Source organism: Colobus angolensis, unplaced genomic scaffold (genome assembly GCF_000951035.1).
Source record: "Colobus angolensis palliatus isolate OR3802 unplaced genomic scaffold, Cang.pa_1.0 Scaffold362, whole genome shotgun sequence".
Lineage (NCBI taxonomy): Eukaryota > Metazoa > Chordata > Mammalia > Primates > Cercopithecidae > Colobus > Colobus angolensis.
The window spans coordinates 1,680,342-1,740,830 of NW_012116955.1; the positions used below are offsets into that span (position 1 = coordinate 1,680,342).

At 39.6% G+C, this 60,489-nt stretch overlaps 1 protein-coding gene across 1 annotated transcript; it reads right to left on the reverse strand.

Moving 5' to 3' along the window:
* Nucleotides 1-10,327: 10,327 nt before the first annotated feature.
* On the reverse strand, nucleotides 10,328-38,401 carry TBX18 (T-box 18). The gene is made up of 8 exons (XM_011953494.1): nucleotides 38,061-38,401; nucleotides 36,713-36,917; nucleotides 34,418-34,519; nucleotides 30,837-31,008; nucleotides 22,058-22,225; nucleotides 18,140-18,204; nucleotides 12,347-12,441; nucleotides 10,328-11,263 (listed from the first exon to the last, which is right to left on the reverse strand). Exons 1-8 carry the CDS (start codon nucleotides 38,350-38,352, stop codon nucleotides 10,539-10,541), a joined length of 1,824 nt encoding a protein of 607 aa, XP_011808884.1. The 5' UTR covers nucleotides 38,353-38,401; the 3' UTR covers nucleotides 10,328-10,538.
* Nucleotides 38,402-60,489: the final 22,088 nt, after the last annotated feature.

Consider the following 60,489-nt stretch of genomic DNA (forward strand, 5'->3'; position numbering starts at 1 on the left):
CCATGATCATGGAATGTTCTTCCATTTGTTTGTGTCCTCTTTTATTTCATTGAGCAGTGGTTTGTAGTTCTCCTTGAAGAGGTCCTTCACATCCCCATAAGTAGGATTCCTGGGTATTTTGTTCTCTTTGAAGCAATTGTGAATGGGAGTTCACTCATGATTTGGCTCTCTGTTTGTCTGTTATTAGTGTATAGGAACGCTTGTGATTTTTGCGCATTGATTATGTATCTGAGACTTTGCTGAAGTTGCTTATCAGCTTAAGGAGATTTTGAACTGAGACGATGGGGTTTTCTAAATATACAATCATGTCATCTGCAAACAGGGACAATTTGACTTCCTCATTTCCTAATGCTTTGCATAATTTCTAAAGCTTCAACTGCCCAACATGGTAGCCACTAGCCACATGGGGCTAAACTTAAATTTAAATTTGAATTAATTGGTATTTAATAAAATTTGAAATTTAGACTCTCAGGCAGACTAGTCTCATTTCAAGTGCCCAGTAGTTACACGGTCTAGCGACTACTGTACTGGCCAGTGTAGACAGAGAATATTTACATCTTTGCAGAAAGTTCTATTGAATAGTACTGTTCCACAATACTCACTTACCATTTCCATCACCCTTCCCTAGCTATTATACCATTCTTTGTAAATACTTCTTACTGCGGTTTGAATATCCCTTCCAAAACTCATGTTGAAATTTAATCACCAATATGGCATTATTGAGAGATGGGGCCTTTAAGAAGTGAGGGAAGACGTCAATGATAGACTGGATAAAGAAAATGTGGTACATATACACCACGGAATACTATGCAGCCATAAAAAGGAATTAGTTCATGGTCCTTTGGAGGGACATGGACAAAGCTGGAAACCATCATCCTCAGCAAACTAATACAGGAACAAAAAACCAAACACTGCATGTTGTCACTAATAAGTGGCAGTTGAACAATGAGAACACAGGGAGAGAAACATCACATACTGGGGCCTGTTGGAGGGTGGGAGGAAAGGGGAAGGATAGCATCAGGACAAATACCTAATGTATGTGGTATGTGGGGCTTAAAACCTAAATGACGGATTGATAGGTGTAGCAAGCCACCATGGCACATGAATACCTATGTAACAAACCTGCACGTTCAGCACATGTATCCGAGAACTTGAAGTTTAAAAAAAATTGTGGCTTGGGAGGCTGAGACGGGTGGATCACAAGGTTAGGAGATTGAGACCATCCTGGCTAACAAGGTGAAACCCCTTCTCTACTAAAAATACGAAAAAATTAGACGGGCGTAGTGGCGAGTGCCTGCAGTCCCAGCTACTCTGGAGGCTGAGGCAGGAGAATGGCGTGAACCTGGGAGGCGGAGCTTGCAGTGAGCCGAGATCGCGCCACTGCACTCCAGCCTGGGCGACAGAGCGAAACTCCGTCTCAAAAAAAAAAAAAAAAAATTCCAAAAACCCAAGGCTGTCAAATTTATGAATATAAAATTTCTGCTGAGTGCATGACAAAATAAAAATGTGTTATTATTCAAAAAAAAAAAAAGAAGAAGAAGTGAGGGCAAAGCCCTCATGAAAGGATTAACTCATGCATGGATTAATAGATTAATGGGTTATAATGAGAAGGAAATGGCTGAACTTCTTAGCCTCCATAACTGTAAGAAATAAATTTATTTTCTTTATAATTTACCCAGTTTCAGTATTCTGTATAAGGAACAGAAAAGGGACTAATACACCTCTCTTTGTACACTTATCACATTGTATTATGATTATGTGTTTGCACATGTGACCTTCTGATGAGTCTGAAATTTTCCAAAAGAACAACTTTCCTTCCTCATCACCACATCTCCAGCAACAGAATATGGCACTTGGCAGGTGCTCAACAAATGCTAAATGCAGGGATGAATGAATGATTGAACTTCGAGCAAACAAGTTAAACACATGTTAGGAACTTAAGGTGTCATTCATATCCTTCCCCTTGAAATTCTGACAGATGCATCACACACATGAAGAATGGGGAAAAAATGTAGAAACAAAATAGTTTTATTAATCTGGGCAGGGATCTGGTACCCACAAAACACAGCTATAGTAAAAGCTGGGATAGGGAACTCTGGAAGGCCTCCTGACTACTCTATACCTCCTCTTCTCAGTCTATGCCTATTTTTTCCCCAATCTCTTAGGTGTTCTTACCACAAGAACCTGAGGAAATACTAAGCCAAAGTAGTCCCATATGTTCCAGAGAAAAGGGAATGAGGCAGACAGCAAGAATGAGCATGTGTGCCCCAATACCGAGTGCATCACTCATTTAAAGGACCTATCCTCACACAGCACCAGTTTCTGGGTCCACAACCACCAATGTGGTTTTTTTCTCAGAAGAGAGGTTGTCTCCAAAATGTCTTGGATCCCTCCTTAGAGAGAAAAAAAATGTTTTGTCCGACAGAGCACCTCTAATCTATGGGGTATTAGAGAGTGCTCTAGATACTCTTACTATTCTATATAAGAAAACAAGCACTTTTTTCTAGATAAAATAATATTTATTGCAGTATCAACACACTTACAGAGATAAACTAGAAGTAACCATATTAGTAACCTAACACATCAATCCCTTCAGAGACCCTGGGCCCATACCTATCAGGATATAATATGTCCATCTCTTGTGAAGCTTGGGCTTCTCTGTCACATTAACTATCCCACTGCTATCAACACCACATCTGTGGCAAGCTGGATGCCCTGGGACATAAAAGGCCTCACTTTCCTGATGTTATTCCTAAACTAGACTCTACGGGGTACCTGCAACAGAAACTGTCAACTCCTGAAACTACAGCTGAAGTTCTCCCTAGATGGAATGATGTCCAAGTTGCATACAGAGAACTACGTTCTTCCCTTAGGAGTAGTTCTGTTAGATTCATATAACATCCTAATGGCTTTGGGAGACATTGATGATAAAACACCTACAATTTTAGGAGGAGTATCTTATTTAGATGTCAGCCCCAACCCTCTGTTCATAAGACTGTGCTCAAGAAGGGGGAAAAAAATAAATTAAAAAAAAAAAAGTAAAGAAAAGAAAAAGAAAGAAGCATTTCCTTTCCTATCTGTGAGGAAACGAGTCCTCTTTGTCTCTTCTGATATGGCAGCTGACCAAGCAAAACCTCCAGACCTCCCAATTTGAGGTTTTATTCCAAAGCCTACAAAATTCATTGCTTTACTCATTTATTCACATATGTATTTATGTACTCCCTCTTTTATTAATCATTTTATCTTTGCTAGGTCCTGTGGCAAATATGTAAATGAGATACAGTTCCTACCCCAGAGGACTCCCATTATAGCCGGGCTGGTTGATCTAAATGAAAAGGGAACATTGAGGTGTGTTCTTCAAGAGGGCACAGAGTGCTGTGACAGTATTTTAGATGGAGAGCTTATTTCTCCTGGGGAAAGGGAGATGAGAGAAATAGAAATTGGGAAAGTCTTCACTGAGGACGAAAGTCCTTGAGTAAGTCCTTGAAAATGAGAAGGTAGGTGAGAAAGGATATCTAGGATTGAGAAAAAAAAAATGTGAAGAAAGACAAGGAAGCTTGAAAATGCTCTATGGAGCCTGCCAAGGGGACTGTCACTGAAGTTGCTGAAGCTTCTATATGGGTCACAATGGTTACCTCTGAAGGTCACATGGGTCTCCACACAACTCACTCCTACTTGATCTCTAAGGACCTTCCAGTTCTATATTTTTATGTTTCTGTCTGTTTGTCTTCTTAGTATCCTCAAGGTAAAACTGAGTAGATAGCAAATATTTAAACATATACAATTTCTAGTTCCTTTCTTCCCCATACACCAAGGTTATCCAACTTAGAAAGACAAAATGAACAAATCTGCAAGGGGTCTACCACAGTGTTCATTCATTCTTGGCCAAACTTCCCCAAGGCAATGGACTACTAGGGCTTTGTAACATCACTTGATAGAAGTGCCCTTTTTTTTTTTTTTTTTTTTTTTGAGATGGAGTTTTGCTCTTGTAGCCCACACTGGAGTGCAATAGCATGATCTCGGCTCACTGCAACCTCTGCCTCCCAGGTTCAAGTGATTCTCCTGTCTCAGCCTCCCGAGTAGCTGGGATTACAGGTTTGCGCCACAATGCCCGGCTAATTTTTGTATTTTTAATAGAGACAGGGTTTCACTATGTTGGCCAGGCTAGCCTCGAACTCCTGATTGCAGGTGATCCACCTCCCCCCGGCCTCCCAAAGTGATGGGATTACAGGCATGAGCCATCGCACCCGGTGATAGAAGTGCTTTTTAAGATTCTCTTTATTATTGCTGAGTGAGAACTTTGATTTTGTTTGAAAAACATATGGTTCAACACATTTTCCCTTGAAATTCATTTAGACAAATTAAGAAAAAGGAATCTGCAAATCTCTGCAATCCATTTCACCAAATACCTTTAAGAAAAACCTGCAGGAGTTTTCCAAAGTCCTAAACAAGCACGGTTTTCCCTTCCTGCTATTAATAGAGGAATATCTTATTACAGTGCTGTAAACACAGCCAAACTGAAGAAAATGAATTGTAAATGATGTTAGGGTTTCCAAAGAAAACCACAAAACAAACTCAGAGTTAAGGCGATAATGCATCCCTGTTGTACCTTGGCACAGAAGCAAGCATTTTGCAGTGACCATCTGAGATATGTAACATAGTAATAAGTGTGAGGGCATCAACTCATAGAAAAGCCAAGAGGCAATGATTTTTTTTTCCTGCCAACTGTGATATATTGGAGTATGAATATATATTTTATATACATATATATAGCCAGCAAACCAGCATTTCAGCTTTTACAAGATGTTCAGTTACATCAACAGTGTTCTTCACTGTTGTATCCCAAATGACTAAAATGATGCCAAGGAAATAGTCAATATTTAATATTTATTAATTTAATAAATACTGAAATTGCCAACGATTTCTTATGGTAATAAAATGTTTGTGATACTTTGGGATCTTTCTGTCTTCCTTTAAGATACTGAAGGAATCATTTATTTTTCCAAGAATATTCAGGTGTGTTGGGAATAGGGGTAATTTATCAAGTACTATTAAATGTATACACCTGAAAAGCACCTTCGAAATATATTACTACTACTACTACTACTACTGGTACTAGGAATGTCAAAAGGCTGATTGAAAGAGCTCCTCAAAATGCTTTGGTCCTCACACTAAAGACATAAACAACAATTAAAAAAAAAAATAGATAAATTGGATCTCTTCAAAATTAAAAGCTTCTATGCTGCAAAAGACATCATCAATACAAGTAGAAGACAGCCCAAAGAATGGGAGAAAATATTTACAAATCATATATCTGATAAGAAGCTTATATCTAGAATAAAGAATTATTACACCTCAATAATAAAAAGATAACCTGATTAAAGAATGGTCAAAGGATCTGTATAGATATTTCTCCAAAGAAGATATACAAATGGCCAATAAAGCACAGAAAAGAATGTTCAACGTCATGAGTTATTAGAGAAATACAAATAAAAACAACAATGAGACATAACACCCACTAGGCTGGCTGTAATAACAAAAGTTGATAATAACAACTCTCAGTGCAGATGTGGGGAAACTAGAACCCTCACACATTGCTGGTAAGCATGGGAAATGGCGCAAGTGCTTTGGAAAACAGTCTGGTGGTTCCTCAAAAGGTGACCTCAGAACCTTCCAATTCCACTCCTAGATATATAGCCAAGAGAAATGAAAGTGTATGTATGTTTACACAATAACTTGTACAGAAATTTTTACAGCAGCATTATTCATAACAGCTAAAAAGTGGAAACAACACAAGTGTCCATCAACTAATGAAGAGATAAACAATTGTGGTATATTGATACAACAAAATATTATTCAGCATTAAAAATGAAATATTGATACATGCCATAACATGAATGAACCTTGAAAATATTACGCTAAGTGAAAGAAGTCAGTGCCAAAGACCACATATTGTATAATTCCTTTGACACAGGTGCCCAGAACAGGCAAATCTATGAAGACAGAAAGCATGTCAGTGGTTGTCTAGGACTTGATGATAAGGAAGGAGTGAAGGGAAAAGGAAGGTGACTAACAATGGGCATGGAGTTTTTTTGCAGAGTGATAAAAATGTTCTAAAATTGATTGTGGTGATAATTACACAACTCTGAACATATCTAAAACCATCAAATTGTTCAATTTAAATAGGTGAATTATATGGCATGTGAATTGTATCTCAATATAGGTGTTATTTAGAAAAATGTCTTGGTCTTTTTATTAAGTAATTGTAGTGACGTAATTAATATGATTTTAAAATATGGACATAGGATGTGTGTGTTGATTCAGCCTTGTATAAACTCAGTGAATTGCAGAGTAATAAACTGCATCATATTATTGTATCTGAGTCTCAGTAGGAATAAAATCATTCAAAAAGACAAGTTCAAGTGTTTTCTCGAGGATTTAAATGTATTTTGAATGGACTTGGAATGATCTCCATATATTATAATAGACTGCCATACTTATTTCAAAACAAAATAATTTAATGCCATGTAATTAAGAGCATCACAAAAAGGAAATTTTATTAATATCTTTTACTATTCACTATAAAGTAGCAAATACGTTACTAAGTATAGCTTTCTTCTAATATTAAAATACTAAAATTTATCCTATAAAACTAAAGCACAGTTCCATTTAAAGGATAAATTCCACAAAATTCAACAAATCAAAAATAATACTGATAGTGTTATGTTCTTTGTAAAGCCATACAGTATATATATTCAAAAAAAAACAGAATATATTCCAAAAGATACAATAGTTTTATAAAACTAGTTTCCCAATAGCAAGCTAAATATTTATATAATAAGACCATATGAGTTAGAAACTAAAAGGAATAGTAACAATTATCATCCCAGCCATTCCTTTCACACGTACCAAAACTGAGGCATAAAGCAGCTAATTTTTTACCCAAAATCGTGATTGAGAAATCCATAGTTTGAAACTGAGTTCTCTAATTCCCAAGGCAATATTGTTCTCATCATACCAAAGTTCAATGAAAAGAAAGCACATTATTTGAAAATCTATCAGCATGTAGAGGGATACTAAGTTTATATATCTGTTGAATGTTTGTATACTTGAATATATGTGTCGATTTCTAGCACTGATAATTTTTAAGCTCCTAGAATGCTGTAATCATGTATGAGTACTTAACTGCTCACATATTTAACCTTACTCTCAACTTATCTGAGCATTTCTTTTTAGAAAGGATGAACAATGAGATTAAAACACAACATGGTAATAGTTTAACACAATTAGTTCTTAAGGGAAAGCTTAGAAAAACCTTCATTTAGATGAGCCAATAAATTTCTCATGAGGAAATAACACTGTGTTACACTTTGCAACAAAGCATTCTTTACAAATCTCTCTAATTAGAGACAGCATCAGGGTAGCATCCAACAGCTCTACCAAGGCTCCTGAAAGAAGTTTATGAAATGATTATTTTAAATTATTTTAATGCTTTGCACCAGGACACTGCAGAGCTTAGCTACGGATCTCTCTTCTTGCACCTTCTCCTTCCCATACAAATCTTCCCAGAATTGTCCTGCTACAAAAATTACTCTTTTTTTTCCTCCAAGTCAAACCTCCAGCTATCTCCAAAGCTGCTGTTTATTAATTTCACACTAAGGTGTGAGTTACCGGTAGGATTAAGTCTGGAGGGGTGATGAAGAGCTATTTACATTTTAAACGTGAGGTTGCTTTTCCTCAGAATTTTGCTAATTGATGTAAAGAGTGAGTATGATCTTTCCTTATATAGGTTACGCTGTGCTCCAACCTCCTCTGGGGGCCACCAAGGATTCCTGACCCCCTACATTCCAGAAATCAAGGGTCAGCAACTGGGTGCCTCACTTGTGAAAAGCTGTTGACCTCTGGAAGGCAGCTTGTAAGGAAGCAAGTGTTAATTTTCAAAATGTGACCGGTCTTGATAGCAGCAACCTCACCCCATCACGATGTCCCTTGGAATGTTTACTAGTCAAGGGGCATAGAAGTAATCTGTCATCACTAGTCAGTGGTGCAAGCCACTCATTCTTGTAACCTTGCCTTTCTCCCCTGGACCCAAAACAAAACATACCACCCCATCCCTTTCCTCTCACATTCAAATTTTCATGTGTTCAACATTTGTCAGGGCCTTCACCTTCAATGACATGGTCAACACACCAAGAAATTATATTTAACACATGAAAAATGAACAGCAGGCCCATTTCTTTCTGCCATGTGATTGAGAGGTACAGAATTTGCATTTGGGGTATGCATGGGTGTGCTTATTCTTGAAACAATATTTTTAGACACTAAAATGATTACCCTTGAAAATCATAAAAGGGTTTAATAACACACTTTAATATAATTTTAAGTACTTTTTAATAAAATACAGATATATAACTATCCAGGTATGCATGTCATTTAATTCAGCAATAAAAGGCTAGTCTCTGAAGTGACATGGTGATTAATATTTACAGTAAAACCTAAAAAACAAACAGCATTTGTACAAGATTGCTAAAATTTTACCACAAAAAAAGGTTAATAAAAAATTATACTCATATTGTAGTATCATCTGAAATTATCAACAGCAAGAAGGAAAATGTTCTTATTAATACATATGGGTATAGAGCATTACTTTCCATGTTTTTTCAAGATGGAAAACTCTCTGTTCTTGAATTATACACCAAGCCCTACGGCTGAGATGGACTCATTCTTAACGCCTTTCTCCAAATCTTTGTCAAGCTATTAATGCCATACCCAAACATCTTACATACATCTACCTACTGCAAATATTTCATGTCCCTTCAAGCTAGTTTTAAATTTAAAAATTCAATACTAATTTGATGAACTGCTAAGGAATCCAAAAGGAAATTTGTTAATATGTATAAACAGAGTCACATCCTGTGCAATTTCAACAGTATATCCCCCTAAATATCTAACAAATTGTGTTGTTTCAAAGTGAAACAGCAAATCAGGAGTTGTACCCTTTCCCCACCAAATCCAGGGATGAGTTAAAGCAATTCTGTTTAGCAATGAGAGGAAATCATGCTCTTTTGCTTAAGATAATATGAAATGTATTGAATGGGTCAATGCACAGACATGTTATTTTACTTTCTCCTCAGAAGGGGAATGTGCCTCATCATGCATTCTTAGCCTTTTTTATTTATCTCATAATGTGCTCTCAAAGTTACTTGTTTTTAACTCTTCAACCATGCATATATTATTTTAGGAATTAAAAACATTTAATACTGATTTTAATTTCTCCAGTTCTGAGGTTACAAATTCTGTTGAGGTTAAAAGTTTTATAGTTCCTTTATCATAATTAGTATCTTCCTCCATAGTCCTCCAAAAGGGCCTTTATAGTAATGGGCTTTGGCCTTTGCACTATAGCTCCCAAAAGACAGATTGCTGGAGATAACCCACTGAAATTCCTCACTGCGTTATTTAACACCATACAGGCTTAGGAACTATCTGTTTTGGCAAAGACGCAGGCAGATGGACAAGGTTAAGGAGGGGGAAAGGATTGAATGTGTAGAATTACAAGATATAAATAAGTAGCATAAACGCATTTTTTACTTATATACTATGGGTCAGGAAGCTCAAACTATACAAAAACATAAGGTATAGTTAACAATAGTATTACTCTTGATTTAAAAGATAGACATTTCTCATTGGAATCAATGGATTTGAGGTGGATTTATTTTCCTTTTGCCATTCCATTCATATCACATATTCCTGAAAATTGGAATTTAAAAATGTTTATAGAACATTCTTTAATGGTCTATTTGATAATTAAAATAAGCGAGAAATCAAAAATACAGGAAATTTGTTCTCTACAGATGAATAAGAATCTCTTATGTGCCCAATGCAAAGTGAAAAAGATAATCACAAGCCTCTCCTTTACCTTCCTTAAGAAAATAACAATTATTATGGGTTATAATTTTTTATAGATCCAAGGTCATACGGTATCTGTGGTAAATAAGAATAAGCAGGAGTGAAAAAGTTGATTACAAATACCTCAGAACTAACACTAAGACTTCAACTGGCTTTTGTATTTTAGATTCTCACACTGTGTCCAAGAATAACAGAAATCACAAGACTCTACATGCTGGTCACTGTTGGTTATCAACACGTCAAGTATGAAACCGTTTAGGGCATTTTTCTGATAAATTAAGTTATAAGTGTTCATCTGTATAGTATCATTGCCAAGTTTTAAGTTTACCATCTTGTTTTTAAAAGAGTCTGAGAACTTTGCTTAAACATACTACACACATGCCAATACTCTGCAACTGGATGAAGCAGGGGAACAATAGGGGCTGTGATACTCCATGTGCTATGTATATACAGCATACATATATACCATAGATAATTACAATCTCACCATGATAAAGTCAAAAAACCCAGTGAGCCTTCATTTTCTATTATATGTACATTTTATAAACTACAGAGAGTTTCCACAGAGCTTTTAAAAAAGAAAAAGAAAATACATTAGACAGATTCAAATGTCATTTAACTTAAAGGCTTCATCAGACCATATGTGCAGATACTTGAGATGATGACAGCGTTAAGCTTCCTAGGGTCCTAGAGTCAAAGAAACTCTGTTGACCCCCACTGCTAAGCAGGTGCACTCCTTCCACAGGGGGCAACATCTGCCGATCCGTCATGGTCCCACTTGGTGAGGACCCCAAGAAGCTTCCTTGGGAAGAAACAATTTTCTCAGGACTGGCAGCCAGTTTGGGGGATGTGGAGAAGTTATATCCATACAGTGCACAGGGACTATGTAATCTGAAAGTATTATAGGAACCCTGATGGGTCTGGTTAGTGGCGAAGGCGTTGCTGGAGGGTGATGGCATGATATACTGGAGCTGGGGGGACATTCCTGAAATCTGCATAGATAAGCTGGTCTGTGGGCAGCTGAAGGTGTCCCCGTCAGTGCCACCCATGGACATGTTCACGGAGGTGCTGCTGCTCACGCCCACATAGGAGGGAGTCCTGGGTGGGGCAAAGGTCTCACCAGCCTGATTGGTAAGCCTGTTGTAGGTCTCGGCCAAAGATGTGCTGTATCGGTTGAGGGTGAGGCCCGAGCGGGCACAGGCAGAATAGTCAGCAGGGGCCAGACTACACAGCTGGCTGGTGTTGGGCCCCAGATGGAAGGCAGGAGAGGAGCAAGAGGAGCCAGACAAAAGGTGAGGGTGAGTGGCAGGAACGCCATTCCCAGTACCTTGGAGCAAGGTGGAGGAACTTGCATTGCCTACAAAAGAAGTTGAAATGTAAAGAATGACTCCACAGTCATCCTTTCCTTTCAATTTTGTAAATATGAGCTAGACACAGCTTGTTACAAGGCAAGGGTTGGGGGAATGCTACAGAGATGAAAAGGAGATGGTCTCAGCTTTCAAGGAATTATCTGGTTGAAAAATCTCATTTCCAATTAGAAAACAAGTTGTTGAATCACATGCTAATACAAGAGCAGAGGTCTGACAAATAAACAGTCCTGTGAAACTCAGAGAGGGTAGTTAACCCTGTGTCCAACCAATGGCAGCGATGGTGCCCCCTCTGGATCTGCTGGCAGATTGATGCTTACAAATTTGACAGAACTTAAGGGGAGAGGAGAATTCCAAAGGACTGGACAGGTTGTAAAACCTTCATTGCTCTAGTGATGGTGTTTTACATAGTGTCTCAAAATAATCCAAAATCCCAGTCCAACCAATGATTATCTGAAACCCAGCACAGTAAATTCTCACTGGAAGCTGGGCAGGATGGTGGTAAAAAGCCTGAATGTAGGAGTTAGCTGAGAGTGTCACCTATGGAGCAGACCAGAGAGGAAGCAACATCGCTTTCCATGCAGTTCCCTCTGAGGAGAAATCAGCCCTGGGCTGCTGAGAAATATTCAAAGATGAGCCCAGGAGAGTCTGCCTGAATGTGCCTGACCTTCTCATCATTAACCCAACAGGAGAACCCTGCCCAGAGGCAATTCTGCTGAAGAAAGAAAACAAACAAGATGTGAAGAAAGGGTGGAGTGGGGGCACCATCAACAATTTCTTGTGAAGAGCACCTGGCATGAGAGCACCTCTAATTTTAATACGAGATTTAAGGATGAGGTAAAGGTCATAAAATACATAAACAGCCTAAGACATCTAAGATTTAATCTGTGACCATGAGAGCCATTTTTTCCTGATTCATCCCCATACCATGCAGAAGACAGGTGGAATCTGTAGGACAATGTTGGTGATGAGGTCATTATTGTAAGTATAAATAATGACTTATACACTTTTAGTGACTGAGTTTCTAGGCAGGAACGGGCTGTATATATGACCCAGGAGACTTTGTGAGTTACCTTGCTTAGGAATTCCAGGGATATCTTCAAAGGTCAGAGTTCGTAGTGATGGTCGCCAGAATGCATATGATTCCACCAAGGCTTCCAAACCCATTCTAAATGGAAGCGGTCAGGATAGGGGTGGACAAAAGAAGTCTAGTTAGGAGCATTTGGAGCTTTCACCAGCAGCAAGCATCTCAAAACAACACTGGTATTGACAGTACCCCCACATTGTCAGGTTAGGAGCTTGCATTGGCAAGAAGAAATGCTTCAGCAATGGGCTAACATTCTGTTACCAGCAGCAGGAGAGAACTGAAACCACCCACCCAAGATGCCTGTTAATGTTCTCTAGAAAACTCAGCTGACCTGAGGGGTGAAAAGCTGTTCCCTTGGGCTAAGGAGCTGAGGTGGAGAGACCATTCTGGCTGCTATGAGTCCAAGGCTCTGCTGTGATCTGGCACACACCCCCTCTCCTTGTCCTGTTACTTCTCCCTCTAAATGAGGAAGGCATTGCCACGAAAGCACATTCCTAGAAAACCAGCTCTTTTCTAAGAGGCATTACTGCCCATTATTTGGTGCCTCGGCAGCCAGTTCAGGGGAGCACTCATCCAAAGAAGACTGATTGACTTCTTTCTCAGGAACACAATCTCTACCAAACCCAGTGTAGCCGGGCTGGGCTCCCACCAGCAACAGGAGGGCCATGAAGAGACGGCACTGGCCTCTCCCTGCAGTGTGGGAGGAGAGCAGGAAGGTGACCTCACAGGGCTCACAGGGCTATCTGGTATATGGAGTTATTATTAAATCACAAATTATTTTAAAGCTCTGAAATACACTTAATGAATGGATACTTAAAGAGACAGGATAAGTTTGATACAGACTATTTACATGACATATGTATATTTTTAAACAAGGGCAACTACTCTAAATACATATATCAACCATCTCCTACCATGAATGATTCAGAGACTTCCCTTCTGTATATCAAGTGACTAAGTCCTTTGGGTTCTGGGAACGAGGCCATTCACTCAACTAGATCATTCTCAAGACAGCCACACCTGAGACCTCATCGCTCTTCTTTCAACCACCTCAGCCCTAAGTAATTTGTTGATCTAGATAACATTATACTTTTTATGAAACCTGTAGCTCTACTGTAGAAAATACTTGCTTCCTGGGATGTCCAATAATAGACATCTCCTGTGATTTCAGGTATCTTTAATAGTTTGACTCAAAGTGCTACCACCTCTGGAGTCCCTTCACCCCAAGTCATAACCTGCAAACTAAGACTAGAGTAATCCACCCCAGAGAGTCATACCACATACACAATATGCGAAAGCTCTCTAAACACCAAAGGTAAGTGACTTGTGCTGTTAAAATTATCTTACACTACTTATCCATCTGTTCCAAGGCTTCACACACAGACTTTGCTTCCTTAGAGTGTTCAGGGTATAGTCTCTGTTAACTGATTTCTGTACTCACTCTGGAGGAATATGCCTACCCTATCTTAGTGATAGAATGATGTAGCTATGCATATGTGGAGGGGTGGTGTGTATACATGCACAGACTTGCATGCATGAACACACCTCATGAGGTTGCACATAAGCCTGACTCATCTCTTAAGTCACAAGCTCTGGGGGTGCAGCTCTGGGAGCACTTAAAAGAGATGTCTGCAGCCCCAGATGGGATAGTGCAGGATTGCCAAAGAAAAGAGCAGAGCACAGAGGGGACCTGCACCTGCTCCACCTGGCCTACCCTGAGAGAGAACAGAATCTGGCTTCTGATGTAATCAATGTGTCACAGAGACAGAATTATTTAGTGGTAAGGATACTAGACTGGGGTCACAGCGACTGGGCTGGCACTGCAACTCACTTAAACTCATTGTCTGACCTTAAGTAAATTTGCTAATCTCCCTGGACTTAAGTTTCTCACAAAGCGAGGATGAGATTACAAAAGCTCTGAAACCCTTATTAATCCTAACATTGTTTCATTCTAAGTGATTTTTTTTTTCCAAACCACTCATCATATCTGTGACCAAACTACAAGCCAAATCCAAGGTCATGCCACTTGATAGTATTTTCTGTACTAGTGTATTGATTTCTGGGCAGTTTGGCAGACGTGGTCAGTTCCAAACCCCATGTTGCCTGTGGGTGTGTTTAATACTGGACTAATGAACTCTGGGTCCTGTTTAGAATATCACCCTCTATTCAGTTTATACCAATACTAAATTTTGTGACTTTCTAGAAATACAACTATTTTAAATGCAAAATAATGTTAAGACACAGCTTAATATAAAACAGCTTATTATTACCACATAGATGAGTTTGAGTAATTGTAGTTTTAAATATTAAAAATACTAAAGTGATTATAGAGCAGTCTTGAGGGAAGTTTACTAAGATAATTAACAAGCAACCACTGGACTTAGAAACTGACTACAGAGATGTATCTTACTGCATTATTTGCTTTAGCAGTGTAAACTTTATTATGATTCAAATGCAAATCCATAAACTAAATTCTTAGGGAGAAGTTATTGATCATCACAAATATATAACCCTAAGCTTTAAAGAGATGCTCTGAAGGTGACATATCTACAAGTGATCTGAGTTGGTGCAATTGATATTTTTCTTAAGGCTGCTGTTTCACACTGCAAGTTCCAGAAAGGATTTTAGATATTTTGCAGGAAACAGTTATAAAATATTTATTAGCTGAATCTGGACATTTTTTAAAAAGCCTTCATTTTCTCCAGTAATGGAGACCTTTCCTGGCTAGTTAAAGAAAAGATAAAAGGCACCTCCTGCAGGAGTGCAGCCAAGGCGATAATTTATACAAGATGCCTTTGAACAATTTCCACATTTTATCACCACCCTAATTTATGCTATCAAATGGCCAAGTTTATTTAGTAAAATGGTTATGTTTTTCCTGAAGTATTTAAAGAGAAGAAATTTTTGTACCTTCCTGAGTAAAAAATTTTATAGGGTCAAACCTAAGGCCTAACTGAAGAATGAAACTATTCTCAGCACATAAATTCTCTCTCACATAGCAAATGTCTTGCAGGAGAGCTTTTAAGGGCCGAAGCTACTGATTCCTGTAAAATAGGCTGTGGAGTCATAAATAGCCAGAAAAGGATAATTTTTAATTAAGGCAAATTGTTTTATAAAGTTTAAACAATCCCAAGTCTATGTTTATTTCTTGGCCTGGTCAATTTGCATATTTCATGTACAGGGTGGGGAAAATAAAAATAGAATTTGTTTTAAGAAAAACACTAACAACAGCACAATAGAACTAGGGGTAATAAAGAAATATGTTAAACTTTTTCTCATAGCCTTATTTCTCTACTACTATATTTTAAAAATCATGCCCCTTCATGCCCATGCTCCCCAAACAACTGTGCCCTCCACCAAGTCTTACATATAACTTGGTCTCTTTTTTTCAAAGAAACTAATACATAAGTTAGAAATGTTCACTTATGTAATTCAGGTGACTGAATTATCTCTTCTCCCAATGTGTCTTTTGCATTTGTCAATGGGAAATGTTACAATCCGATTTTTAAATAGAGGAATAATGATTTATAGATAGTTAGCATTCCAAAGTGAGAAGTATTAGTAAATAGCTTGTCTATAATAAGCAAGAGAGTTTCAACAAGGAAAAAAGTTGAAACTTTATTTCACTAGCAAGAAAGTCATATATAGGCTCAATGTGCTTTTCATGAAATATAATATTGTTTAAACACTTGGAACAAAATAAAAATTTTAAATTTTAACAAAATTTTAAAAGCATTAAAACATAATTCACTGTCTTCTGTGTGTTCCTCCAAAATTTTTAAAGTTTTAGAGTCAGGGAAGAAATAGTAACAAGCACCATGGATGTCATGCCTACATACTCCTGAAATAGCCAAAGGGATAGAAGAATCCATATCAAAGCTAGCATTTTGAACTCATCATATCAAACAATAGGCCTAGTAATTTATATTCAACAACACCACTGTCTTTTTCACTGACCAAATTTAAGTAACCAAATGTATTTTCATTATGCTGAATATCTAGAATTCTTCCTGAAAACTTGTCATATGCATCTATCATCTCCCTTCTTGTAGAGGTTCGTTCACTATTATCTGTTCAAAATATACTTCAAAAAATATTTTAAATTTATTCCTTCAAAAATGAACTGACTATATACAAGCATGTGACCCCTGAGTCAGTAGCAGTGAAGTCTTTGCTAGAGCAATTGATAGCTTGGATATAGTTGCTGGTTGTATATTCTTCAAGCCTGAATATTTCTCTCCTGGAATTTCAGTGTTTTAATAAATTCCTTTTCTGCTTAAGAAAAAAACTAAAAGTAATATAAGACTCTTAAATGGACAAATACTCTTCTGCTGTAACAAAAATCACAAAATAATTCCATCAAAGCATTTGCCAAGGTAGAACAGGAATCGTCCCAAAGGTTCTCTTCAGTCACCTCATTAAGTGGCCATTTCCAGTTATTAAATGATGGTTCAATTTACATTTAATTTTCAGAAACACCTCTGAAAAACAAGGTTAACCAGGAGCTACTGTAATAAAACAAAAGCCAAGCAATTTTTTTTCTCTACATTGAAACAGACATCCAAAAAACAAAATAATTTCAACACAGCAGACAACTTTCATGTGTTAGGAATATCTGCAAACTTTCCTACAGAGTGAAAAATTTCAGAGGGAAGCCCTGCTATTAGTCTTCCTGATCTGCCTGCACTAAGTTGAGGGCTACTCTACTCTCAGTGCATTTTAGCTGCATTTCAGTCCTCGTGTTGCATGGCGTTTCAATGATGCCACTGCATATAAAAATGACATCACGTCTCTGCAAGCACTTGAGTGTATTCTGAGGAAAGGTCTCTGTCACCCATCTTGTCCAATTAATCAACTGAAAGAACTAAGAATGGCTTGTTTTCCCTCTAAAATTTCAGAAGAAACTGTCTCTAAAATAATTGGGGATTTTCAAGGAGTATTAGAATAATTTCAGGAGTAAAGTCATAAAGATTGTTCAAATACTTCTTTTCAAAATCAAGTTGCTTTTAAAAACATTTAAGCAGAAGCCTTACGCTGAAAAGGCAGTTGTAGAACTGTAGTCTATTATTACTCTCTATTACTACTTACTAACAGTTACTTTAGAAAATGTTGTACTGAACTATATTGGAGTAGAGTCATATCAATAAATTCAAAAACCCTTTGGCACATAGACTAGGTGATCTGCTTTTTGATAAAAGTAATAGAGTGGAATTCATTATTGTGGCTCTACCACTTAGTACAAACACCACAAAACGTGAAACAGACAAAATAAACAAGTGTGTGGCTGTCAGCAGAGCCAAGACAAATTTGGAAACTAAAGAACATCAGCTCTCTTGGCAATGGAGAGTAGTTTCATATCCCAGGTGGAAATATGACTTAATGAAAGACCCTATCATACTCCACAAACAATATCAACAGATGGTTACATCATCACCAAAGAAATTCTAAACCAATAGTAGAGGCAGAGAGGATATTTAATTGGGATACTGAAGCCTCTGTGCCTGTAAGGGCAGGCTTCTTCAAGGCCCCTTCAGAAACAGCATGCACTGTACACCTGAGAGCTTCCATTTTCAGCTCAGCAACATACATGAACATTCACCTTAGGGTAGGTAACACCATTGCACTACAAAAATAAGTCATCTCCACGGCACAATGGTCCTCATCAGAAATGATTTCAATATTGTATTAGTAAATTTAGCCATTTACTCTGTAATAGAAAATTCATAATAAAATATCAAATATATTTATCACGACCAGAATGGTCTTCACTAAGACCCACCTGTTGCGCCCAGAGTCTCGGAAGCCTTTAGCAAATGGATTCCTATCTATCTTCAGGCGAGTAATCTGCAGAGCAGAAAAAAAAAATATCAAATCTTATATAAATGTCAAGCAAGGTTTTTACTTGGTTGCAAAACTACAATGACTAAAAAATTAACTGTTAGAGGACTCTATTGTATACCCCTCTTTTATTCCCCAAGTATTTTAATATCCTAGCAGTAAAGCTAAGGAAAATTTCAGAAATCATCTAAAAAATTCATCTGCTCTAAAAAAGATACTTCACTCCTTTTCAATCTGCATTAATAGATATGTTAGTTTTGTTTTCTAATATTCCTGGAAAAGGAGATTCTGAATCATCTGTTGGTAACTTGCCCTATAACTGACAATTCCCTCTGAATTGCAGTTCTTCCCTTTAACTCTGAGATGTGGTTTAATCCTGTTTCTTTCTCAATAAAGGTAATGAGGAATAACTAGTATCCAACTTCTATTTAACAGCCATTTAAATGTTGTTAAGCTTCTACACAGCTTTCTCTTCTTCAAAATTAGGTAATAATATGCACACTCCTTTAATTTTCTGCCTCTGTATTTTTCTTTGTCTCTCCTTTAATATTCTTTGTAGCTCTTATCTGAAAGTTTTATTATTTTATCTGTGGAGTCCTAACCTGGTCAGAGCACTACAGTGAATGTCTAAACAGAGGTAACTACTACTTGAAGGTTCTAATGACATCAAATCTCATACTGAATGGAGTAAAAATAAATGATGTTTTCATTTTAACTTTCTTTCAAAATAAATTGTATTGTGTTATACTGAGGTACACAACATACTATGAGATATGTATAGGTAGTGAAATGGTTCCTATATATGATGTTTTAGTTTTAACAAGAGTTCTAATTTGTTGACTCATAACCAGCTTTTTGCCCACTAAGACACCACGATTTAGGGGGAAAATTTTTACAAATGGTTTAATCATCTCCATTAATAGTTTTTTTTAGTTATGACATCCTGAACTTGACACTAATAAATACCATCCCATCTGCTTATTACCAGATCTCTACTTTGCCTAGAGGAATTTACAGCCTATTTTCTAAGAGACACATCATATTTTGGCTTCTAAATTCCTGGGCTTAATGAACTCTACAAAGTTAATGAACATACTTCTAATTGCACCATCTTGGCTAAGGACAAAAACTGTTGGATAGAAGTCATCTGCAGTCCCCCTACATTGCCTGTGCATACTCTCCATTCGGCCACGCAACACTTAAGACATATGTGTTCCATATGATGTTATATTAGTATGTGGATAAAACTACATTATAAATGATATAATGAAAAAGTTTGCTAATTAAGTCATGTCTGCCACTCTGTCATTGAAACAATTCTTCTTTACAGATCAATATAGCTCAATTTTCTGTTTATTTTAATAATGTTTAAAAAACATTAAGCAATGTAAATGTTCATTTAAAATATTGTTTTTTAAAAAGTACAGATTTATATAATGGTGCCTTCTTAAAACAGAGATATAACACAATTGCTACTATCATCATTTTTATTACTAACATATGTATTGAGTGCATAAAATGTACACTGTGCTTAGTTTTATGCATACTATTCATTTAATTACTAGAGCAACTTATATATAGCTATTATCTCAGTTTTGTGTTTTATTTTAAACTGAAGCTTAAGTAAGCCAGGACCACAGGCTACAGAGCTCATGCTATTAACCACTAATCTGCTTACAATGTTCCATTAAGTTCTTAAAAATAGTAGCCAGGAAACTAAAAAGTAAATATGATTGCATGTTATCATTATCAATTTCCCCTCTAATCTATCATCTTAATCAACTTCTCAATGTTAATTAATTTGTGTTAGTCACAACATGTGCCAAAACTGCACTTACTATACCACTGAGGGTGGAAGAAAATATAGAAAGAGCACAGTTAATTTGTGTGTGAGAGAGAGACAAAAAGAGAGGAAGAGAGACAGAAAAAGAGATGACGAATTGAGATTGTTAAAAGAATACTAAATGTCTCTGCTATTTTCTCATGTGTTACTTTTTCTCCCAAAAAATCATTTTCTGTCCCTCATATATTTTAATATATAAAATACATAACTATATCTCATATAATGTATTAAATGTAATTATATTAAGCTATTATAATTATATAATATAAATATATTATTGTATAGTGTATTATACAATTTATGTATTTATATCGATATTTATTTTAATATATTTATTATATTAAATATATATGTTACATATAACACATTAAACATGCTATATTAAATCTATTATGCTTGCTTCAGCAGTACATATACTAAAATTGAAACAAAACAGAGAAGATTAGCATGGTCCCTGTACAAGGATGATACACAAATTCATGAAGCATTCCATAAATATATATATAATATTGAATATATTTCAATGTATTATTAAATATATTACATTAAATATATTTTACATATGTTTGAATATATTAATATATCTGATAATCTAGTAGATATATTAATGTATTAATAAATATGCATTACATATATTTTAATATATTATTAAATATATTATCTGCGGACCTTTAAAAAATAACATTTCATGTTCCTTCCTAAAAGCTTATAGAAGAGCGGCAACATGAGTGTGAGAGGACAGGACAGCTTCGGTTTTGAGACTGATGTCTCCATACGGATAAGAGCTATTGAGCCTCTCAGCCCAAAGAACACATGGGATAGGATCTAAATCTTCTAAGAAGCTTTATAACAACAGAAACCACAACAGAGAGATTTAAAAGCCTTAAATTTGTAATTGAAATGTATATAAATGTAAAGAGAAACGGAGACCTAAAACAATTCTGCTGACCACTGAAATAAAAGAAAAAAAAAATCTACCACAGGCCACAATGGCTTATATTACATGGATATTTCTTATGAAAACCAGCTGGAAATCCAGCATGGATTACATATTGCCTCTGATTCAATTCCCCACCTAACTGACCCATATAAACATAGCCTTAGAGAAATATATACGTTTACACATATAGAAAGGAAATATTTCACTTCTCAAACTATTTCTTTTTTCTTTTTTTTTTTTTTTGAGAGACGGAGTCTCGCTCTGTCGCCCAGGCTGGAGTGCAGTGGCCGGATCTCAGCTCACTGCAAGCTCCGCCTCCCGGGTTCACGCCATTCTCCTGCCTCAGCCTCCCGAGTAGCTGGGACTACAGGCGCCCGCCACCTCGCCCGGCTAGTTTTTTGTTTTTTTTTTTTTTTTTAGTAGAGACGGGGTTTCACCGTGTTAGCCAGGATGGTCTCGATCTCCTGACCTCGTGTCTCGGCCTCCCAAAGTGCTGGAATTACAGGCTTGAGCTACCGCGCCCGGCCACTCAAACTATTTCTAACTTTATGAAATGATTATTCCACCATTGCTGATCTCTCAGACTATAAGCATGTTTATCATTTTCTATCACAATTAAAGCATATCTTGAAAGAAATAGCCCTTTTGTATATGTACCAAAAAGACTATACAGGATGTTTCTGAAATATTTTTACAATATAGTTTAAAAATAAAGTGAGCTATCAAGTCGCATGCTCTATGATACAATTCATTTTTAATATTTTACATGTCTATTTTTTAGGCAATAAAAATACATTCTAATTTTAATTATGATATCATAAGTCAATAGCTCAAAATGGAAAGTAAACCCACAGTGTCAGTCATGAGACATGGTTTGTCTAAAGAAGTCAACCTTAGAGCAGCCTTACATGGAAAATCATGGATAAAGAACTGTTATTCACATATATACACTTTGAATGTCATATATGGCAAATGCTTTATGCTAATTCATAACATTTACAGTGAGAAGGATACCTAACTTCCTCTCTTCACCCGAAATGAAAAGTCTACAAAGATACCAATTCTGAGAACAATACCTGCTGATTCTGATAGGCAGTGACGGTTGTGAAGACAGTTTCTGGAAAGGAGAATGCCTTTACTCCCTCCCCGGATGGAACAGGCTTGATGGGAGAAAGATCGTCTCCACAGTCTTTACGGATGACGTGCACTCGTGGTTGGTATTTGTGCATAGAATGAAGAATAATCTGTATCAAAGAAGGAAAAGCCAAATTTATCAGGAGCTTCTGCCCAATCTCAACACCATGACAAAATATTTAATGTGTACAATCAATTCTGATTGGAAAGGTGTCAATTTAATAAGATATATCAGAACTGGAGAAGGAAGGATGCAGAGGTGTCAATTTAATAAGATATATCAGAACTGGAGAAGGAAGGCTAAGAAGTTATTTGTAAAATGTACATAAAAATACAAAATAAAAAGCACTATTTTAGTGAAATCCTGTGTACAACCATGTGAACTTAACATCAAATTTTCTGTTGCTAAAAACACAGGAATAAATTAATAAGCATTTTATTTATAATGAGCTCAATGGAGCAGAGTCCAAACCAATAAAACTACAAATGAGACTGAAATCATCATTTAAATTGTACCACACCCATCCCCTAAAAGATAAGTATTCCTACAGACAAGCTTTTTTTTTTCAGAGGAAATGTTTCCCCAATTCGTGACTACATATGTCTATTCAAGGGCAAAGGGAATTTTAAGGACACTCCAGCATCTGTTTTTTGTGTGGCTTACAAAGTTTCTAGTTTGCTGGGAGCGCCCAGTGTCTGCGCCTCTATCACAATGAGGCTTCCATTACTCAGATTGCAGAGAACAGAAAAGCTGGCCCTCTCAGATGCTGCTGGGGAAATCTGATAATATGGTTTAACTACCTTCTACCCAATGATTCCACATCTGAGAATTTATCCTAAGAAAATAGTACAAATTCAGAAAAGCTTCTCATGTACAAAGATAGGCATCACATTATTTATAACAGTAGAAAAATTATAAACCATTTACATTTCCAACATGAGTAAATTACTTAGGTGAATGAAATCCACACAATGAAATACAGCATTATTTTGTTTTGCCATGTAACGAAATAATACTTTTAAAATCTTAAATTTAAAAAATGACCTAAATTATTTATAAGCTTTTTACAACTACATAAAAATAGAGTAAAAATGACCCATAGAAAGATATAAACAGTGATTGCTCTAGATGATGGAATTGTGAGTGAATTTTTTCTTCTTTATATGTTCTATGCTTTCAAGGCTGATGGGGTAGGATGAAGAAACAGCTTCATCCAATGGGATTTTCTGTTTGCTGCTGGGATTCCATATTCAGGTATTCATTAAGGAGTTTCCTTAAGAAACCTGTATCTTTACTGAGCTATAAGATTTGAATTCAATTTCTGAGCCATTATGAATTTATAGAACAAAGGTTCACAGAAAACTCTTAGGGAAATGCAGTGGTTGGCCTGCCTTGTGTTTAGGATGTGGGCAGTTTAATAAGACACATTCAGAATATATGGTCAGCCCAAACACAGATTGTCCTATATCTGGAAAGTGTGTTTGCTGCCACAAGAAGATTCTTTACTTTCTGGCAGCAACCAGCACTGTGGCCAAGATTTTTTTTTTTTTTTTAACCCTGCAGTTTTCCTTCTGTCCGTGAAAGAAATGCCTAGATAGCACATGATCATGCCGACCAGACACACTAAAGGAGGAAGCATGAGTGTGAGGAAAGGACAACAGGGAAAACAACCCTCACCATCACCTGGAGACACATGCAAATCTGCAATCTCAGGAAAATTCTCTTTCCAGAATTCCAGAAATTCTGGAAATTTCTCTTTGCTCTATGTAAAGGGAAGAATCTTAATGACCTATTAGTGACTTCTGAAATCAACATAAAGGGTTGCAACAAGAAATTCTTTTAATAAATAAAAGTACAAAATAAAGTAGAAAATAAAATGTATATCTTGATGTGTGTAAAAACACAGAAGCAACATTTAATTATAATGGTTCTAGTGATCAACACACTCTAAACAGATTTTTAGTGAATATAGAATATTTTTATTCTCATTTATTTTGTATATTACCTGAGTAATATGTTCACTAATCCTCATTTAAAAAGGTATAATCGGCCAGGCATGGTGACTCACGCCTGTAATCCCAGCACTTTGGGAGGCTGAGGTAGGTGGATCACGAGGTCAAGAAATCGAGACCATCCTGGCCAACATGGTGCAACTCTTGTCTCTATTAAAACTACAAAAAATTAGCTGGGCATGGTGGCACGTGCATGTAGTCCCAGCTACTTGGGAAGCTGAGGCAGGAGGATTGCTTGAACCCGGGAGGCAGAGGTTGCAGTGAGCCGAGATAGCACCACTGCACTCCAGTCTGAAGACAGAGTGAGATTCCATCTCAAAAAAAAAAACAAAAAAAGGTATAATCTAAATCTAAATTTATGTTCTTGGAAGCACAATATCTCAGCAGGGTTGAAAAGTATCTTGCAGACATATGAACCCAGTAGATATTATTTTTCATAACTATATTAGGAAAAAAGAGTAGGCAAGATGGATTCTGAGGTCTGTTTACCGCCCTCCAATTAGAGGTGCCTCCCTTCCCTGTTTGATATGCAGAGTTCTATGTGACATTACCTTAGATATATTTAAGTCTGAAAAAACTGACATTAATACTCCAATTTATAGATAGAAAACTAAGGTCTGCATAAGAGACTTCTGAATCCTAAAGGCTGAACCTGGAAGCTGGGTCCCCCGGCCCATGGCTCGTCCTCTCACCACCATATTCATGTGCATTCATTATGAATTCATATTTTGTGGGCAGGCATCATCACAGGGCCAGGCCCAGCAAAGGAAACTCAAAAAAGGGTCTCAGCCTATAGAAGCAGTTAATTAAGCCCCATCTGGTGTCTCATCAGTTAACGTACCTTTTAACATACTCTTTTAATATAACTATAAAACAGCAAATGACCAATCATGTCATAGCAACCATTAATGTTAACTCTGCTTTCCCCCTCCCTCTTTATTTCTTAATTAATTTATCTCATTATAAAGTGATATTCACTTGATATTCTGGGGAGCAGGGGAGTTTAAGGGAGAATTCTTCCTCTTCTCCAAGCTAAGAAACAAAATGCCACTGGTAAGCAAACAACAAGGGACAAAACAATGACATTTATAAACTCCCAGGGAGAATTAGGATATCTTTTAGAAACAAATTTCTAAGTAGAAGAAAAACTGGAGAAAAGTTACTTTACATTAAACAAACAAAAAATAAATGCATAGCCAATTTCAGAAGGTTGGACTGAGTTGTAATTAAAGAAACAAAGATTCATTTGGGTTTCTTTTTACTAGTCAATGAAAAGCAGGTTCTTGTTTTATGAGGACTGTTCTCTCTAGCAGATTTCTCCATATAGTTATAAATATTTTAAAGTTACTTTTCAAAATATCCTTACCATATTTCAAAAGAGAATTCAAGTGGGGTATATTGGAGTAGGATACATAAATGGCTGATGTATGTCTTGTCTGCATGTTAAGGAGCAACTATCAATAGTAATCTGAAGATTGCTCAAGAAAAATAATATGCATTCAGTATTATCTACAAGAATATTGTGTATCCCTGGAATTTTTTAGATACGGAGAAACAAGCCTCAGTTCTTCTTTGTATGATAGCATTAGATGCTTTTTAATGTCTCATGTGGTCCTAGGTCCAGTCAAAGCACTGCAAGGATTTGATTCCTGCAATCATTTTGTGCTAAATGAATAAAAGTCCCAGGTCTATATGGAGTTCTCAAGTCACTATGCTACACAGTTGCACAGATTTGGCAGAGTAAAAGTAGGAATTGAGAAGAGAAAAAAGCAATTTAGAAAGCAAGCTAGAAAATCACCTCTTATTTGAGTCTACAGCTTTACTAATTAGAGATCAGTGTTAACTTCTTTTGGAACTGGGGGCTCTGGGGTGGGCAGGGGTAAAGGGGATGAACTATTTGATTATTAGCTATCAAACTTATAATCATGAATGCTCAATAAAATTTTGCTTATTTAATAGAGCAAATAGAACCAGGAGAACCACTGGGCTTATAAACAAGAAGACCACAATGATATGATGCCCATCTCCAAAACACAAATAATTCTAGGTGATATGCAATGTTCAGTGCTCTCTGATCTGTTCAGAAGGATTATTTTCTCTTGGGCTTAGCTAGTATTACAGTCACACAAGTCCATAAATACAAACTGCATTCACAGTACAGGCTAATACACATTTTTCTACTCTAAGGACACCTAGATTTGTGTCAAAAAAAAGCATAATATTGTATATTTCTCATCCGATGAGTCGAAAGAGCCTGAGATCTCACAGACAGGCAACTGTGTCTAGTCTTACAGGATAGCTCAATAAGAAAACACTCCCTGCTGACTGGAATTTTTCCAGATGACCTAAATTCACATGATGTAATAAGTCAATCAAAGGACCAATGAGAAAGAGATAACAAAAACGTTGTTCCCTACATTTTTTGGTAACACCACATACTGACTCACTTTAAATGGTAGGAGTCAAGGCTATAACAATGGATCACAAACTCCGTAGCAAGGTAGGCTTCTTTTTGTTTTACGCATGATGCTGTATATAGTGGACTCTTTACAGATAAGTACTTTTGAGTTCATCAGTTCATTTGGTTCACCCTAAGTTCTCTGATTCCAATATATACAACCCATTAGAAAATCAAGCCTCAGAAAGTGAAAGTGACTTGCCCACAAACACAAATGTATCATACTTCTAAGCAATTGCAAGGTCCTTCCACGAGGGAGACCTCCGCAATCTCCCCTATAACATGCTGCTTCCACACCTGATTCTCAAGGAGAAGCGAGAAAGAGTGAAGGCATCAGTATCACTGAGTCCTCAGCAGCTGGGAGTACAGGTCCTCCCACAGGCCCCACTGTGGCTATCTGGCCAAGCTTCCTTCCAAAGCACCACAGCACCGTGGGTACAAATCCTTATGAGGCTTAAGGTACACCACTACCTGTTAAATGTCTTCTAATTTTTAATAAAAATGCTGATCTAAATGTTTTCCCTCAGATGGAAAATTCCAGAGGAATTGGCAAACATGTACATGATGGGAAGGAATTACCCTACTCAAGCATACTAACCCCTCTGCACATGGGTAGCTCAAGGAACAGTCTTGATTTGTATAAAAGCCAGCATAAAGCTGGCTATGGATTCACCAACGATCAGGCAGACATTAAGGTCTTCAAAACATTCAAAGATTAACTGTGGAGTGGTGGAACATTTCCACTCTCGAATTTCACCACTATTCCTCTCCGAATAATTCATGATATTTGAACAACTGAAAAGTCACTTTGGGGAAAACCTCAATGTCACATCATCTCATGTCTCATGTGCTCCTACATCCAGTCAAAGCACTGCAAAGATTTGATTCCTGCCATCACTTTGTGTTAAATTAATAAAGTCCCAGGTCTCCAAGGAGTTCTCAAGTCACCATGCTGCACACTTGCACAGATTTGGCAGAGTAAAACTGGAACTGAGAAGGAAAAAAAAAAAAAAGCAATTTAGAAAGCAAGCTAGAAAATCACCTCTGATTTGAGTCTATAGCTTTACTAGAGATCAGCATTACTTCTTTTGGAATTGAGGGCTGAGGGTGGGCAGGGGCAGAGGGGATGAAACTCAATTATGTTTAAGGGTAGAGCGATAAGTTCCCAAGACATCAGTGCATCAGCAAAGGGACGTTTGAATTAGAAAGTCCTACCATAACAATACTACTGTCTTCTTATACCCTGAACACAGTCAACAACAGAATTAGAAACAAATTCCTAATATTTAATCTAGCCTCATTTAGGGTCATCAAGCTGAGTAAATAAACAGATTCTTTCTTCACAAAGCCTTTCTCATCTTTTCTGGCTGGAATACGGTGACAATGGCATCTGTACTTCTCTGAGCTGGCAGGATGATAATCTGTGTGCATGGCTTCTTCTCTCCCCACCTAGGCTAGAAACTCACAGAAAGCAGAGATCATGGCTTTTATCTTATTTTTTATTTTTTGAAGCAGAGTCTCACTCTGTCACCCAGGTTGGAGTGTAGTGGCATGATCTCAACTCACTACAACCTCTGCCTCCTGGGTTCAAGTGATTCTCCTGCCTCAGTCTCCCGAGTAGCTGGAACTACAGGCAAGCACCACCATGCCTGGTTAATTTTTGTATTTTTAGTTGAGACAGGGTTTCATCATGTTGGCCAGCCTGGTCTCAAACTCCTGACCTCAGGTGATCCGCCTGCCTCGGCCTCCCAAAGTGCTGGGATTACAGGCATGAGCCACCATGCCCAGGCCAAGCCACCGTGCCCAGCTTTGTATCTTTTACCACATTGGATAATATCTTCAGAAGTATATTTTCTAAATGAATAATGGAAAAGAGCACTTTCCCTCCTACTTCTCCTCTAGTATCAAGCAATACGTATGTACATTTTTATCATTACCAAAGGCAATTCACTTGCTTCCAAATTGCACAGATACATCTCTCTCCCTGCTCCCCACATGTTAATGTACCTCTATTTATTCAACTAGTACATTCTGCTACAACTTTAAAGGAAAAATTTCAGCAGTTAGACAATATACATCTCTATGTTTTGCCTATTTTCTGCTATGTTTTTTATTTCGTTAATAGTAAAATATTATAATTATTTCGGTTTAAGTAACTGAATTTCAATTTGTAATCTATTATTTTGTGTTTTAAACAAATGCTGTGTAACAGTTAATCTTACGTGTCAAATTGGCTATGCCACAGTACCCAGATATTTGGTCAAACACCAGTCTAGATGTTGCTGCCAAGGTATTTTTTAGATGAGACCAACATTTAAACCAGCAGACTTTGAGAAAAGTGGACTACCCTTCATAACGTGGGTAGGCTTCATTCAATCAGTTGAAGACCGTATGAGAAAACAGACTGAGATCCCCAGAGGAAGGGGCAATTCTATTACAAAACTACCTTCACACTCAAGCTGCAACATCATTTCTTCCCTAGGTCTCCAGTTGGCTGTGCAGATTTTGGACTTGTCAGGACCCAAATTTTCCTGATAAGTTCCTTTAAATAAATTGCTCTCTCTGTCTCTGTTTTTCTCTCTTTTTTTTTTCTCTCTCTCTCTCCACACAGACATACACATCCTATTTTCTGAAGAATGCTGTTTTAAATAAAGTCTACTGAAATCATAAAGTTAGTATCACACAGGTTGATAAATTACTGGATCTACATCTAATATTTGGTACATAAGATATTAAATAGAAAACCAGTAATTTGAATTGAAAGAATTAGAACTGTAAAATGACTATATTGATTTAAATTATTAAGAAGCTTATAACTTATACATGATGGCATATAGTTTTTATCACCACTTATCTCTTTAGAGCATATGTTCTTTAAACTGTAGAACTCACGAGAAAAGGTAGTGTACTTAAGGTTTTGATAACAAGTAACGCTAAAGACATTAAGTCTAAAATGTTCTATTCCAAAAAAAGTCCTTCAGTGAATGTGCTGAGCATATTTCACAGTCAGCTGCCTCAGTGACACAGAAGAAACCAGTGTTATTTCACTGAATTCCTGTGAAAAATAATTGTTACAACTGTGTTAAACTGTAAAAATAAGGAATAAAAATAAGGAGAGTGAAGAAGTAATGCACTAAAATATAGGACATGAAGTTGGGTGCAGAAAAGAAATCTACTATGTTACTTTTTTATTTCTGTTTTAAGTCATAGAAGGCAACAATCAAGAAATAAAAACACTGGCAGTGTGAGATCTTACTAGTTACATCTTAAAAATCCACCTACTACATTTGTATCACAGTGAAATTTATACTGGAATGTTTTCATTAAGGTCAATTTCTGAAGATACTGTTTGGCAACTTCCAAACCATATCCTGTCATCACTATATTACTAGTTTATGACAACTTGCATTTTGTTTTAAAAGATATTCTCATAAATATGCTATCTTTATATTACTCCTTTAAGAAATAAACAAGTTGGTATTTCTTTTATGTATGACATATTCTTCGAAAGGCATTTTAATCCTGCCTTAATCAAAACTCTCTTAAATAACATAAACCTAATTTTAAAAATGCTGGCTTTGAAGAGAAATCAGCAAGTATCCAGTTACGTATTTTTTAACATAATAGTGTAGAAATCTTGCCTGGAAGAATACTGCATAAAAATTAGTAAGGTGTTAAAAATGACTGCATTATTGGAACGGCTGAACTTTGATTTATGTATCATGTTTCAGCAGTTTTAAGAATAAAAGGAATGACTGTTGCAACATTTTGACACATTAGATGTCATTACAAAACAACTGGAAACTTGCAGATGGAACATACAAACAGCATAAGCTTAGGCAATTACTGAGAAGCAATGAGTCTCCGCTGACAAACAGCTAGATGTAGGCAGGACACAATAAATCATTATCCTTATTAACCCAACTCCAAAGTGTTCATATTCACAGTATAATAATTAACACCTCATGAGATTTCACACAAATATTTTGCCTAAGAACATCTCTGCTTCCAGTACTTTCATTCCAATGAAAATGCAGTATCTAGTTTTAACCTATTAAATGCCCCATAGGATAACTCAGGCAACAGGCACAGTCTATACAAATATAAACTTGATTTTGCACAGATTATGTACATACTAATCAATCAGGCAATGAACATTATGATCTTAGAAGCATCCACTTCCTTCAGTCAGGCACAGTGTAGATGTGGCTGTGCCATCTATAGATGCAATAGAGAGGCCATCTACTCACATGGCCTTGGTCATCCAGTTCATTGTTGGTGAGCTTCAGCTTGTCGAAGCTGATCACTTGTCTCATCCAAGTCTCTCCCGAGGCAGGCGAGTCTGGATGAATGTATACCCGGGGTGGCACAGGGGAATCAGCATTACCTGCCACCATCCACTTTGAGCTGTGGTAAACATACCTAGAAGGCAATGACCAGGTGTTCAGTATACTATTTGTACCTTGGAATGTCCAACTCAGTAGAATCAGACAAAATGTGTGCCTATTTTGTTTCAGGTTTAAAATAAATCAATTTCCTCTTTACACTAAAAATGAGATTTCAAGTGCTTTTCAAAACCTTTCTAAGGCAGCAGTGGCCTACTGACAATTGAGACTAAGGGGCGTGTTAAGGGCTTCGTGAAAAATATGCACACTATCACCACCATAAATGCAAGTGTCTTCATTCTTATGAATGACACTTACTCACCCTTGACATTCCAACTCTGATATTTTCCATTTTTCTTCTGAGTATTCCATCGGCATGAAAAAACAAATAGCTTGTCAAGCTCACCTTTAAGTAAATCTCAAAAATACTTGAGAGTTACGTTTTAAAGTGTCCCACTTCCTTCAAGATCGCTTCCCATGTTAGACTATGTTCAGGCTTATAGAACAGACAGTAGAAAGGCAAGAGGAAATAGTCAGAAGTTCTAGAAACTTTTATTTTAATAGGAAAAAATGTTTTATCTGTTATCATTTGGTATTTTTTCCAATACTATGACACTATATATTGAGGTATATATTGAGGACAAAGTATTTGGTTTAACTGGAACATTCTGTATTATCATAAAATGTAGGCCCTTATTCATCTCCTATATTTCTTTCCTGAGCCTTTTAAAAAAATTCTTTCAAATCATTTTCAAATATTACTAATCAAAAAATAAATCAAACTTTGAAAATAATGGTATATCTAATATTACTTTTCTAATTAGAAAATAAAACATTCTATTCTATTTCTTTACATGACAAATATATTGACTCAGTAAGAATAATACATTTAAATAACAATGCCTCAAGAAATATTAATATTTAACTATATTAAGATTACCATTTAATAATTTAAAATAAGCTAATTAAAAAACTAGAAACTAGTATAACAATGAAGAAAAAATTATAAAATTCTATACTTACATATTTTCCTTCCATTTATGTTAAGATTAGCATACAATTTAAAACCGCAATTTGCAAATAGTCTCAGAAAAGTCTACCTGTGTTATATACACGTTTCTTTTTATGAGAGTATAGAATATTTCAGAATGTCTCTGATGAGGCCCTTTGTTTCAATTATTTGTCACATATTTCATTTTGGGCTCAATACACCTTCTAGTCTTTCATTTCTTTTCTTGGGAAAAAAATATGTAATCATAAAATTAGGGATACTCTTTTAGAAATCTTCCTTTAGGCCAGGGACTGTGGCTCATGCCTGTAATCCCAGCACTTTGGGAGGCTGAGGTAGGCGGATCATGAGTTCAGGAGTTCAAGACCAGCCTGGTCAACATAGTGAAACCCCCGTCTCTACTAAATATACAAAATATTAGCCAGGCATGGTAGCAGGCGCCTGTGATCTCAGCTATTGGGGAGGCTGAGGCAGGAGAATGGCTTGAACCTGGGAAGCAGAGGTTGCAGTAAGCCGAGATCACGCCATTGCACTCCGGCCTGGGCAATAGAGCAAGATTCCATCAAAAAAAAGAAAGAAAGAAAGAAAGAAAGAGACAGGGAAACCTTTTTCTTTTAATTGGTATGATGTAATTTCAATAAGTTCCTAATTGTGGGCTTTTGTGAATATTAATTTTATATTCTAACAAGTGACAATAATTTTTAACTTGACTAAATACCACTCTAACATTAGAAAATGAGCCAAATTTTTTCCTAATGTTGCTGAAAACACTGATAAATGAAATGAAAATCTTAGAAATTCAAGAAAAATTACACTGTGGAAATGAATTCGGTTACTGCCAAAACAAATAGAGTAATATGCTCTAGCAAAACCTTGAAAAAGTATGCAATTAGAATAGTCAAAACTCCACACCCACTGACAGAATAAAAGCTACAAGTTACACATTCTTTGTAAAACATTCTAAATACAAATAGTAGAAATAAATTTCTTCTTGGGAAGCAATATAAGTGAAAACAAATTATTTCTTACAATTTGATCTTTTAAAACCTGGCATCATAATACTAATTTCTGAAATGTCTTTATTTCTATGATAGTAAATTTGAATCAATTAAGTAAAATAAACCAACCGAAATGTAGGGAAGACATTGGGAAAATAAATAGGAGACAAACTTAGAAGAGAAAGAATAATTATTAAGCTTATTAAGAATTACATTATCTTCCTCAGCACAAAACCCCATTTTAGAATATGGCTTTTAAATCATGTATATTTAAAGAATGAACTTTAATGTTTTCTAGCTTCTGTCATGTGGTAGATCATTTTAGCAAAACTCCCTAATGATTTATTTGATTAAAATAATATAACTTATACACAAAACAAATAATAAGACTGTCTTTTTTATTACCCCTTTTTGTAGTATTCCATATGTCCATGGACTAATTAAAATCTGTGTACTTTTGATACCAGTAGGCTATTTCAAAAAAGCAGTTCCTTAAATTGCTGAAGTGATAAAAACCAAATCTGATTTTGTTTAAAAACGTATTAAAAGCTCTTTCCCATACAACAACAACAACAACAAAAAGCGAGAAAGGAAGACAAGCAAAATTTAAAACAGTGTCTTCTAATCTTCCAAACACACAAAACTTCCTTATTTAAATGTTAATGTTTTAAATGCTTCAGAAAAATATAAAGCATTGTCACTGAAAATTGCTGATTTGTTTTCTTGCAGAAAAAAAAAAGAGTCACGACTGGTTTGAAACTGAAGAACATGTATATTTTCAAACTTTACTTGATCTTTACATAAATATGTTCTCTTTCAAAATCCAAATATTAAAAGTTTTTAAAAGTTACTATAACACAAACAAAAAAAACAACAGAAAGGAAAAAATTTATTACTAGTTTAGTGATGTCTTAATATCACATAAATTATATGATTTTTATTTTTCTTACTTGTAGAAAACCTTAAATAATTTTCTGAAATTAAAAAGCAGTCTACAAACATTGATGGTTTTGTATGTAACAAGATAAAGGAAATTTACATGACAAAAAGATCACGAAGAAATTATGACTTTCCATTTAATATAATTTATATCTATAAACATTACATAACATTTCCTCTCAAAATTCGAATTGAAATGTAAGTCAATATAAAAGACACATTTAGTTTAGCAACACCGAATTATCCCCTTTTAAAAGTTCTCAATATTTGAAAACATTTCTATGTCTACTAAAAACAAAACAAAAATTAAGTTTCCACATTTGCTGCAAGAAAAGGCATCATCTGGGCCGCTGGCACCCATGGGCGTTAAAGTATGGATCTGGAAATTTACAGACTTCTGGAAACAAAGATCACAGTCCTCACAGATCAAACAGTCACTAGCCTGCAAAATCCTAGTGTTTTTTTTTTTTTTTTAATCATTCAGTATCTAATCACTGTACCTGTATCTTTTGTTGTCCACTGGTACAATATCCATGGCAATGTAATATTGCTGGTGAGGATCTAATCCAGAGATCTTCACTCTCATTGCTGGAAACATGCGCCTATTTAAAAAGGCGAAGAGAAAGAGGGTTTGGGGTTTCTGTTTGTGACTAAGGATGGTGACTGAACAAGCAAAGAAACCTCTTGGATCTCTATTTTTAATATGGATAAATTTATAGTATTCACTTTGCCAATGTAATTCAAGGAATGGGGACATAGAACATATCAAAACTGATATTTTTAAATGTAATTTGTTATGCCCTGTGTACATGTGTTCTGTGTTTACTGAAATGTCAGTATAGCTAAAAGTAAAAGAATCTTACACTGAAGGAGTAATGGCGCAAAAGAAAGCATCTTAGTTTTTAAACAAAATCGATAAGCATATTTACTTTAGTAATACGACTAATAAAATGTAACAAATGGTAGAAATACAAAATGTGGATCTCTGAAAGTGATAAAATACATTATAATGTGAAATTTTTAAAGGGTTATAAAAAACCACAAGGAGCCAATGTGCCATGCTATAACCAAACAATATGTTCTTTATTGAGACAGGACTTCCTGTCTGCAGCATGGTAAAGGTGAAGTGCAAAAGTTGCTTTAAATTTGAAAGGTATAGTAAAACTTCTTTATTGAAAGCAGAAACTAAACACAATGTATATTTACCAAATCATTTCTTCCCCCGCCATACCATGAAAATGTTTTCTTACTTAACCACACTTACTCAAAACTTTGCTAATTAAAACAGATGAAAATTTGCATTTATCCTGGCTTCCCAAAGACGTGTATCAAAGGAGATGCTAGCGTAAATGCACCCGTCGGTTTAAAATGGCACAGCAGCAAAGAATACAACAGTAAATTAATGTATATAAAAAACAAATATAGCAGTTTGATTTTTTAAAAATCATCTAATGATTTACGTTTAAGTCCCTTCCAAGGAAATCTAATTTTTGTTAATTTAACCTTTTCACAGAAATTTTAGTAGTTATTTACCAAATTTTTTTCTATAACAACCATGAAAAATTACTTCCAGAAAAAAAATAAAGTCTATTACTCCTAACTAGGCATGAGAACAATTTAATACGCTGGCTGTTTTAGTGTTATTTCAGTGCACCTGTAAGATAAAGAGTAAAGGTCTTTAACTACATCCTTTATAAGACAACTATTGCTTTGTGTTGGTGAAGACTGAATTTGGATCATTAATAAAAGCTCTGTGAAAATGTAGAAGGTAGCATATGGATTCAATAAAATATTTTTTTTGGTAATTTCTAATAAGTTTGGATACTTTTTATGCTATCCAGGTTTTTACCATGTGTACTCCCTGAAAGAGTTGTGTGTGCTTTTTAAAGTTCCGTTTAAGGAAGTTTATTATTCATAGATTTCATTGCACTAAATAAACTGAAAACTTTAAAATGCAAATATTCATCTACCTACCTTAAATTAATATGACCTGCACAACAAATCCATTTATTTTACTAACCAATGGATGGGCGAATTTCACACTTTTTGAAAAACCGATGTAAGTTTTTATTAAAAAAAAAATGTAAGTATTCCTCAGCAAATTCAAGCTGTGTTGGATTCCATTTAGGACAAAAATAAAATAAAATAAAATAACCAGGTACTCTATAAACAGGATGCTTTTTAAAAATCAGGGTAATTATTCTTGCACCTATACATAATTAAACATGTATTGTGGGTGAGTCCAGTGACTTTTCCTCCTAGTCTAATATGAAATAGCAGGACAGATCATGTTATCAAATTGCCAGGATATCTTCTGATAAAGAACCAATCTGCCTGGGAGTTTCAAATCTGAAAAAGCAAATCATAGTTTACTGGAGTAAACTGCTGTTTAAAAATAAAAGAGAAAAGGAAAAACAAAAAAGAATTTGTTTCCTAGTTCCAGAACTGACAGCTAGAGCCTAAATAAATACCTGGACAAGGGTAAATACGACCTCAAATTTATAACCACCCTGAACCCAGAACATCAACCGCGACAGCTGTGGCATCAGCGGCGACAGTAATTTTCTTCCCGGCATTCAACCAGAGGGCAGTTGGATTGTGCACCGACTGCACTCGTGGTGGGTAGCCAAAGCTAGCCTCCAAAGTGAACCATGGTCTGGGGCCTTGTCCCGTTTGACTGAAAATGCTAACCAGAACCCCTGCGGAGCTGCAGTCCCTTCTTCCTGACTGAGCTAGAGGTGGGTGAAGACAGGGTCTGGGGTGGGGAAGGGCGTCCACGCCAGTTTGCCCTTTACCTGCCGGCCTTGGTGATGATCATCTCAGTGCCTATCTCATGAAAGCGCTTCCAGAGCTCGGCTCCCTGCAGATCCACCCGCGGGGCCTGCGGCGAGGGCAGAGGGGTCCCGGGCCGGGCCAGGGAGGGCGCCGGGGACCCCTTCGGGGAGCCTCCCGGTGACGCCAGAGGGGAAGCTCCCTGCTGGAAGCCGTCCTCACAGCCGCCTGGACAGCAAAGGACAGAGAGAGGGTACCGGTGAGGGAAACAGAGGGGAAGGCAGCCGCTGAGACGGGCCCACCAGGTGGCTGAGAAGGGGAAAATGACCGGGAGAAAAGGGGAAGCTTCGGTGCCATCGGATCCTCCTAAAGAACAAGCCAGTCGATAGACACCCACACTGTGCCTGTCGAAGGGGCGCATTCGGAGCTCCAGTGTGGCCTGCTTGGTCCCCGAGAGTCCCGAGCCTGGGAGAGGCGCGCGGGCAGCGTCCATCCCACCCGCTGGGCCTCCACACTGTCAAGGCCCCAGCAGAAAAGGTTTCACGCCGCCGCCAGGGTCTGGGACGCTTACCCGACGGAGTCAGAGGAGCTCCCGAGTCCAGAGTCCCCAGTACAAACTCCGATGTAACCTGCGCCTCTAAGCGCAAGCAGCAAAAGCGCCCGGACTCTAGTCCCAAGAGACTGGGCCTCCTTAAGCCATAGGCGTCTGCGGCGCCTCGTTTTGGGCCTCGTTTTGGGCCGGGCCGGAGGCATCTTCTAAAAGGCTCTGCAGACCCCGCTTTCGCCAAAGTCCCGGCCGCCCTGCGCTTCCAGCCCAGCAGAGAACGTGTGAAAAGCAAGCCCGCGGTCGCTGTCGGCCTTGGCAGAGAAATCAAGAGGAGAAGGGAAGGGAACCGCTCAACTACCCTCCGGGAAACCAAGTTTCCACATACGCCGCCCTCTTCCTGGTTTGCACAAACGGTTTAGGGCATTCGTTCCGGTTTCGGGGTGGGGTATACCGTCGCTCCCCTCCTCCCCGCCCTGTGCTTTTAAAAGTTAGGAAAGAAAAAAGAGCACCCATTGGCTGGAACCCCAAGGGAGGCAGATGCAGGAAGCACACAGAGCTGCACCGCCAGACGCCGCAAACAGCCGCGGCCGAAGGCGCGGGTCGCCGAGTGGGCGGCGGCCGCACGCGAGGCAAGACTGGAAGCAGCATCTTAACTGTCTGGAGAGTGACCAGGTTGCGCGGCTAGCTTTGCGCCTGACACGGCCAATGCGCTCGCGGCTGAGTGGCCTTGGCCACGTAGGGACGCGGCGCACACGCACACCCACAGACTCGCAGAAGTTCAGGTTCGCGCCGGAGAGAAGTTAGGCAGAAAGGGGCCCACTCACCCGCGGCTCCGCGCTCCAGGTCTGCGCCACTCCGAGCCGGCCCAGACGCCGCCCCAGCAGGCGGCGGGAGCGCAGTGCCTTCGTCGCCCTCAGAAGGGCCCTTTTCGCCCGCGCCGCCGCCGCGGCTGCAGCCTCCGTCGTCCACTGCCCCCGCTGCCTCTTCGGCGCCCAGTTTTCGCCGCTTCTTCTGAAGCTGTTGCTGCTTCTCGGCGCCGATCAGCGCCTCCACGGAGAAAGCGTGCGCCTTGAGGCTTAGCATGCTGCACGGCGAGCCCCTTCGCTTCTCGGCCATCCCCCCCGCCCCGCGCCCGCCCGCCCCTCTCTCATATACACTCACGCGGGCACACGCGCGGTCTCGCTCTTCCCCTACCAAAAACTAATAGGCTCTCGGGGCCTCCCGAGATCTGCCCCTTCCCCACCGCGGGCAAAAAACAGATTTGGCGTTTCCTCTTTCTCGCTTGTGTTGGGATCCGAGGAACCGGCGACGCGCCGGCCAAGTCTCCTTCCCTGGGTCTCTCGCGTGCTCTCTCACTGATGCACTCCTTTGCTCCCACCCCTTCCACCTCCTCCTGCTGCTCCGAGGTCTGCCTCAACTGATGCGCCAGAGAGGACTAACATGGGTAAAAAACACTCTGTGGACACAAATTAGGGATTGTAATTGAAATTTGTTGCCTTGATCTGTCAGCACTTCCAGGCAGGAGAGCGGTGGGAAGAACTTGCTCATTAGTGTCAATAAAGCGGCGGGGGCGGAGCCCGGGACCCTGTCCATCACTCAGACGGCCGGCCAATCGGGAGGCGCCGACTCCGCGCAGCCCGCGCCCACTTCCTTACAAGGTAGCGAAAAACCAGGAGTGAAAAGCGCCGCCGTCTGGCTTGGATGTGCCAGCCCCACGCGCGCTGAACTCCATCTGTCTCTCTGACGTCCCTAGCTGACTCCAGCCCCGTAGTCTCCAGCTTTCCTCACCAGGACCTGGAAAGGCGGAAGCTCCCGGCTTTAAACTAGACGTTCAACAAGTTAGAATGTCAAGAATCTTTCAAGATTCCGTAATTGCCGTCCCACTTCCGTGTCACTTATTGTTGCTACAACTCAGAATATGGGGAAGCTGGGAAGAATTCGCAGGCCCCTCCTTTCTCATTTAAACGTTCCTGCTTTTGGTAGCACTCAGTCTACCAGATATGGCTTAGGCTTTTTTAAATTTTACTCCATGATTTTTTTCTTGGGGGATACCAGGTTAAGAAATATGTAAACTCTTTAGAAGTGTAAAAGGTTACATTAATGCTCAGTCCCTCAGATAAATGTCAGAAAAAGCACGCCCTTCCCGCAGCCCCGCTTTTCTTTCAAAGAGTGGTAGTTATTTTAAAACGTAGGTCATGGAATTTTAATCCTGTATGTCTTTAACGATATGGACAACTTTAAAACCCCTTAAAACTTCGCAAAATGAAATAAGTATAAAGACGCAATAAAATTCCCCATTTGAAAAACTTCTCTGTGATTTAACTAACTTTGTATTTGTCCTACTTTTGACAATGTATCATTGTTACTTCAGGCTTTTAAGGAGTCCACTGATATATTTAAAACAAATTTAATAAAATCAGTGATTTTTAATTAAATGACATCAAACATATATATGTACAATTTATTTTGTAGTTTCCACTCGACTTTTGTTAGGATTAACAAAACATATATATATGTTTGGTATAAATGGAGCAAATCTCTTGTGGAATAAAATTAAACATGCATATTATTCCATCTTTAGTATAAAATACACGGCAGGCTGGGCGCGGTGGCTCACGCCTGTATTCCTAGCACTTTGAGAGGCCGAGGCGGGCGGATCACGAGGTCAAGAGAGCGAGACCATCTTGGCCAACATGGTGAAACCCCGTCTCTACTAAATAAATAAATATATAAATAAATAAATACAAAAATTAGCTGGGCGTGGTGGTGCACACCTGTAGTCCCAGCTACTCAGGAGGCTGAGGCAGGAGAATCGCTTGAACTCGGGAGGCAGAGGTTTCAGTTAGCCGAGATCGCACCACTGCACTCCAGCCTAGCGACAGAGCAAGACTCCGTGCCTGTCTCTCTCTCTCTCTCTCTCTCTCTCTCTCTATATATATATATATATATATACATACACACACACACATATATATATAATCCTTTGTCATATATGTGACATCTCTCTATATATAATCCTTTGTCATATATATATATATATATGTCATATATATGACAAAGGATTTTTTTCCTCTCCTTCGTCTCCCTTGTTTAGTTCAATCTCCGCAACCGTTGGCTGCCCTTTTATCTCTGACTTCTCTGTAAGCTTTCAGTAGAGTAGTATTTGGGGGTAGATTCGCCACTGAGATTGATCCTTTTACTGTAGAAGAGAACACGCGGTCTCTGGAGGCCAGACACTACAGCAGGGGCAGGAGCCTGGCAGGTGATGAGCAGAGGCACGAGCAAGCCGCCCAGCCAAACCTGGCAGCCTTGAGGTCAAAAATGATTTTGTAATATCCTTGCGGAGGAAGCGTACTCTAGATGCCTGAGAAACAAACTGAATTGGGAGGAGCTGTTTTGCATTTACAAAATGAAGGCTTTGCGACCGGTTTAGAGCTGTCTCCTCCCTGGTGGGTATCCAAGCTCAGGGGTACCCTAGGCCGGTATTATATCGTTAAAAAGAAACGCAAATTCCATTTCTGAAACTTAGCCGAAGGCAGGCGCCGGCTGGGAGAGCTGAGAGGCCGCCTAGAGAGTTTGGGTCAGGAGTGGGAGTGGGACAAGACGGGAGCTAACTTAGCAGGAGTTGCTAAGCCCGAAGTTGCTTAGCCCGAAGTTGCATTCAGCTAAGGTGCCCCGCCCCAATCCCAGGCTCTCCGGGACCCCAAGAAAGGCGGGACCCGGTGCTTCTCCGAGTGGTCCTTACAGCTTTAGAGACTCGTAGACGCTGCTGCCCAGGGGTGGAGTCTTCGGAGCCCTCGGGTCTGCTGGGGGTCAGCGACCAGGGTAGGGGGAGCCGGAGAAACTGTCAGGGACAAACACTGTTTGCTGACGCAAAGCCTATTCCGCAAAGAAGTTCTCCCTGTATATGTCCTGCAGCTCAAACTGATTTAGAAAGGGCTACACAGGCCTGCAAGGTGCTCTCAGGATCATACAGCCTCACACCCTCCTCTTTTCCTCTGCCATTTATTTTTTTCTCCTTCACCCTTGGCAGCAGACCCCAGAAGGGGCGGACACCCGGGGACTGGTGTCCACACAGCCGAAAGGCTGGAAAGGAGGGCCTCGTCGACATCCACGAAGTTTCTAGAATGTGGCCCTTAGAAATAATTCAAGTGCGAGTAGGGCACTGAGGACAGGACAAGGCGTTTGCCCCCTAGTCCTGGTACTGGCTAAGGAGAATTATAGCAGTAGAGCCACACCGCTGCTCCCCGCCGCCTCCGACTTGCGTAAAGTTCGGCTCAGGCTACTGGATTGAGCAGGACCAGCTAACCCAGGTCCCAAGGGGCAGTGTGTCACAGACTGCAGCCCACTCCGGCCTTGGCTTCTGGAGAAGGGGCGTCGAACCTCCCTTGGGCATGGGAGGGAAAGACATTCCGAGTTGACTGACGGGAGGAGTGGCAGCCTTGAGAGTGTCCACAGCAAAGCCTCGTCCTAGCAAGGCCTTTTACCAACAGCGTGGCACGCCCTTGCAAGGAGAGCGTCAAGCCCTTGCCCTTTGCAAGTCAAGAGAGCAAAGAAAGCGGGGACAGTCACGTAATCTCCCGGGAAAATTCGGCTATGTCCAGTCGCGCGTGTGCAAGTGTCTGTGTGTGCATGTGTGCGTAAGCCTGGGCGCCTGCTCAAGTGTAAATGTGTCTGTTGGCAGTTGGGGTCTAAGTACCTGAGAGTGTGTGTCTTCTGTTGCTTTAGGAGATAAAATGTCTTTTCCCAGTGTTGAGCTACATTGAGGAAACAAAACTGAAATCAACTGTCAGGCCTCTCTCAAGACCAACCGGATTCTATGTTAAATAAAAGTCAGCCAGAGGAGAATATTGTCAGAATGAATCAGTCTCAGGGACTTGGGGAGAGAGGGAAGGGCAAAAGATCCTTGAGCTCCCAGATCAGGGACAATGGTATAGGGTGGAATCCATGTCCTGCAACACTAACTGGTGGGAGGGGGTATGCAGGGCCAGGAGATGGACTTTTAAAAAGCACATCCGATCTCTTCTTTATTTTTCTTGGTGCAGTTTAAAATTGGACAGTTCCGAAATAGTGTTTTTTTTGTTTTGTTTTGTTTTTTAAAAAAATTCTCTGTCGGCTTCCACTCTGCTTTTTAGCCTGTTTACATAGCATTGACACATGGCCAGTTGTGTATAGTTTGCTATTTCATCTTACCTGATTTATAAGATACTTACATTTTATTTATAAACAATTGTTTCTTTTTAAGTTATAAATGTTAAAGCTCTATGAGTCTGGTCTTCATTCTTTCGAAAGACTTAATTTTTTTTTCTACACTTGACACTCGCTGTGTTTAACCCCTATATTTGATTTCTCAGACTTGATAAGGTAAGCCCTGATGCTGTTCAGACAAGAGTCTGTTCTTTGCCCCTGATCTCAGGGCACATCAAATGGTCCCCGAGTCTTCAAATAATCTGGACCCAGACTTCTTTGCCACGCATAGAGAAGTTTATTATTAGTAAAAGATTAAGTGAGCTAGAAGCAGAAATGGGAGGGAGAGTAGGGGTGGGCAAGGGCCAAATCCAAACACCAAGAGGGGTACTTATTTGGCCGCGTTCCTCTTTAGTTTAATCTGGGAAGGAGCCATAGCCTAATTGGGGACGTGAACTTCAGCCTCCGCTCTGAGTCACCAGGCAGCGCCGCACAAATGGGCTAGGGCTTCCCCTCTCCGCCATTCCTGTCCCTACTCTTTCCCACTCTCTTTCTTCTCTTTGCACATACTCTTCTCGCCTCTCCTTCTGATCTGGGTTAATGAAAATATTTTAACTTGTACAAGTTTATAAAGGCTATGGGAGTAAATTCAGGAGTCCCAGGGCTCAACGACTGCATTCTTGCGGATTTCTCTGCCGGGTCTGCAGCTGCAGCTGCAAACCCAGGCCCCGTGAAGAAAGCGATCTGGAGCTGCAGTTCCTCCCTGCTCAGTCCTGTGGCTGACTGGCACACACCAACATCGCCTCCCCACTTGCTGGCGACTGTTTTCCATTCTTCACCCTGAACAATTCGTCCTTCTCAATTCCGATTAGCTGAGACTGAGGCTCCGATTAGCTGAGACTGAGGCCCTCTACAAAGGACCTATGCAGCACACGGAAGAACTCCACAGTTCTCAGGTAGAAGAATCAGAATCAGGTCTGAGCCCGCGGAGTTTCTCTTTAAGGGCTGATTTTTTTTTTTTTTTAAATCAATGATCATTTCTCATTGGGGTTCCAGGGAGGTGCGCGGTTTCTGGAGTGTGGAATGAAGCGTATACTCCCAGGGTAAGCTTGTCTTCATTCCTCTCTCCCTCCAACCGCCCCCCTCCTCCAGTTTTCCAATTTGGAGAAAGAAAGGGGAGAAGGGGGCTTTTGGTCCACCAAGTCGAGGGATATTGAGGAAGTAACGAATCTGTAATGCGTCCAGAAGAAAATTCACCCTCTGCGAGAATGAGCTTCCGTATTCATGCATGACCTATCTCCAGCGGTATCTGCTTTACCTCCAAACAACACTGCAATTATTTTTTTTCACCTCGTGGGTGAAAAACTGCTACCCCATCTCCCTCATTTGTTGACTCACACCCCTCCCACAACACTACAGTGTTGAGGGATCAGTAACAGAAATGTTCAAGAAGGCCACACTTGTCTCTATCACTAATATGTGACATAAAAGATGGCTTGAAGGAGGTACTGAAATTAACACCCAGATATAAATGAATACTCGAAGATGCCTAGCTGGACATTGTTAATACCGACATTGCAACAGATCAATTTGGACATAAAGCAAACTATTGAATAGGGAAGCTAACTAATATTCTCTAATTTAGTTATAATGAGCATTTTAATAGTCTATGCTATATAAAAACATGTTTAAATTGATATTTAAAAATACACAGCTTCCTATTATTTGAATTAAATATTTGATGTTACCTTTCCTTATAGACAAAAAGTTACCTTGAGTCTGCTGGTTTTATAAAATGAATTGAAAATGGAACTAAATGTCCCCATTTAGGTCCCATTTAAGGGTCACTAGATTTAGTGTTTTGCTTTTAATAAAAATTATTACACCCTCTAATTGGCTGTAAATTAGGTCCTGTTCTCATATTTTACATCTGTAGATACCGACAGTTCTTAAACAGTGGAAATTTTGTGCACATTCATATAATCTGCTGAAAGCATAAACAACGAAAAACGTGGCTGGAATTTATTCATATTTTTGTACTGACAGATGAGGCATTTCAGTTTAGCTGAATGAAAGGATTTTTAATGGATTAATTTAAAACCAGTACTGGAATTATGCAAAAAGAAACAAGCTATTGAAAAATTAAAAAATAGTATTAGCATTAGGAATGAACCGTGCACTTAAACACATGAGCAACAGTTTGACAATAAGCTATGACTTTGCAGCATGACTTTTGCTTTGGTTTGGTCTTCACTTTAAATTGTGTAAACTCTTCTGTCCTTTAAAAAGTGTATCATAAACAGTTAAGAAAAATTAAAAATGAAAGAGCTTAGGGTTTTTCCCCACTTCAATATAAAATTCTTAAAATTTATTTCAAATACAATAATCATATTGGAATATATTTCCAAGCTGAATTTTCAGAAATAGTCAAATGAGAATCTTCAAGTAAAAGGCTAAGAGTAGTCATAACGAGAGGAACTCTACCAAAATATCAAATTCAGTCATATGAAGAAAAGGGAATGAAAAAAAAAACCAAAAAACAAAACAAAAAAAAACTATCTCAGGCCATGCATAACAGGTGATGTAAATTTAAAATAACTAGCATTTCTAGAAAGCCTTGTGCTTTTTAATGTTCACCTTTAGTCTTCAGTGAGGGTTCCTTCTCAAATTACATAAAATGTACTTTAAGAAGCACTCACTACCTGCTACAGATGTCCAGGAAAACTGAATTATGGAAGTCGGAAACATATGGCAGTTGCCTATTGCACAAGGAAGGTACATATGAAAGTTATAAATTTCTTTCTTTAAGTCAGCATTGTAAACGCATTTTATAGGGTTCACAGTGTATATTACATCTGTAGATTTAATTTTTGAAATATATGTTTTTTGAGATATTCGTGGTCTGAGATTCTAAGATAAAGAACTCATCTTGTTGTATTTTTTAAAAATCAAGAAAAAAGTCCCTAACAAATAAATATGTGGAGCGGCATATATTTTTCTTTTATTTCTCAGCTTGTTATACTGAAAAGGACATCAGGCCATCTATTGGCAAAGAATTACTCACAACATGGGAGGGAGGTACCCGTCAGCAGGGCGTGCTATATTTATTGAATTCCCTATACAAAGAAGCAGATATATCAATTGAGCAAAGCCAGCTTGGGGCTGATATTAAAACCATCAGATTAAGATCTGGACCATGCAAATGTCAAAAACACACCAATTAAACTTGCTTTTGAGAAAAAATTCCAAGTACTTGCTGACTTTTTTTCCATCAAAATATTCAATTTAATTATTTAACACGTTTGAAACCACATTTTGATTGCAATAATAATGTAATACTACGTATTCAGTATTATCAATGGATATCAAATACTATCAACTACCAAGACATCTTCCCTTCACCTTCAAAGTAATTAAAAAATAATCGCTCTAATTTTCTACCTGAAGCACCCTGTTATCTTTAAATATACATTTAATTTTGTAGATTTTAAGATTCAGAGTTCTCTTGTTTCAGTTTATTTGGAGAAATGTTTGACGCAAGTTATCTGAATGGTCTCGGTCAAAAATGGGTTCAAACAAATAAATACCCTGAAAGTAGGCAGGTGCCTACAGGTAAGTTCGCTGTGAATTCACTTCAAGAAAACCATCTTTAGATTTCCCTCGTGCAGGCACAGGGAAACACGCAAGATTGGTCTCCACTTTGTTGTAGAAGAATGAAATGGATTTGCGGAGAGAATAATGCAAAATTACAGCAGATGTTCCCTACCCAGGCAGAAGTTTTATTTGGTTGTGTTTTGAATTTCCCCTTTGCGATCAATCGAGTGGTCTGCCTGTATTGGTTTTCTCTTCTTTCCCAGTTCCTGCCTTGCCCAGTGCTCCCCCTGGCCAGGCATTGGATCACTGGGTCCTTGTGAGACAGTGAGGAATCGAGCGGTTCATATTATGGGCTTCCAGAAAGACGAGGGAGACGAAATGAGGCGCAGAAAACCCGCTCAGTTTCTTTTCCATCTGTCTACCGAAACGTGGAAACAAGGAGAGCGCTGCAGAAATTTCTGATTTTTTTATTTTCTAAGTTTTTGTTGCTTCTTGAGCTCCTATCTGGCCCTGTACAGGCCATTCCACGTCCCCTTGTTTCCACTTATAATTAGTACTTTGTAAGGGGACCCAACCTGGCTCCACCCGAGAGTAAGCTTAGTTCGGGATTATTCATTTTTATGTAGCATTTATTACTTGATATTATTTAGTAACAAAACTCTCAATAAAGTAAAAAGAAATAAGTCAGTCCAGTTTTCGGGGACACCCTAAAATCCCTGGGGCTATTCCCACTGGTAAAATAATAAGGAATTCATATTTCCGATGAAGTTCCACACCTGAAATTAAAATCTAGTCTGGGTTTCTGAAGCTCATATTGTTTTGGGCAATACCTGCGTTTTCTTTCATTTAGTTTTCGTTCTTTCTGGTTTTGGTGATTTTTTTTCCTTCTTTTTACATTGCTGAAGACAATCTGATTTACAGTTTGACTGAGAGTTGCATTTCTGTTTAGAAGGTGAAACGTCCAAATCGGTTAGCCAAATTATTCCCCGACGGCTCCAATATTGTGCCAGGTTCCAGAGTCAGTTATTTTTATGTCTGACTGTATTTCACATGTGCAGGGTGATAAATAAAATCCGTCTCAAGCTACAAACTATCTGAGTGTGATGAGGAACAATGGACAAAAATTAACCCAGCCAAAGCGTTGGGGTTCAAGCGAGCGACTGGACCATAAATCAGCGTCGCAGTGGCCTCGGGAAGCTGAGCGCTCGGAGGCGCACTCCGTAGCCTCTAGGTTCGCCCAGCCCGAGAGAGCGGGGCTTGGCCGCAGGATCCCGGGCAGGAATCGGATTCCGCCAGGGGTTCGGAGTCATCTGGGGAAAGGGGGTGTTGGGAGAGAAAGGCAAGACCACGCAGGAGCGACCTCCTAATCAATTCATCACTGAGAATTCTCCAGTGGGGTGTGTGTGTGTGCATATGTGTAAAATAAAAAAGACTTGGGGGGCAAACTTTGGTGGGGAGCATTGAGGAAGGCGAAACAATTCGCAACTTCTCTGGATCCCAGAGGAGTCCCTCTGATTGCTTAAGTCACTAGAAAAGGAGATTCGTCTCAGCGATTAACAATGATACCCTTTTTAAGAGAGATCAAAGAAGGCGCCTAGGAAGCTCTACAGCACGGCTTCTTGGAGTTCTGAGGCCGCCTGCGCATTCACTTTCCAGTGTAAGCCCCGCTCCGGAAGCCCGGCTCCAGCCCAGCCCGCGCCCCCTTCCCGGGAAAGACCTGCCCGGCCGCGCCCCCGAACCCCCGAGGCGTGGGTGTCAGTCTAAGCGGGGCTCGTCCGACCGGTCGCCTCCAGCTCTCTCCACCTGTTGGAAAGCCCAGGCCCAAGAACGGCGCCAGCGACGGGGGCACGTCACTTGGCGACCACGGGGAGTCAGGGGCCGCGGAACCCGGGTTTCTGTTGATAAGTGCAAAGTACAGCCCTCTCGGTGCTAAGTGCACAGTAAGTGCGAAGAATAAATACATCATCTCCCGGGGCGGCTGTCTTGAACAGGCCTCTTAGCCCCCTGCGTTTCAGAGCCCGTCAAGGGTTATAGCTTAGTGCCGGCGTCCGCGCCGCGCCTGCGCCTCCCAGCGCCGGCCGAGAAGGGCGCGCAGTCACGGCCACCGCACACCACCAGCCACACAAGGCGCCGGGCTCCTCCAAGGGGAACTCGTAATGCTCACCAAAAGCCTCAGAAACCCTGTAACCTATAAGACCGCACTACCGCGCAAACGGTGTCCCCGACTGCGCTCCCGGACTGCGCTCCCAGACTGCGCTCCCGCACTGCACCGGCAGCCTGGGAGGCGAGTCCAACCCGGAGACGGCGCGCGGCGTGCGTACGTGCGCCCGCGGATTCGTCTCAGGCGGTTGGTGTCGAATACCCGGGCAGCTCAGGTGGGAATGGTGTTGCGGAGAGGGAGCTGTCATTGTCTTCTAGATATTTGAATAAAGAGTTCCTTTTTAAAAATAGGTGCAGAGCCAAGTGAGTGAAAACTTAAAAGTCCCCGCGAGGAGCGCTAGTTCCTGGGCGAGCGGCCCCGGGTTTCTCGTCGGTAGCGCTCTGATGTTGGGCGCACGCGCTTTGGCTGTGAAGGTCCAGTGGCCGCGTCCTGGGGAGCTTGGGCCTCCTTGCGGCTCCGAGCCTCAGCGGCGCCCGCGCCCGGACTCTCCGGGCCCGGCTGTCTTCGGTCCCTCACCGACTTCGCCAGCCACACCACCCACCGCCTTCCCCCGCAGATGTAAACGCGAATACGCCCCGGCCTCGGGCCTGGGCCTTGCCCCGACCGGCGGCCAGCCGGGCACTACAGGATTCGGGGACGGGGTAGGCCGGTAGACCTCAGTTCGCGACGTGAGTCCACATGTTTTTATTTCGTGACCCTGACCGCGTCCCGGCCATAACCTCCTCTGCGTTACAACGGGGATAATAATCCCCGGCCCGCCTGCCTGGTGGTGGCGGGATAATATATCCCTGTGGGGGAAGGACCGGGCTTGGGCAGAGACACTTAACTATCCCGCTGTGTGGCTGTTCACAATCCACCCAGATTTAGGGGTGGGGTGGGAGGTATTCGGGCTCCGGCCTGCGCCCCCTCTCCCCACCCCGCAGAAAGGGGTTCGTGGGCAATTTAGGTTCCGCCGGACTCCCCGGGCTGCGGGCCGGTGAGCATGTGGCGCCCTCTGGGGACCGTCCGCCGCACTGCCTGGCGTCCCGCCTGGGGAGGCGCAAACTAGCGCGGCACCTCCCGCCGCCTCAGGCTCCGAGGAGCTCTGTACCTGGCTCCGCGCCGACCCCTCCACCTGGCTGAAGGCAGCAGTCCTGGGAGACTGTGGCACACTGGGCCGGAGCAGGAGCTGTGCCCATGGCAACCCAGACTGAAAGGGAAGCCCTGTCGGTTGCTCTGTGCTGCGGACTCGAGGGAGGTCGTCTCAGAAGCGACCTAAAGAAGGCACTGCCCTCTGCCTGCCGAACCTCCGCGAGATAGACTCTAAGTCTCCCAATAGTTTACAAAAATATGAAGCCATTTGGAAAAGCTAGCAACCACATGGATGGAGGGAAACAATTAAAACTAAAAGGTAATTAGGAGGAGGGACCTGAAAGGAATATTAACGTAAGTGTTCTTTGCGCTTGAGTGTGAGGTAACCCCAGATTTTATTTTATGATGAAGAGGTTTGTCTAAACCTCAGAATTTTAATGGAACAAACGAACCAACTGACAAAAATGCCAAGTATCCCCAAGCCCTGGTCAGCTAAGGGATATTTCCCAGTCAAGTTCCCACGATCCGTTACCGTTATCATCGCTCCATATAGTGTTTGATGAATGAGCAACTCCTCCACTGTATTTCCATTTAAAATCCCAGGGCACTCCACCTATAACTTTCTTTGACCTCTCTCATTAGTGAAGTTATTTTTGCCTCATCTTTTTTTTTTTTTAAGAAAGGCAGATTTCACAAGTTTGTAAGTAGATCAACTGTTTCAAACTGCCCCCATGTAGAATGATAGCTGACCAAAAAAAAAAAAAAAAAGCAAAGTAAAGGCATATAGGGGTGGTGTTCTAAAGTGCTTATGGACTCTCAGTTGCGTAGTTATTTCTAAGACTTCATTTTTTACTAAATGAAACATTTTGGGGCAGTTACAGTTACATTAGTACATGTTGTGGAAATAAGCTTGCATTTAGGGAAAAATTATTAGAAACAGCTGTGATGTTAATGATTCAAAACCCAAAGTACTCAGTATGCTCAGTATCTACTTTTCATCATATTTTTTGTGTGCATCCACATAATGCATACTCTCTGTGTGTAATACAAGACACTTGTTTAATAAAGCAAACGATTGTCTGTGTCAGGGAGATTTGGTCCTCTCTCCCTCTCCCAATCCATGTGCAGAACAGATCAAAGACCCGAATTACCTCTGTCTTTCCAAAGGCAGCCAGATGGTGTCTTGATTTTTCTTCAGAATTTTTTTAGCAATAGAATTCAAAGGATTAAAGAATCTGTGTGATGCTACAGATGAAAGCCCTACCCAGGTAAATCACTTTTCTTTTTAATGTCATGCATACCTTACCTTATTCCGCTAAGGTTTTGCGAAGTCTCTGGAGAATACATATAATAAATATGTAAATGGTGAGTAAAAGATTAAAACCAGGTAAAACTGAAATCACAATCCAGAGTCAAAATTAGAAGAAAATGAGAACTCTGATAGTCATAGAAATGCTAGATAGTTGTTAAAGAGGAACTTCAAATTTGTCTCAGAGCTTCCTAGCAGCAAAAGTAAAAACCAAAACATGACCCTATCAAAAGACAAGAAGAAATCATATCAGTTACTCACAGAAAGCAATATATTCCCTAAGATGATGACGATGATGATGATGATGATGATGATAATGATGATGGTATGATATTTGCTTCAGTAGCAATAGTAAGTTTAACATGTTGCTCTATTTGGGAAACCAACTGTCCCTGCCTCACCTCAACACACACAGCTATTCTTCCTGGACTATTTTTACTTTGTGAAATATAGATTAAAGCTGCTTCTCTACAGAGAGGCAGTTTGCTGTTGAATTTTGGAATCAGACAGACCTGGATTGAGCGCCAACTTCCTGCTCTGCTGTAACCCTTGGCAAGGCACGTAGTCTCTCTCTCTCTCTCTCTCTCTCTCTCTCTCTCAGACCCAGTATTTTTTATTAAAATGGAGAAAATCTATGCTATTAGCTGAAAGAGAGACTATTATATAACCTGACATGTCAGAAACTTTTTATAAGTGTTAGGCTATTATTGTTTTAATTGTCATCAATGTACCACAAATGTCAGTTTCCTTCCTCCTTTATCACAATTTCATAGCATTCAAGGGTACTTCTTCTTTTGGGCCTCAGAGCAGAGGATAATGCCAAATTTGAACTCAAAGACCTGTCGGTACAGTAAGATGAGCAAGATCTCTGAGCTCCCTCAACTTCCCTGCTTGTCTGTAGTAAAGAGTGGAGTCAGTTTCTGGGAGAGAGAAGTGAGTGCTGGTAAGATGTGCATTAGATTAGCAAGTACAGGAGGGGCCAGTCCCTGACTGCTCTCTGTAACAGCCACACTCCTAGTCACCAGTGGGGATGGCAGCTGACTGAATTGCCTTAATATTGGGATAAGTCATGTCATGAATTAGTTCCAAAAGGAGGTAAGTATATCCAAAAGAAGGTAAAGAATATTATTTTGGAGTGGGAGGTTTTGCATGTCACTATGGAAAGTCAATATTCTTTTACAGTATTAAGTACTGGGGATTTGGGGCAGCCTAAAAAATGGTCACACTCTCTTCCCCGCATCCTTCCTCATCCTGCCACTTCCTGTGTAGTGCTTTTAAACTGAGTATTTGCTGAGACCCAGCAGTGGTGCTAGGTTTTGTGGAGACAAGTTTTCTGTTCTGGATCCATCACCTAAGACTATCCAGACAATTGGCTTCCAGAGAGGTCTTCTGTTTTTGGTCCTCTTCTGTCTTCCCTTCTTTCACCTGCTAAGCATCCACTAAACTCTTACCCTTCTCTTCCTGCAAAAACTTGTGGGTTGATAATAGATTAAATATCAATCCCACGTATCTAAGACCCTATATTGTATTTCCCAAGGTTAATGGTATCTTAGAAAAGTATGGAGAAATATATGTGCATGTTTGATGTATTCTAGTAGATCGTAAGCTCTCTAATATCAGAAACCTTATGATGTTTATGTACTAACTGACCAAATCTAGAACAGCAGATAATTTGTTTCAGCTTGATGTAGCCCCATGACTAAACTGCCAAGAAGCCACATGACAGCAGGGAGGACAAGGACTTGGAGTCAGAAGAGGGTGCCCAAGGCTTTGTTGGCTCCATCACTGGCTTTATGAACTTGAGTAACTACTCAACATCCTGAGCTTCTACTTGAAGTATTTAGACAAGATTATCCCAATGGTGACACATAACACCAACATTTTATGATCCTGAATCCACTTTATAACTGAGAGTAACTTCATCTTTCTCTGAATTAACTGCCATGGCATTTTCTGTCTTCCTCTTTTGATGGATATAGCACTCCTACCTTGTATTATAGTGATTGCAAACTATTTCTTATCTTCTCTGTTAGGCATAAGCCCCATGAGTTCAGGACAGGTGCCTACATCAGTGTTTCCAAAAGAGCTAGCTCCGTGTTTTGCACAACTGTGCTCAATAAGTACTTTTGAGTGAATAAAATCTGACCCTTTATTTATAACATACACTAATTTGGTATAAAAAGAGGGCAATGTCTGGGCACAGTGGCTCTCGCCTGCAATCCCAGCACTTTGAGAGCCTGAGACAGGAAGATTGCTCGAGCTCAGGAGTTGGAGATCAGCCTGGGCTACATAGTGAGACCCTGTCTCTGTTTTTTCAAAAAATAGCTGGGTGTGGTAGCATGCATTTGTAGTTTCAACTACTCAGAAGGCTGAGGTGGGAGGATCGCTTGAGCCCGGGAAGTTGAGGCTGCAGTGAACCATGGTTGCACCAATGCACTTCATCCTGCATGACAGAGCAAGACCCTGCTTCAAAAAAGTAAAAATAGTTAGAGAGCAAGCTAATACTCTCCCATTGTTTGGCAGAGACAGCTAGACTTTGGGGGCACTGGTACACATAGGTTCCTTCTCTGTCAAGTATTACTGTCTTGTCTGCATGTCAGCCAGGTATATACAGTCATGCTTGTGCTTGTTATTTTTGTTTGAAGGTACAGGCCGAATGGTCTAGAACAATTATTCAGCTCTTGGCAGAAAAGAAGCAGGCTTTATAATGGCAGAAAGGAGAAAGGCACATGGGGGGAAATTTTTTCTCATCTGATGAAGATAGGTAGTGGGTATTGAGTTGTGTCTTCCTAGTCCCCACTATGGGCACACAGAGAGGCCTGCCTATTCCTGTGGCATGGTTTTCTTGGCCATATTTGCCAACTCTATAAAACTCTCCAAGGGAAATGGAGATTTTAGAAAAAAGGAAGACAGCTGTACTCTGTTTGAAAGGTATGCCTCTAGATTCCTCTTCTGTAATGGATTCCAGAATAACCAGTAGACTGCTCTTTAGATCTTTAGAGTAATCCTGCTAAGAGAAGGACACAATAAATCCCTATAGTCTTTTTTTTTTTTTTTTTTTTTTTTTTTTTTGCTGCTTCTACCAGTGAGATCTTTGGGACTGCAGCGCTGCCTCCTCCTCCGGGCCTTTATACGCACCTTAAACTGAAGTTCCCCCAAGCAGCCTTTTATGCGGTAGGCAACCCAGAGCCTCAGCCTAGGCCAGCTGGCCCAGAATTCACACACTTTTTCCCTAGAAGATTGGTGCTTCTGGAGCTTCTGCTGCTACTACTAAATGCCACCAAATTGCTGAACTTTGCTGTTGCTTCTGTTACTGATGCCATCTCCATGGTCGACCCAATTTCCCATTGCTGAGCCTGGGTACAAGCTTGGATCTTGCATGTTGGAGGCATTGCTAAAGTGGTCCAGTTTTGTTGCCTTTTCCTCCTGCTCTGGGTTCTCCTCCCTTCCCAGCCCCATCCCTACACAGCAGTGAAAAGTCCTTTTCAGTGAGCTAAGGCACTCTGGCTATTCTTGCTGAAGATCTTTCCTTGACTGCCAGGTCCAAGGGTGTGGTGGGGTGTGATATTAAATAGTACTTCCTTTGTACCTCTCCTTGTAGCTATAGGAGTCTCTATGTATTGACACATGGAGGCTGATCTCTGTTCTCCTTCAGGCCAGTTAGGTTTCCTTGAGCTCAGTTGGATGTATGTTTATTCCCATCCATGTATCATCTAAATCTTTATATGGTACACTTTTGCCACATTTATCTTGAAAATCTTAGGATTATTTATTTTAGGAACTATCAACATTCTAGCAGTTATTTATTAGTCATTAAAATTAATGCTAACTGCAATATAACATAATCCCTGAATAACTGTGGAATAACTCAATAGTTTTATTCTCACTTAAGAGCCCTGAGTGAATCAGGTGGCTCTTCTGTGCATCCTTCTTTCAACTTGTGACTCAGGGACCCAGAAGTTAACTCCTTTTTGTAGTGATGCCATTTGGAACTTGACTTCCATGTTTGCAGTGGAAAGGGAGGAAAGAGTATACAGAAAGTTCACCTGTTCTTAATTACCTCAGCCTGGAAGTGACATTGTGACTTCTGTTCACATTCTACTGGCAAGATATCATCCCCAAAGCCCAATGTACCTGCAGAAGAATCTGAAGAAATGTAGCATGTCTTTGTGCCCAGGAAAAAGAGAATAAAACAATTTGATGACTACCTAGCTTTCTGTCATAAGTTTTGAAGGGAAACTTTTCTCTTTTCTGTGCTGGAGAAACACCAAGGCCAGTATGCCCCTGGACTCAAATGATAGAGAAAGTGGAATCTACTGTTGAATCAGGTGTAAAAACTAGGTTGGGTGCTGTAGGCCATCATTTGGCTGTGCACTTACGGAACTGGTTCAAGGCCAAAGTTCTCTTTTGAGGTCAGGGAGAATTATATTTCATGGAATTGAAACAAGGTGCCCGCAGGAAGTTGAGGATGTGAAGAACCAAGGGATACCCACTTATTGTGGTAACTGCCATATCAGTGTTAAAAGCCCCAAAGCCATTCTATTACAGATTTCCATAGTCTTTTTATTACCAGAGTAGTTGCCAGTGACTTGAAACTTGGGAAAGTTTTGCCAACAAGCTGTAGTGATATTCCAAAATCCACGATTTATCACCACCTTTCTGGTCTTTTACTTTTAGTCCAAGGCATGCTATCAGCACTCATCCTTCAACCTCTGTCTTGGTTAACACTTTATTTGTATCTTTAATGATTTAACAGATGTCAAATCTTGTTATTGGTTTGACAAGGGCTGACATTGCTCTAACGTCTTTGCTCAATTCTGGTTAATTTATCGACCCAATTTCCCATTGCTGAGCCTGGGTACAAGCTTGGATCTTGCATGTTGGAGGCATTGCTAAAGTGGTCCAGTTTTGTTGCCTTTTCCTCCTGCTCTGGGTTCTCCTCCCTTCCCAGCCCCATCCCTACACAGCAGTGAAAAGTCCTTTTCAGTGAGCTAAGGCACTCTGGCTATTCTTGCTGAAGATCTTTCCTTGACTGCCAGGTCCAAGGGTGTGGTGGGGTTACTAATTCTGATTGAATGGAGAGGATAACAGACCACTGATGTTATTTGCATGTGCTTTGATGGAAGTTTTAGTGTCCCAACTACCCTGTGGAAGGAGCTTTATACTTCCAAAAAGTGGCTACAGTGTTCTCGTTAAGTTTTTTTTTCCATTACGGTTTTGCATTTTACCTTCTCACCGAACAGTATATTGTAATACCATTTAGGATAGTTGGTTCAACACCAGTACCATCACATTTTCCAGATGATAAGTACAGCAGAGAAGAAAACTAGAAATCTTTCTATTCTAGGAGAGACAATGGACATTGCAAGCTAATCTGTATTGGGTCAAAGAGACCAGAAAAACATCTGTGTTGTCTGTTTTTAGAACAATTGCATTTATTGTTTAAAATAGCTTAACATTATTCTTTTTTCCGAACTTGTATGGGAGTCTTAAAAGTCCTCCAAAATCTTAGAAATTGCTTAATTCGCTAATGTTCACTGGCCATATTGAAAACACCCAAGGAAGACTCTAGCCAAAAAAAATAATTTAATGGAGATCCACCGAGTGACAGGAGATACATGTTACAAACTGTACAGACCACGGAGAAGATGTGACCTTGGCCTTCAGGAGTTTATAGCCAAGTAAACTGTAGGGTAAATCAAAAATCAATGAACTCTACTAATAAAGCAAGGAAAGCATAGTCAGAGGCAAACCAATGAAAATACCTAAAGGAAATGTAGGTAAAAATATTTGGCTAATATTCTTTTAGGGAAAAATGTCAAAAAATGTCCAAGTAGGAGTCAGGACAAAGCAAACCATAAGAATTGAGAGGTTGTTTCTGGTACAGATTCTTTCACTCACTACCTGTATGACTTTGGGTAAGTTCTTTAACTTTTATGAGCCTCCATTTCCTCAAATGAAAAATGAAGAGTGTAATGTGGGCCCTGACAAATGCATTAACTGACTGTGCAGGTTGGATGAGACTATACATTTTAACGTGCTTTAGGATGGTAAAGTGCCACATAAAGTAAAGGCAAGGAGAGGCCTTATTCTTGTACTTCCTCATCTCATTCTCTCCTCTCTGCTTTCTCCTTTCCCCCCTCCACACCCCCACATCCACAGACAAACTGCTGTGACTCTTCATTTCAGCACATGGAAGAAGCCAACAGGAAACAACACATTTTGGGGAGGTGGGATGGGGGTGAGAATTTTTTGATATGCTATTTGGCATCCTGAATATATGTAAAAACAGTAATTTTGGTGAATAATTTTTCCACCAAACATTTGCTTGCAGGCTGCTGAAAACATTTGCTTTGTGAATGAAGACATAATTTAACTATGAGAGGAGGTAGCCCTTGGTGGTGACTCTAGATCAGTTGTCTGAAAATCAATTTGCCAAATTACCAATTGCAGGGTAACCATCCAACAAATACATTTTACCAGAAAGAGGAGAATTTTAAAAGGCTTCTCATAAGCAGAAGTAGAGGCAAGCATGGGGCATATGCCACTGGGAAAAGAGAAGGCTGTAAAGTGTATGTAAAGGAAAGCTTGTCTGCTCATGTTTTAAATGTTAAATACTGGAAAAATGCTTCAGCATCGGAAATGTGAATCACATGGGAAATTGATATTGAACTGAACAGACATATGAAATCATCTGTGAAAACTACTGATGTGAACAATCACTAAAACTAACATTTTGAAAAAAATCAATAACAATTCAGTGAATTAGTTATTTAACAACTTGGTCAGACCAGTAAAGGGTGAGTATTGATCAAATGAGAGTGGGTTGTGTCCAAACTGCTTTCTTCACGCGCACGCACGTCTGTGTGTGTGTGTGTGTGTGTGTGTGTGTGTTAGGGAAGGGGGAATACTACAGTGGTATCATTTAGGCAGTGGAAATTTTTAAAGCTGGGTAAGAGAGTCATACTTTTCTACAGTTTATGCAATTTGGAGAAGGATATAGAACGGTGTTGAAGGTAAAAGATAGGAGTGGAGGCAAATGCTGGGGAATGTGTCCCATAGAACTCAGATGTGCAAGACCATCGCAGGAACACTGAAGTCTGGATATAAAGAAGCCAATCAGATTTCAGAAGTACCCACAGTAGGTTTAGAGCTCTAATGAGGAATGGCTATGGAACCGCCGAGGTGGTCAGAGATGTGGATTGGTGGCATAAATGCCAGCATCTGAAGAGTTAAGAACCTGACAGCTAATGCTGGTCCAGAAGTCAGAAATCCCATGTTCTGGCCCCAGATCTTCCCTTAAATTGGCTTAGATCCATGCTTCTCAAACTCTCTGTGAAGGACTAATTTAAAAATTTTCCAATTCTTTTTGTACTGATACATGGTCCTAGTATACATGACTTACACACAGCTTGTGCCACATATGATTTACTGAGAGAATTAGATTACACTCAAACTGGTATGTAGTCTATTCAATGAGGTAAATATACTGATCATGAGCTTAGATGTTACAGAAATGTAAAATTTCTGTGAATTTTTAAGTGTTTATTCTCAACTTTTGATCTTACCTCTTTATGGACTAGTAACAAACCATTTATAGACTATCACTGGAGATGATCTCTAAGGTATTTTCTACTCTGACAGTAAAATACTGATGTGGGAGGGCCACTTATCTTTCAAGTACAGAAATGCTTCCTTTATGTATTGTTGGAGAGTGAGACTGAGACTGTGTGTTAGGGAATTTCCCCGAGAATGGAAGGTTGAAATACTGGGTAAGAGGATGCTGATGGCCTTGCACCTTTTATTCCTCCTTCTTCCTTAGTATTGGAACTGATAATCTTTAGGGGAACTCATAGCTCCTGGAATAGAAACTACATTTCCCAGATTCCTTGCAATTACTGCAGTTATGTGCTAAATTCTAGACAATAGGATGTAAGCAGAAGTGGTTTTTTCAGTGGGCTGGTTCAGGTTCTTGACTTCACCACACAAAATTTGAGAGCAAGTCCAAGTGAAGGTAGGTAAAGAAGTTTATTGCAAAATGAAAATACACTCTGATAGTTTGGTCAGAGCAGACTGTTCTAGAATGAGACATTACCATCTGGCACTGAGGAAACTTCCTTTATGGGAATCTTGCATCATTATTCATAAAGGGATGGGAATGGGCATTGTTGTTAAGTATATTGTGGGTGGTCTCCTGGATGTGCATGTGATATTGCTGTACGTACTAGTACATATATCACATGTCTCATTAACATTTTAATTCTCCACCCAGGGGTGTGTTTTTTATTATTATAGTGAGCATAGGTCAGCCCAAGGAGACTAATCATGGGTTTCTGTACTTGCGTGAATATGAGGATTTCCCTTCTGCTCTTTTACTCCCTTGTTGCAGGATGTTCTAGCCACAAACTCAGGGTACAATTTGTGCACTGTTGAGCAGTTTGTTCTCTCCATTATTATAGCAAGTTTGTGCCCCTTTAAGAGAGGCTATGATCACCATCTCTAAGCTACCTTGTTGTGACAACTTATGGGAAGCCTCCTGAAAGGAAAATAACTGGAATGTGGAAATAATTGCTTTATATGTTTAGCTGCCTTGGGAATGGAGGCCATGTAAAACACAGCAACAGGATAGATGGAGCCTTGATACCTTCCACCACAGCCTAGTGTATATGTGGGAAAGGTGAATTTAAAGCTACATTCAAAACTTTAAGTGTTTCATTTGTGGATTTTGTCTTTGTGGGCACTTTGGAGCATTAAAGTGATTCATTTGTTTATTTGGGTGTTTTTAAGCAGAGTAATGTTGTGACTTTCAATATTAAATCTTAAATATTAGGAAAATAAGTCAGACAACACTGTGAAAGATATATCAGATGGAGAAAAGAATGGAAAAGCAGGTAGTAATATACTACAGTCTATTATATACTACAATCTACTACAGCATAGATGAGAACATGACACAAGGCATCGGCTGTGAGGAAGGGAGATGCATGTGAGACATGGTTTTACAGAAACAGAGACTTGGGTATTGGGCAGGTATGTGGGATAAAGGAAAGTGAGGAGTCAGATAGTTTCAACATAGATGATGGTACTTTTAACTGATATTGAACTCAAAAAGCAAAGTTTAGGGAGAAAGGTGATTTTAGTAACTTGGGGAAAGCTGAGATAATGCCCAAAAAACATGAAGGTTTAATGGTCACACAAATGTTTTATAAATTTCTATAATCTGCTCCTGAGGGCATGTTGTTCTTTTTTCCTGTAGTGTCCCTAACAAATGGTGTTAATGACAAAGTAATTTACTAATTGAAAGTTCTCGGGAGGAGATGGGAGTTGGAAGTCAGTGATATATGTATAATGCTCAGGGCTGTGAGAGCTGGTGAAATGAACAATCATGAGCAGAGGTAAAAAGAGAATTTAGGAACCTTAGGAAATCTCCTCCTTTAGGAATAAAGAGGAAAACCAGTGAAAGGATGTTTCAGAAGGGGTGACCAGACAAAAATGTATTCAAGAAAACAGAGTTTCAAGAATGAGATATTGGTGAGTTATATTAAATGCCACCAAAGAGGCAAGTTTCATAGAAACTAAGGTCAATGAATTTGGAATTAAGAGTTTGACAGTGATCATTGAGACAACAATTTCTAGAGTGGTGATTCTTACACTTTAGAATCATCTGGAGGGCTTGTTTAACACAGAATACTGGACCACACCCACCCTCCATCCTCCTATTCTGATTCAGTAAGCCTGGGAAATTTGCATTTTTAACGAGTTACCAGGTAATCCTGCTCTTGCTGTTCCAGGACTATACTTGAAGTATCACTGCTGTACAGCACCAAGAATGGAAGAGTTGTTGGACAAAAAGAAGAAGGAGAAGGAGAAGGAGAAGGAGAAAAGAAGAAGAAGAAGAAGAAGAAGAAGAAGAAGAAGAAGAAGAAGAAGA

Coding starts and splice junctions, on each gene's coding strand:
- TBX18 (XM_011953494.1), bottom strand. CDS start 38,352: ATGGCCGAGAAGCGAAGGGGCTCGCCGTGCAGCATGCTAAGCCTCAAG. Junction 36,918..38,060: donor CCTGGAGCGCGGAGCCGCGG/GTGAGTGGGCCC, acceptor TTTGCTGTCCAG/GCGGCTGTGAGGACGGCTTC. Junction 31,009..34,417: donor GTGGACAACAAAAGATACAG/GTACAGTGATTA, acceptor ATTGCCTTCTAG/GTATGTTTACCACAGCTCAA.